The sequence below is a fragment of the Lepus europaeus genome, chromosome 5 (genome assembly GCF_033115175.1).
Source record: "Lepus europaeus isolate LE1 chromosome 5, mLepTim1.pri, whole genome shotgun sequence".
Classification (NCBI taxonomy): Eukaryota; Metazoa; Chordata; class Mammalia; order Lagomorpha; family Leporidae; genus Lepus; species Lepus europaeus.
The window spans coordinates 13,822,379-13,891,581 of NC_084831.1; the positions used below are offsets into that span (position 1 = coordinate 13,822,379).

The 69,203-nt window shown below is 52.2% G+C and overlaps 2 protein-coding genes across 5 annotated transcripts; one reads left to right on the plus strand and one right to left on the minus strand.

Annotated features, from left to right (window-relative positions):
• The first annotated feature begins 11,746 nt into the window (after window positions 1-11,746).
• On the plus strand, window positions 11,747-40,401 carry OTUD3 (OTU deubiquitinase 3). 4 transcript variants are annotated; one of them, XM_062190552.1, is made up of 8 exons: window positions 11,747-12,042; window positions 18,970-19,118; window positions 25,068-25,180; window positions 28,859-28,981; window positions 32,752-32,859; window positions 33,367-33,466; window positions 34,586-34,770; window positions 35,700-40,401. In XM_062190552.1, the coding sequence occupies exons 1-8, from the start codon at window positions 11,822-11,824 to the stop codon at window positions 35,874-35,876; spliced, it is 1,176 nt and encodes a 391-aa protein (XP_062046536.1). In that variant the 5' UTR covers window positions 11,747-11,821; the 3' UTR covers window positions 35,877-40,401. The 4 variants fall into 4 exon arrangements, with proteins under 4 accessions (XP_062046536.1, XP_062046535.1, XP_062046538.1 ...); XM_062190551.1 differs by having other exon boundaries at window positions 11,748-12,042; window positions 32,752-32,883; window positions 34,592-34,770; XM_062190550.1 differs by having other exon boundaries at window positions 11,751-12,042; window positions 32,752-32,883.
• A 6,138-nt stretch (window positions 40,402-46,539) lies between these two features.
• On the minus strand, window positions 46,540-49,098 carry PLA2G2E (phospholipase A2 group IIE). Its single transcript, XM_062193130.1, has 4 exons — window positions 49,059-49,098; window positions 48,337-48,475; window positions 48,060-48,166; window positions 46,540-46,682 (listed from the first exon to the last, which is right to left on the minus strand). Exons 1-4 carry the CDS (start codon window positions 49,096-49,098, stop codon window positions 46,540-46,542), a joined length of 429 nt encoding a protein of 142 aa, XP_062049114.1.
• Window positions 49,099-69,203: the final 20,105 nt, after the last annotated feature.

A 69,203-nucleotide genomic window follows, 5' to 3' on the forward strand; every position in this document is an offset into this window, starting at 1 on the left:
CTGCTCTGTCCTGCCTGGACTTGAGTCATCCCTCTGTCCAGAGCATCTGCATGGTGTAGGCTCCCCGCCTGTTCATCAGCGAACAGCCATCTCAGTTATCAGATCTACAGCCAAGCCTGTGTGTGCAGGCAACTCCCAGTGACGGCCCCAGGGCTTCAGAGTAGAGCTACAAAGGAGGAACCAGGGAATAAAACACCAAGGACAGCTCACCCGTGGTCCTGGAGCACCACAGCTGGGCATACGGGAAAACGCGGTGTATAGAGGGCTCAGTGTTATCCAAGGGGCCTTGGGACACATCCTTGGGAACAAGGGGGTGAGGGACTACTGGATGCGTCTTTCAGGAATGGCCGCTGAGGCCTCTGGGTGCTTTTCTGGTGCTCCTGCCCTGTCCGGCGGTTCTGGGAGGGAGCCCCTGCACCCTGAGCCTGGCACACCGGAGGTGACGTCATCGTGACGTGTTCTGCCCTGACGGCTGCCTCCTGCAGACAGGAGCATCCTTCCGTAATCAGCGCTGTCTGCCCTGAGTCTGGGCCTCTCACCTCCCACATTTGTCTGTGGCCGAGGCCTTTGTCTTGTGATGAAGCTTGTTTTTAACAGACAGGATTAAAGCTGCGGTGCAGGCCTTCCCCAGGTGAGAGGAAGAGAAAGGGAGGCACCTGTCCTGGGGAGGAAATGTGGCTGTTACCTGCTCGCCTGTGAACGTGCCAACTGCAGTCCCTACCTGCTTCTGTGGTCAGGTCGGGTTCTGCTCGCTGGAACAGAGCAGTGCTGCTAACCCTTGGCAGACAGCTTAGGGCTCCGTGCATGTGTAAAACAACACACAAACACCATCAGTCACTGGGTTCACATGTGCAGTGTCGTATCTGTCCTGTGGCCGCCAATATGCAATCACATGTTATGCAGGTAACCTCATACAGGAGACAAAGAGGCTAAAACCTCATATAAGAGAAAACCCTTCTTTGTTCAGGGCTCAGGATTTTGGATAAGAAAGTCCACCTGGGCCTTATGCCGGCATAATAAAAGACTACTTCCTGTTAAGAGGCTTTGGTGTCTAGTTTCGGGACATGAACCCTGCTACGTGTCCACTCCTCTCTGCCCACGGTGCCGGAGGAGGCCTGCCCAGCGGTGACAGGTTCACTGTTTAGTAGCCCCAAATTGAAAATGAGTGAATAAAAGCTACCTGTTTTGGCTGGTGCCGCGGTTCAATAGGCTAATCCTCCGCCTGTGGCGCTGGCACCCCGGGTTCTAGTCCCGGTCGGGGTGCCGGATTCTATCCCGGTTGCCCCTCTTCCAGGCCAGCTCTCTGCTGTGGCCCGGGAAGGCAGTGGAGGATGGCCCAAGTGCCTGGGCCCTGCACCCGCATGGGAGACCAGGAGAAGCACCTGGCTCCTGGTTTCAGATCAGCACGGTGTGCCGGCCGCGGCGGCCATTGGAGGGTGAACCAACGGCAAAGGAAGACCTTTCTCTCTGTCTCTCTCTCTCACTGTCCACCTGCCTGTCAAAAAAAAAAAAAAAAGCTACCTGTTTCTATATGGATAAATAAAAAAGAACACAGAATGCTGATTAAGCAAGCAATTTCATAGAAGGCATATCCATTTACATCTCTTTATGCAAATTAAAAATGCTAACCATTGCTGTCTTTTGCTTAGTGATACACACCCCTGGATGATAAGCATCAGATTTAGTGGCTACTTCAGGTGATAATGGCCGGGGCCTGGTGGGGAGGGGCGTGCGGGGGCTTCAGTTGTACCTGTGACATTGCATTCTTCAAGGGAAGAACTCTGGGGCCAGCATTGTGGCACAGCAGGTTAAGCCGTCACCTGTGACATCGGCATCTCACATGAGTACCGGTCTGGGTCCCGGCTGCTCCACTTCCGATTCAGCTCCATGTTAATGTGCCCGGGAAAGCTGTGGAAGTGGGCCCAAGTCCTTGGGCCCCTGTCATCCGTCTGGAAGACTTGGATAAAACTCCCCCCTCCTGAGACTTTGGCCCGATGCAGCCCTGGCTATTGCGGCCGTTTCAGGAGTGAACAAGCGGATTGGAAGATCTCGTTCTCTCTCTGTAACGTTGCCTTTCAAATGATAAATAAATAAATGTTTTTGAAAAAGGAGGGGAGAATGTGGGCCTTCTAACATATGTGTACACTCTGCACAAGTTTGTGATCAATATCAATATTTCATTTTATTTATTTATTTATTTTGACAGGCAGAGTGGACAGTGAGAGAGAGAGACAGAGAGAAAGGTCTTCCTTTGCCGTTGGTTCACCCTCCAATGGCCTCCGCGGCTGGCGCACTGCGGCCGGCGCACCGCGCTGATCCGATGGCAGGAGCCAGGTGCTTCTCCTGGTCTCCCATGGGGTGCAGGGCCCAAGCACTTGGGCCATCCTCCACTGCATTCCCAGGCCACAGCAGAGAGCTGGCCTGGAAGAGGGGCAACCGGGACAGGATTGGTGCCCCGACCAGGACTAGAACCCGGTGTGCCGGCGCCGCAAGGCAGAGGATTAGCCTGTTGAGCCGCGGCGCCGGCCAATATTTCATTTTAAAAAGCAGCCTTTCAAGGTGCATACCACATACACATACATTTTTAAATGGCTTAACGGGAGCTGGCTTTGGCCTAGTGGTTGGAACACCTGTGACCTACTTCTCAGTGGCTCTGTTCCTGATTCTAGCTCCCTGCTAATGCAGAGCCTGGCAGTCAGCGGGTGGTGACAAGTGGTTGGGGCCTTGGCACCCATGGGGCAGAGCTGCATGGAGTCCCTGGCTCCTGGCTCCAGCTGCGACCCAGTCTCAGCAGTCAGGAATGGCGGGGGACGGACCAGGGGCTGGGAATGCTCTTTGTCTGTCTCTGGCTTTCAAAGAAATAAGATAAGTTTTAAAAAATTTTTAAATAATAGTTTCATGTTCATCATGGAGAAAAGGTGGGAGGAAATGTTAGGTAAAACCATATGGAACTTATTTTTGTAGCCTAAAAAATGGCCAAATGTGGGCATTTTCATGTAGCTGAAGTTAATATATACAAAAATAGCAACAATCATCATCTCTAACAATGGGAGTATGGGTGATTTTTTTTGTTCTTTAATGTCTTTTTAGATCTCCCATGAATATGGCCTTATTTTTCATATCAGAAAAAACATGCCCGTGTGCATTATGAGCGAGAAAAGAGGAAGTTGAGTTCGCCTTGAACACGGGGCTGGACGTGGGTAGCAGGGGAGGGCTCTGGCTGGGGAGATGGGAGCCACCTGCTGGTCCTCACTCGGCGACTGAAACCAGCCAACAGGTGCAACCTCACCTCTCGGGGCCGCGGCCTCCCTAGCTATAAACAGCAGGGTTGGGCTGAGATCGCTTCCGACTTGGCTCTGCCCTGCTGAGCCTGGGGGTGATCGCCCAGCGCTGGCTGGAAGCCCCTGACATTGCCTTCACCGAGCGTCTCTGTGCTGCCCCCTTGTGTGCCCCGCGGGAGAAGCCTCCAGTGGCGGTCGGTGCACCGGCAGCCAAGGTGTGGTCCTGCCCCGGTGCCCTGCTCTCCTGCTGCAGCTGTGGGTAATTAGTTTATGCAAGCATGGCTGTTACAACAAACACTGTGAGAGATTAGGATCTCTGGCACAGGGCCACCCAACAAAGAAATTACTGGAGTTGTAAAGATAAGGCCTGCAGCTCAAGGGTTAGCCATTTCACTGCCCAGCAGGAGAGATAGGAACCCCTTACCTCCCTTATGGCCAGCGCCACCCCCCACCCCATGAAGGGCAGCTGATGAAGGTCACTGCGGACAATGGTGTCTTTCATTCCCCTTGGGAACAACGCAAAGCATTCTGTCTCTGTGGGTTCCTGGAAGCTCTGTGGTTGCAAAAAGCAGCAATGAGGGTACTGAGCTCTTCATTTCCCAAATGCAATATATTTCAGTCATTTAAGGGGAAGTGCAGTGAATGGGGAATGATGAGGTGGAAGAGAGAGAGTGGGGAGAGAGAGAGAGGAGTAGGGATAAGAGGAGGGGAGAGAAGGAAAGTCGGATGTTTGGTGTCAGGTACCTCGCCGGGGTCGGGATGTTGAACCTCAGGACATCTTGAAGAAGCGGCTGCACCGCTCGCATTTTCCAGATCAGGAAGCCGGAGCTTGGAAGACTCTGGAAAATCCTGCCTGGCGCACGGCCAGTAAACAGCACAGATGGGCGGGGGACTCAATTCCAGCCGACCCCTCCATGGTGCTCTTGCTTTGCACCACTGTGTGCTAAGCCGGTGACACAAGGGATGCACCAAATTCAAAGGGAGAAAGTCAGAGAGGGAAAGTGAGGCAGAGAGGCACACGGAGGGTGACCTGCCACTATCGAGAGCAAGAACCACAGCCAGAAAAACACAAGATCAACAACACACGCAGCTCAGGTAGCCATTAGAAAGCCCAAAAACAGAGGCCAGCACCGTGGCTCACTTGGTTAATCCTCTGCCTGCGGCACCGGCATCCCATATGGGCGCTGGGTTCTAGTTCTGGTTGCTCCTCTTCCAGTCCAGCTCTCTGCTGTGGCCCGGGAGGGCAGTGGAGGATGGCCTGAGTGGGTGCCTACACCTGCATGGGAAACCAGGAAGAAGCACCTGGCTCCTGGCTTCGGAACGGTGTAGCGCCAGCCGTAGCGGCCATTTAGGGGGGTGAACCAACGGAAGGAAGGCCTTTCTCTCTCTCTCTTTCTCTCTAACTCTGTCAAATAATAATAAAAAAAAGCTCAAAAACAGAGCACACAAAGAATGAGAGAGATAGAGATAGATGGGGGGGGTAGTTATTGTTGATGATCACTCTTCTCTGTCATCTACCAGGAGACTGACCTGGAAGATAATCAGCCCCCTGTTGCATTTTCGCAATGTTAGGAACAAACAACTAACTAAAGACCTGTCTGGGCACCAGGTTCTCCACACCTAGAACTCACCCTTTGCAGAGACTCTGCCAGGCAACACCTGCACAGAGCATCCGCCCTGTGTCAGATCCATCTGAGGGGGTGGGTCTGGGGGTGGGGTGAGGGGACGCTCTTTGTCCTTTTTGATTACTGGTTTGTCTGCACACGTCCTCTGTGCCAGAGTGGAAACCATTGATTCAAAATCTATATAGGCAATCTGTGACAATGTGGATGTGGCGGAATTGCTAGTTAATTTGCTTGAAGAGTCCTGTGTGCACAAGAACAGGAGACCAACAACAGAGCTTAATGGATCAGAGGCTGAGATGGTGAGAGGGGCAAGGGAAAAAGAGCCCAGAATTCTTAAATTCCAGCGATGCTGTCCTCGGGGAGAAGCAGTGTGCTGGTTACACACGTGTGTTCACTGAGGAATCTCTGAGAACCCTGCAGGGTTGCAGTTTGAAGGGAAGGACACAGTTTTGCTCATCTACTAAAATGAATCTTATAGCTTTACTTATTTTTTTAAAAAGGTTTATTTATTTATTTGGAAGGCAGAGTTACAGAGAGGCAGAGGGAGAGAGAGAGACAGAGAAAGAGGTGTCTTCCATCTGCTGGTTCAATCCTCAAATGGCCACAATGGCCAGAGCTGACTGATCCAGAGCCAAGAGCCAGGAGATTCCTCCAGGTCTCCCACCAGGGTGCAGGGCCCAAGGGCTTGGGCCATCTTCCACTGCTTTCCCAGGCCACAGCAGAGAGCTAGGTTGGAAGTGAAGCAGCCTGGACTGGAACTGATGCCCATATGGGATGCTGCTGTCACCAGCAGTGGCTTTGCCTGCTGCACCACAGTGCCGGCCCCTATACCTTTACTTATATCTCTCATACACAAACACTTGACTCTCATTTAAAAAATGCACATAAAATAGAGATACAGTCACTCTCTGTCTTTTCTCTTCAATATTTTCAGATTGGTGTATATCTTTCCAGACCATTTGCTACAGATTTAAGTACCCATATAAGAAGGGACTTCAAAAAATTCTTGGAAAATTGGATTAAAACACAGGTTTCTTTTTGGGAAGAACTTTTTTTAAAAAAAATATTTATTTATTTATTTGAAAGGCAGAGTGACAGAGAGATCTTCCATCTACTGGCTCACTCCCCAAATGGCCACAACGGCCAGAGCTGGGCCAGGCCAAAGCCAGGAGCCAGGAGCTTCATCCGGGTCTCCCACGTGGGTGCAATGGCTCAAGCTGCTTTTCCAGATGCAACAGCAAGGAGCTGGATCTGAAGTGGAGCAGGCGGTGCCCATGTGGGATGCTGGTGTTGCAGGCAGTGGCTCCACCCACTGTGTCACAATGCCAGGCCCCAGGGCAAAAGTTTTTCAAAGCCATGTGCAATTCTTTCATAATCTGTACTTTCTATGAGCTTTCTGTCACCCCCTTGTGCACCTGTAGCAAGTGCTCAGTTCTCCCACGGCGTGTCGGTGTCGTGGTGCTGCGCACACAGGATTCAGAGCGGATCATCCTGCTGCGCGCTTTTTCATTCAACCATATGCCTAGGAGAGAGGTATCTGTGTGAATGCATCTGACCTACGACATTCTTTTAAACCATTGCACAGCACTTGATGACTGTTCCATAGTGTAAGAAGCGTTTTCCTATCGACATGCACCCAGGCTGTTTCTAGTTGGTGGCTTTCACACGCCATAGTGACTTAAACCTCCATGCACGTGGCTTCTATTGCCTGCACACACGGTTTGCTTTAAGACAGGTAACGGGCCGTGGTGTTTCTATTTCTAGGGTAGAGAATGAGAATGTAGGCACCAGGCAGCTCAGGTTGTCCTCCACGGTGGCTCATTTACCTCTCAGGAGCAGCGACTGAGTCCCTGCTCTGGAAGTCTGTTTTTTTTGAAAGTCTGAAAACTGCTTTTCTTGACTGTAGCTCCATTAGTCACACTTTGCACTAATTTGTACTCAATGCCACCTGACAAGGTAGGATGTTTCTTTTAATTACTTCTGGTCAGTTCATAAGTACCCCTTCCCTTTGGACTTAGGTATAATTTATAAGCAGTATTGCTTTGCAGGTAAAGAGAGACATTGGCTAACCCAGGCCTCTGCTGAGGGTGGAGGACCCAGCTCATTCCAAATTCTGTGCAGGGCTGAGGTGACAGGCTTTTGCAAGCGAGAGTTTTATCTGAGAAGGGCACGTGACTGCATGTCTGTCCATACGAGGGGCATCTTCAGAAAGCTCACGGAAAATGCTGATGGTTATCAACTATGCGTGCATTTCAAAATGTTTTGCACCCAAATACACTTATCTTTAATTCCATGCACCCTGAGTTTTTGGAAGATTCCTTGTATAGTTGCACTCTGCCTTCCCCCACGCTTTCCCATGACAAACCCGATGTCCCTGGATGCCGAAATTCTCAGGGGCTCCGCCCCTGAGCCCACCAGCTTTCCCCAAGCAAAGGGATCATTCTAGCAACTGCTGGACCTACTGTGTGCGGGGGCTCTACAGCTCTCCCCTCCCTTCTGATGTCCATAGAATAGAAAACCAAACCTCAAGAGTTAAATGACTTGCCTGCGGTGAACCTGGGATGGAAATCCCCTTCCTCAAAGGCTTTGGTTCGTCTTTGCGACCCACTATAGTGCAGAGGAACTTAGAACATCAGACACAATGATAGAAGAAAGAGAAGGTAGAAAGATTATATCAGCAGTAAATAAGGGAGATGTTAGGAGAGTTAGGAGACTAAATTGATATGTTATATAGGGTGCTTTGCAATTCCTGAAAACCCACATGTGATGTACAGCACAGTGGTTCAGAGCGTAGACGCTGGAGCCAGGTGTCCTGGCTGCAAATCCTGTCTCTGCCATTTCCTGGCTACGTGACTTCAGAGAAGTTACTCAACCTTCCTGTGCCTTAGTTTTCTCCCATACAAAGGGGGAATAAAAATTGTCCCTATCTCATTGGGTTGTTAGCATGACTTTTTTTAAAGGTTTATTTTATTTATTTGAAAGAGAGTTACAGACAGAGGTAGAGTCGCACACACACACAGAGAGAGAGAGAGAGAGAGAGACAGAGAGAGAGAGGTCTTCCATTCACTGGTTCACTCCCCAAATGGCTGCAATGGCTGGAGCTGGGCTGATCCGAAGCCAGGAGCCAGGAGCTTCCTCCGGGTCTCCCACGTTGGTGCAGGGGCCCAAGCTCTTGGGTCATCCTCTGCTGCTTTCACAGGCACATTATTAGGGAGCTGGATTGGAAGTGGAGCTGCAGGCCCGGGGCTTTAACCCGCTGTACCACAGCGCTGGGCTGGCTGGTGCCTCTGCTGTAATAATGACTTTCAACATGATAGCATTTGCAAAACAATGAGAATAGCGCTTCTCTCATAGCTGTCAAACAAAAATATAGATGTGAATTTCCAGGCAGGGGGGGGTTATTTGGGGGATGACAAAGAATAGGATTGCATCCAGGACGCACGTGCGCAGGATAGGGTGGGAAGCCGGGATCTTAGTGGAGAAAGAGGAAAGAATGATGGACTGTGTTTTGAAAGAAATCCCCCGGCACTGTGTCAGGTGAGAGATGTGAGCTTGCTCGGGCAGTGTCGGCAGGCACTACTAGGTAAACTAGTCTGCGGGTCCCAGCGGGCTGTTTCATCGGATCGCGCTTCGGAGCGTGTGTCAGGCAAGTGTTCTTGTACAAGCGGCTAGCAGTTGTCGTGTGGCTCGTGCAGTAAACTGAGGTTGTGACTGTTCCTGTGATCAGGCAAATCACAGGCAAGAGCCTGCCCTCCACGCCTTCCTTGGCTTCCTTCTGCCAGGCTGCGGCACGGATGACTGCTCCCATCTGCAATGCCACAGCTTTCCCAGGGAACGCACCACCACGGCTGGCCATGATACCACCGCAATTGTCATGGTGCTCCCTGTCGTCACTCCCATTATACAGGAGAGGAAAAAGGAGGCTGGGAGACAAAGCCACTCACCCAAGATCATGCAGTCAGTCAGTGGTGGACTGGACCAGAACTCACCTCTCTGCCGTCTTGTCGGCTGGTTTCCCACTCCTAGCGCGGCCTCCCTACTTAACTCAATGCAAGCAGAGGGGTCAGTGCAGGCCTTGGAATAGCCATGCAGGAAAGGGTGAGGATGGCCACGGCTCAGGCTCTCTCTCCCTGAGAAGCAGGATGTGTGTGTGTGAAGGAGGCAATTCAGAAAGTGTGAAACACGCAAGGTGGTTGACAACAACCCAATCCCATTCTGTGTCACGAGCTCACACGTGACATCTGTCCATCTGTCCCCCACTATCACCATCACCTGTCTCTGGACACCCACAGGACCCTCCTACCTGACTTCTCCCCTTTGCATTGTAGCTTTGCATTTGCTACAGTGAGATACCCCAGGCAACTCTCCTTACAAAGAGAAAGGCTTTGCTTTGTTGCTCGTTTGGGAGAGTCAAGCCCAAGATTGCGTGACCCCATTGTTTGGGGAGTCTGGTGAGGGTGGCAGAAGTACATGGAAGAGCTAAAGGTCGCATCTTGAGTCAGGAACACAGAGAGACTGAACTGAGCCCAAAAACCCTCTCTCAAGAATGACCTTGCAAGGGCACGCCCCCAGTGACCCAAGGATTTCCCTCTGGGCCCCGCCTCCTAGAGGCTCCATCCTGGGAGCAATTCCTGAACACGTGCGCCTTTGGGGGACATTCAGCATCCAACCCAAAGCATCCCCCTTCAACCCACTCTCTCCACCATAGCCAAGGTCATGTTTCTAAAAGCAAACATGATATGTCAGTCCTCTGCTTAGGGCCCTTCAACAGCTCCACTCCACTCGGAGGGCTCCCTCTCGTCCTACGGCGGGACCACACCCCGCTCTCTATTTCCTGGGTCACTGCTAGAGCCCTGTGCTGTTCCTCAAACCAAGTTCCGTCCGGGAGAAGACACAAACCCCTCTGCTCTGAACTCCCTGGCCAAGTTCTGCAGCGCTGTGACTGCCGGGTCCTTGCCTGTAGCCCTGAATCCGAGCTCCTACCTCTCCTGCCTTTGATGTAGTCTTTACCAGGCCCTGGTTTCTCGCCCTCGGCCCATGGTTCCTCTTGTGTTCACTTTGGTGATTATGAATCCTCTCCAAGACTAACTCGCTCCATTAAGGGAGGGACCCAGGATAAGGGCAATGGAGAGACCACAAATCACAGACACCCCGAATGCGGTCTTCACCAATGCTTTGCTCTATCTGAGAGGTTTCACAGGAACTCCAGGCTCTGATCAAAGAAACTAATGTCCCGCCCACCCTAGACCCCAGACAGACCAAAGCCCACTTTGGCCTCCTATCGTTGACCAATCAAAGGAAGGCTATGAGCACTGTGGACCAACCAGAGACCTGCCCGCAAGCTGGTCACGCTCCACACAACCCCAACTGGAACTCGAATCTGTAAGGTCCGCCCCCTTTCACCTCTCGGGGAGCTCAGGAACTCAGTGCTGGCTGCCTGTCTCCTTGCTCTGTGCGTTGCACAGTAAACTCTTGCTTTCTTCTCCCACTCCACTGTCAGTGATTGGCCCACACACCAGGCCTTGTGGGGTTCTACAACACTCCCCACTGGACCCTGGGATCCCAGAAGGCAACTGTCCTGTCTGTTAATTTGGTGTTATCTCAGGCCCCTAGCATAGGTAATGAGAGTTATTTACGTATTGATGATAGAGATGTTCCGTGAAATTGAGAAAGCAGATCTGACTGTCCCAGGGGAACTTGCTGGTAGGGTGAGAAAATAGAAACACTACAGGCTGGGCTGGCTCTGGTGCTGGGCTGGCTCTGCGGTGTAGTGGGCAAAGCCACTGCCTGCGGTGCCGGCATCTACATAGGCACCGGTTTGAGTCCTAGCTGCTCCTCTTCCGATCCAGCTCTCTGCTATGGCCTGGGAAAGCAGTACAAGATGGCCCAAGTCCTCAGACCCCTGCACCCACATGGGAGACCCGGAAGAAGCTCCTGGCTCCTGTTTCCTATTAGCAGTGAACCAGTGGATAGAAGACCATTCTGTCTCTCCTTCTCTTTGTCTGTAACTCTGCCTCTCGAATGAATGAATGAATAAATAAATAAATAAATAAATAAATCTTAAAAAAAAAAAGAGGAGCCAAGATAGGGGAGGGGAGAGGAGGAGACTACTGGTGGAGTTAGGCTCCAAGTCCCGTGAGTGTGGATTTTTCTGGTTTTCCCAGGACTGTCGCAGTGTTAAAACAGGAACTCCTGCATCCCAGGAAAATCCTTATCCAGGCAAAGCCAGGTTGGTCGTCCAGGGTGGACTCTGGCGCACCGGAGGTAGCATCAGTGATCTCAGAGGGCTGCTTGGTGGTTAAGTTATGAGGGAAGGCGCAGAGGGCGGGAATTAAGGGAGTGTACGGGCTCCGGAGGAGGCGCTAAGCTCTGCCTGTTGGCTGTGCAGCCTTGCAACCACTTACTAACCTCATGGCTGTTTCCTGTATTTGGGGACAACCACACAAGAATGCACCACGTGAAAGCGCCTATCCCAGACAGGGGCACACAGCCAGGGTTGCATCTTTCGTTGTCGTCTCCTTCCTTTCTTAACTCTTGTCGCTTCACTCTCCTATTAATATTTCTCTTTGATTGTGTTGATTTTGTGTGTGTGTGTGTATTGGGGAACCGGGTCTGGTTCCACCTGCTCCTCCCTTGAAGCACCGCCCCACCGCTAGGGGGCAGCGCAGGACAAGCCAAGACGGCTGCTTCTCTAGCCCCGCAGGCGCTCTCCATGGTGCCTGCCGGCTGCGCTCCGCGGAGGCGGGGTCGGCGGAGACCTCGTCACGTGACCGCGGGCCGTGGCTTCCGCGCAGGCGCGGTAGCCGCGCCGCCGTCGCCGGGCTCCGTCGCCCCGCGCCGCTTCGCCTCCTCGGCACCTGAGGCGGCCGCCCGGCGGTCCTGCGGCTTCCTCTCTTGCCGCGGCGGGCCGAGGCCATGTCCCGAAAGCAGGCGGCCAAGAGCCGGCCTGGCAGCGGCAGCCGCAAAGTCGAGGCCGAGCGCAAGCGGGACGAGCGGGCGGCGCGCCGGGCCCTGGCCAAGGAGCGACGGAACCGGCCGGAGTCCGGCGGCGGCGGCGGCTGCGAGGAGGAGTTCGCCAGTTTCGCCACCCAGCTGCAGGCCCTGGGGCTGAAGCTGCGGGAGGTGCCGGGGGACGGGTGAGGCGGGCCGGGAGCGCGGGAGGCGGCGCCGGGGGATGCGCCGGGCCGGGCCGGCGACCGTCGCCCGCCCCCGTCCATTCATTCGCGGGCGTCCCGAGCGCCTCCCGCGAGCGCGGGGACCCCGGAGGCTGTTCGTGGGGCAGACGGCACGAGGGGCCTGGAGAGCCGGCCCGCTTCGGGTCGGCCGCCGGGGCGGTGCGGTGCGGGGTGCGGAGGAAGGCGGGCTCGGGCTCGGGCTCGCCGCCGCTTCCCGGTCGGGGTCGCCCGCGAACTGCCCCGGGTTTGCCTGTTCCGTTTTTCTAACTCGCGCGTGCCCCAGCCTCGGGCGAGTGGGACTTCTCGGGGTTCCCGGCGTTCGTCCCAGCCTTCCGTGCGGGCGCTTTCGCTTAAGCTGCAAGAACGGCCCGGCTGCGTCCGCTCTCCCGGTGCCCGGCGTAGAGAGAGCAAGCTTTTGCCACTTTTTTTTTTTTTTTTTTTCTTTTCTCTGAGTGGCAGAGAACAGTGTCACACAGGCCCGCCCGCCCAAGCCTGAGCACCGGACTCTGCGGTGTATGCGGTCGGGGTGGGCCGGGGGTCGCCGGTGTCGGCCGTGCTAGGCGAGACCTCTCAGGGGGCCCAGGAGCCTGCGGTTGGCGGCGGAAGGTTGCTTAGGAGCGGAACTGAGTGCGCCAGGCGGAGTGGGGTCTTGGGAAGCTTTGGGAAGGCGGCGGCATCTCGGGGCTCCCCCCCCCACCCCCGCGTCTGCACCCGTTCCTTGGGGGAGGCGCTGGGAGTGTGTTGATGGCTAAGATACTTAGCGAGTTCTGGGGTAGCAAGGGAGGCACACTGGCCATCACGGAGGAGCCCGAACTCCTTTGTGTCAGTTGCAGCCACCAGTGTTTAGTGTGGCCGAAACAGGAAGCCCTGCGACGGGAGAGTGAACAGACGCCATCCCCTGAGCTCTCCACACCTGTGTGGCTCTATGGGCGGTGTATCAGGTAGCCTCTGGACAGCTCCATTGTGTACTGGGAGAGAATGGGGGTGAAGGAGGTGAAAACCGTTTTTCGTGGTTACCTTGGGAGGGTCTCAGGGACCTCCCACCTCCCCAGGCCCTGAATCACGCTGTGGGGACGAATGATACAAAGAATTAAAATAAGGCTCGAAATAGTCTTAGCAGTGACTGATTTCCTTGGTGTTACCGAGGAGGAAGCAGCTAGGACACTCTGGAGTGGGCGGGAAGACCTCGTCCATTCAGCACACACTCGGCCCTTGGGCAGGGCAGGGCGGCTCTGATCGGGTCGGAAGGGCCGAGAGGAGCGGGGTGGGGAGCCCTACGTAGAGAGGCACAGACGCGCACTGTTTTTGGAAGATCTGTAAGTTGCCGCGGATGACAGCAGCCTGGGAAACAGGAGAGCAGTGAGGGTCAGGGCCTGCAGAGCCAGCGGGCCCGGAACGCTGATGTCTCACTGCTGAGGTCCCTGAGCGTTAGACAGAATGATCGTCTTCCTGATGTGGGCTCCATGAAGCCAAATAACCCCCTTCTGTTCACACACTCTTCGCTTGGGAGTCCTGAGGTGGACTGGTCAGCCCTCTGGTGTTGTGGCCTTTTAGTGTCTGGTGATGATAGAGATGGAGCAGCAGGGGTCAGCATCTGTTATTAAGTGCTGATTGAGGGACTGGGTTTGGCACAGTAAAGATACTGCCCACGGCACCCACCTCCCACATAGCAGTGCCTGAGTTCAAGTCTTGGACCTGCTGCTGAGTCCAGCTCCCTGCTCATGCACGCCTGGGAAGCAGCAGTGATGGCCCAAGTAATTGGGTCCCTGCCGGGACATGGGGTCCTGAAATGAGTTCCAGGCTCCCAGGCATTTGGGGAGTGACCAGCAAAAGCAAATGGGGGCTCTTGATGACTGTCTCCCAAATAAATAAAACAATAATTCTATTGATTACTCAGGGTGAAATATGAAGTTAGGGTACTAAAGTTGACAGTTTCGCTCTTCCTTTCTACTGTAATCTGATCATAGTAGCATCTTGCTATAAGCATGATTTTGACAATATGATACTTGTAGCATTTTGGGACCTCTGGTGGCTTGGGAGAGTGAATGGGCTGGTTTGCTATAATGTAGCCTTTACATGAATTGACCCCATTTAGCATAGATTAATCAGAGAGAGACTTACAACATTTGTATCAAGGACCATTGTCACATTGGATGTGTTATCTAGAGGGTAGACCCACAGAAATTGAATTCGGCTTCAAGGTAAAGTTAATGTGGTGGATGTTGTCTGTAAAAGCATGGCTGGCTTTAGTGTGTAGTGATTAGCAGTACAGTATTGGCCTGTCTCTGGACTATATTGTTACATCTTACTGGATGTAACCCTAAATTACATTACTAGTTAGTAGTGTTCTAAAATTGAAGCATTGAAAAATTACTAATTTTGCTATTTATAACAAGTCATTTTATTTTTAATTTTTATTTTATTATTTTTTAAACTTCTCAACTGCGGATCTGGCCATTGCATCCCTGGTGAGGATCTTCCAGTCGTTTCTTGTGCGTTTATTTATTTATTTAAGGCAAAGTGACTCATAGAGAGAGGGGCAGGGGAGGGGAAGGAGAAGGGAGAGAGAAAGGGGTATTTCCACCCATTGGTGCACTCCCCAAATGGCTGCCAACAGCCAGGGCTGGGCCAGCCTGAAACCAGGATCCTGAAATTCATCTGGGTCTCCCACGTGGGTGGCAGGGACCCACGTACTTGGGCCGTCCTCCGCTGCCTTACAAGATGTGTCAGCTGGAAGCTGGATCTGAGGCAGAGTGGCTGGGACTGGAACCAGTGCTCCCACGTGGGATGCTGCTGTGCCACAGTGCCTGCCCCCGAGAGCAGCATTTTAGCCAGTCGGATCTGAGCGGTGGAAGGCTGCTCACAGAACATCTTGCCTGGTTCACATAACCTGTACAGCAGTCCTATCTTTGGCACCTAGTTAAGTAGTTTTCAACACTACTGGCCCAGTGGAAACACTCATTTAAAAAATGTCATGCCTTGGCTTGTTCGTAGATCAGCTGAAGTTTCATTGGTAATTTTAACATGCTGTCATAATTTGGAATCACTTATTTAGACTCTAGATTCCAGGTTAATGTTTCTCAACATCTGGTACCTGGTGTGCTACTTCAAACAGCTGGAGGGACTAAATTGCTTGGCCCTGGCCTCAGTGTGTGATTCAGTAGGCCTGGAATGGGGCCCCAGCATTTTCTGCCTCTCAGATTAATAAAGTAAAAAGGAACAGGTGAAACTAATTTTAATCACATTTAAGCCAGTCTACCTAAAAATTACCACTTTCAACATATAATCAATATAAAAATTACTGGTAAGATAATAGTTTTTTTTAATATGAACTCGTCAGAAGCTAGTCTGTCACACGTGTAGCGCACCTCTCCGCTCAGCCGAACTTCAGATGCTCAGTGGTTGGGTGATCCAGATCTGGGCGGCTCCCGAGAGTGCCAGTCCTGGGCTTCACACAGCCCTGAGCCTGTCCAGTCACTGTAGTGCTGAGCACACTTTCCTTTTATTACCAGACACACTTGAGTGTCTCTGTACGAGTAAACGTGCTGTTTGGAATGACAGACAGCTGGAGCAGCCACCATGTCCCTCGGAGCTGCTCTTTTGCTCAACATCACTAGTTCATATGCTTTGTGTTATCTAGTTTAATGCCCACCACATCATCTCAATATGTCTCCTGAAATACAGTAACCAGAGTGGTGCCCAGTGCTACAGGACACAGGAATTGTAAACACCACAGTGGCTTGGATTCTCTTAGAGGTCAAAGTAGTTTGACCTTGAAGACTAGAACACAACCTTCTCCCCCTCCTTTGCTGCACATTGACTGCTGTATCTGCAGTGTCAGAGTCCATAAACTGTTTTGGTGTCTATATTGAAGTATTGTACTAAATTATTTAACACCCAAACCCCTTACATGCTGTTTGTGTAATTGGTTGTTTTTGTGAACTCAAATGCTAGACCTTATATCCCTAAAGCGCAGCGGTTCTCAAGCACAGATGATCTGGCTCTCCCAAGGGACATTTGGCAATGTCTGGAGACATTTTTGGTTGTCACAGCTGGTGGGAGGTGGCGGAGTGCTGCCGGCATCTAGTAGGAAGAGGCCACAGGAGCCCTTCCACATGCTGTGGCACACAAGACAGCTCCCCCAGCAAAGAGTTAGCCCAGCTGTCGGTGAGATTCAGAGTCTGCTTTAGTATGGTAGTGATGGTGTGGACTGGCAGACAGCCCGATCACCTAGAGTCCCTTGGGCAGTGGTGCTTGGTTCAGTCTTTAGTGCTCTTGCTGGGCTCCCCAAAGGCCAGGTCACTGGTGTTTGTTCTTGTTTCCTGTGTCACTGCCTGTAACCCAGTCGGGAAAGGAAGCAATTTCACTCTATCTTGACCTGTTTTTAATGAACTCAGAGTTTGGTGAATATAGAAAAGTGGATAAATTTGACAGTTACTCCTAATTCTTCGTGGGGATAATGGTGGCCTAACATTTTAGTGTTGATGTTTGAGTGAGAGTACGAGCTAGAGCCAGGTTGCCTGTGTTTGAATCCCAAGTTCACCACCTACTAGTTCTGTGACCTTGGGGGCTAATAAAAATACCTGTCTCGTACAGTGGAAAGCACTAGGCACATTTAGTATAGGCCAAGTATTTAGAATAGGCTCTGGCCACTCAGAGATACTTAAGTAGTGTTTATTCTTTGCCTGTGTTTGTGTGTGTTGGGCAGATGAATGTGTGGTACTCATGTGTATATAGTTTTATACCTTCTCTTCTGGAGTTTGTGGGTAACATTTGCCTGTGTTACTGAAGTTCTTTGCAAGCATATTACTTTCTTTTTTTTTCTTTCTCTCGCTTTTTTAAAATTTATTTATTTTTTTGGAAGAGAGAAGGAGAGACAGAGAGAGAGCAAGATCTTCCATCCACTAGTTCACTCCCCAAAAGGCTGTAACAACTGAGGATGGGCCAAGCTGAAGCCAGGGGCCGGAAATTTCTTCTGGGCCTGCCATGAGGGTGCAGGGACCCAATCACTTGGGCCATGCTCCACTGCTTTCCCAGGCACATTATCAGGAAGCTGGATTGGAAGTGGAGCAACTGAGACTTGAATGGGCGCCCATGTGGGATGCTGGCACTGCAGGCTGTGGCTTAACCCACTGTGCCACAGTGCCAGCCCTAAGCATGTTACTTTCTGTGGGATACTCTGAATTTTCAGCTATTAAAAGTAAAATACATAATTTTGTGCTAGGTTTTTACATCTCAAACTAGATTCAAAAGTAGACTAGTGGGGACCGACGCTGTGGCATAGAGGGTAAAGCCGCTATCTGCAGTGCCAGCCTACCATACAGGTACCAGTTCATGTCCTGACTGCTCCACTTCCAATCCAGCTCTCTTCTATGGCCTGGAAAAGCAGTAGAAGATGGCCTAAGTTTTTGGGCCCCTGCACCAATGTGGGAGACTCGGAAGAAGCGCCTGGTTTTGTATTGGCTCAATTGCAGCCCTTTGGGAGTGAACCAGCAGATGGAAGATCTCTCTCTGCCTCTGCCTCTCTGTAACTCTGCCTTTCAAATAAATAAATAAATCTTTTAAAAATTAAATTTAAAAAGTAGACTAGTGGTGGTAGATTCTTAAAAGGTTAAGAAAAGCTTGAGCAAAGCTGAAAATTGAAAAGATTTTATCTGTTAGCTTTGTCTCTGTGATCAAAAAAATGACTGCCCTTGTTAGAATTTAGCAATGGACGCCTCAGTGTAGAACCCTGCATTCTAACCCCTTCTAGAATCTTGTCACAGATTAATTAAAGGTTCTTGCTTTCTAATTTATAGACTTTTTAGAAAGCTCCCTTTTTCTTGCCCCCTCCAAGAAAAAAGAAGAAAGTATAAATCTTTGTGCATTAGAAGAGATTCCTGCCACCCTGTGATATTCTGTTGAAAATTTACTTTTTTGAATTGCAAAGCAAAAAACCTTTTCTCCTACACATGGAAGTCTGAAATCCTCCTGAAACTGATGAGTTTCTGTTTGGGGTTAGAGCATCCCAGCTTTTCATTTGGAAGAGTAAACAGTTTAGTGTGAAATTGGGCAGCTGTTAGCTTCCGAGTGGCTCACTTGCTTAGTTGTCAGGGTACCAGATTGTGTTTGTCTTCTTTCCGTCTCTGTATCCAGGCCTCTGTGTTTGTGATATAGTTTGGAATTTTAGATGCCTTTGAGGCATTTGAAAGTAAACATAACTCTTACAGTTTATTGCTGACATTTTAATTTTCGAAAAACAGAACGCAGTATTTCAGGTTTTTATTTGGCAGGAATAACCTGGGCGTTGTTGCTGGCTGGGTGACAGGTGAGGGGGTGAGGGAAGAAATGTCTTTCCACAGTACAGCTGCTGTCCGTGTGCTTTCTGGCTTTCTCCACTGTGTTCTTGGGACTCAGCATGTTGAGTTCAGTTGTTTGCATTGGGAGCTTCACAAATTGCTGTCTTTTGAGTAGTAGTGTCTGTTAGATGAACAGCTACGTCGGTGGACTGCTGTAGTGAAGCCTGTTTCAGGGAGGGATCTGATCCAGGACTCACAGCCCTGAGGTGTGGAATGGCTTCTGAGGTCTGGGCCCTGTGTTTGGATGGGAGACCCTAAGGTCTCCCCACGTCCACTTGCTGAGGCCCAGGACATTCCCTGACCCTCCTGAGTCAGCCAGCTGGTGAGTGGGCAGAGTTCCTGTTCATTGCCTCTCAGGAAGGTAATGTGATTGGGTATCTCTCTTGTGCCCGCCCCGCACCTCCCCAGGATTGGGAAAGAATCATGTACAGTTAGCGTTGAGGCTTTACCTCTGAGAGATTTCCAAGGAGGGTCTGGCATGAAACATCATTGTTTTAGGTAAACTGAGTTCGTGTTTGGAAGGTCTTGACCAGTGTTTTTGTTTTGACAGCAATTGCCTGTTCAGAGCTCTTGGTGATCAGCTGGAGGGACACTCACGGAATCACCTGAAGCACCGACAAGAGACAGTGGACTTCATGATAAAGCAGCGGGAAGACTTTGAGCCGTTTGTGGAAGACGATGTTCCTTTCGAGAAGCATGGTAGGTTCACTGTGGGACGCAGGGTCTTCTGGAATAATGCAGGGGTAGTTACGTCCATCCGCACCCCTGGCCTTTCCCTAGGGTTTGGCCGTCTGAATTACAGTGCTCACTTAGTACTTTGCAGTAGGCACCAGTATGCTAGGTAGTTGGCAATCAACAGATGTAGGTATAAATGCCCTTCATAAAAATGATGATGTCAGTTGACATGAAAAGCTTGTCATGACTTCTTACTCAGTGGGGCAGCCTATAAAATAGTGTGTATGGGTGTGGGCATGTGGTGCAGTGGTTAGGATGTCGCTCGGGAGGGTCACATCCCGTATCAGAGTGCCTGGGTTCAAAGTCCACCTCTGCTTCCAGTCCAGCTTCCTGCTGCTGTGCACTCAGGGAGAAGCAGTGATGAATGGTTCAAGTTCTCGCGTCTTTGACACTCATGTGAGAGACCCAGGTTGAGCTCCCAAACTGTTGTAGGCCTTTGGGAGTGAACCAGTGGGTAGAAGATCCCTCTGTTTCCCTCTGTTTATCTGCCTGTCCAATAAAATGGAATTAAAAACAAAATAGTGTGGCTAGACTAGTCCTGTTTTTACAAGGTACACAGATGGTAGGAAAAGTCTGGAAAGGTACACTTTCCAGCAGTCACTTGCCCTCTTTAAACTTCTATAAAAGGGAGATAATATAAGCACCTGTCTTACAAGGTTTCTTGGGAAGATTAAATTAGATAACAAAATTAGAATGAACGCCCATTAAGTGTATGCCATTTTAGGATGATGAGACTATGGGTATTTTAAATCAGTAGATCAAAAAAATTCATTTATTTTCATTTTATTTGAAAGGCAGAGAGAGATCTCCTGTCTTCTGTTTCACTCCTGAAACGCGTACAACATCCATGGCTGTGCCAGGCTGAAGCCAGCAGCCTGAAATTCAGTCCTGATCCCCCATGTGAATATTGGGGACCCACGTACTTGAGCTGTCACCTGCTGCCTCTCAGGGTGTGCATTAACAGAAGCTAGAATTGAAAGCAGGGCCTGGTATTATGGCACAGTGAGTTAAGCTGCTGCCTGGGATGCTGGCATCCTATATGACCACTGATTCGAGTACTAGCTGCTTTGCCTCCAATCCAGCTCCAGCTAATGTGCCTGGGAAAGCACTGAAGGACAGCCCAAGTGCTTGGGTCTCTGCATCCATGTGGGAGACCTGGAAGAAGCTCCTGGCTTCAGCTTGGCCCAGCTCTGACCGTTGCAGCCATTTGGGGAGTGAACCAGTGAATGGAAGACCTCTCTCTCTGTCTTTCCCTCTCACTTTGCCTTTCAACTAAATAAAATAAAAGATGAAGAGTTTTAAAGATTTATTTTATTTATTTGAAAGGCAGGGGCTGGCACTGTGGCATAGAGGGTAAGGCTGCTGCCTACAGTGCCAGCATCCCATATGGGTGCCAGTTCAAGTCCTGGCTGCTCTTCTTCTGATCCAGCTCTCTGCTATGGCCTGGGAAGGCAGTGGAAGATGGCCCAGGTCTTTGGGCCCCTGCACCCTCGTGGGAGACCTGGAGGAAGCTCCTGGCTCCTGGCTTCGGATCGGCACAGCTTCAGCCATTGTGGCCATCTGGGGAGGGTGCAGGGTCCCAAGGACTTGGCCCATCTTCTAGTGTTTTCTCAGGCCATAGCAGAGAGCTGGATCAGAAGTGGGGCAGCCAGATCTCAAACTAGCGCCCATATAGAATGCTGGCACTGCAGGCGGTGGCTTTACTGGCTGCACCACAGCGCCGGACCCAGACCTCTGTCTGTCTACCTCTGCCTCTTTGTCACTCTGCTTTTCAAACAAATAAATAAATATTAAAAAAAAAAAAAAAAAAAAAAAAGCCCCATAAAAAAAGGCAGAGTGACAGAGAGAGAGAGAGAGAGGGTAGAGACCAAGAGAGAAAACTGTTTCATCTGGTTCACACCCCAAATGACTGCAATAGTCAGGGCTGGGCCAAGCTAAAGCTAGGAGCTTGGAACTCCATCTGGGTCTCCCATGTGGGTGCAGGCACCAAGTACTTGGACCATCTTCCACTGCTTTCCCAGTGATTTAGTAGAGAGCTGGATCCGAAGTGGTGCAGCCAGGACTCAAACCAGTTTTGCAGCAACTAAACTCTGTTGTGCCAAGATGCAGGCCCTTTTTTGTTTCCTATTTTATAATTACATATCTAGTAAGAAAACATATGGGGGCCGGCTCCATGGTGTAGCGGGTAAAACTGCTGTCTGCTGTGCCAGCATCCCACATGGGTGCCAGTTCGAGTCCCGGCTGCTCCACTTCCAATCCAGCTCTCCGCTGTGGCCTCAGAAAGCAGTAGAAGATGGCCTAAGTGCTTGTGCTTGTGCCCGTGCACCTGCGTGGGAGATCTGGAAGAAGCTCCTGGCTCTGGATCGGTGCAGTTCCAACTGTTGCGGCCATCTGGGAAGTGAACTAGTGGATGGAAGACCTCTTTTCTCTGCCTCTGCCTCTCTGTAATTCTGCCTTTCAAATAAATAAATCTTCTTTAAAAAATAACATATATGTGCGCTTTGAAACACTAATTTTAACAAATATTTATTAAGGGTCTACTATGCTCAGTGCTATTTATGTTTTATAAATAGGATTTTCATCAATAGCTTGGTCTTATCTCTCTTATCAGCAGAGACAGAGTTGCTCTTGTGTTTTAGACCGTAGAGGCCATCTTGAAAATGGGTGGGGAGAGAGACTGAGAAGGCTTTCCACATGAGCTAGATGAGAGAAGAGGAGGGTCTCCACCAAGGCAGCTTGGATGAGTAGGGCCCAAGCCAAGACACAGTTTCCCCCTGCAATTGATGGACTCAATAGAGGGGAGAGAGAAGGAGGAGACAATAGTGGCCGTAAAGACTCTGCTTAGGGAGTGGTCAGGGAGCTGCACTGTTAGGACAGGAGGCAGCAGGTGGAGGACCACTGGGATGGGATGGATTAGAGAGTTGGCAGGACAGGGGACTTAGACTTTGGGTCACCAGTAGGACAGTCACCTTAGACGTGCCACCAGGTGTGTTGGAATGTTGGTGCTGCGTAAGCATGCGGGTGACAAAGAAGTGAGAAGTGGCTTTGCCTGCAAGAGGAGGTGAAAGGAACCCAGAATTCTGCCCATGCTCCTTGTGTGCTGGTGGAAGGCTAGACTTACTTCCTTTATCACTTCTGTTGTAGTTGCTGCTTTATTATCTCTGCATTGTTACATTGTGAGGCTCTTGAGGGCAGGGACTGTCTTCCCCTGGTGTGGCTGTTGAATGAGTAAATGAATGAATCCCTTAACCGTTGAGGACCTCGTTACCCTTGTCTGGCCGTATCTTTAGGATTATTCTTTCCTTCAGACATGGGCTGCAAAGAATTGGCAACATGTTTTCCCTCAGCTGTACAGAAACCCAAGTAATCTTTTTTTTTTTTTTAAATTAATTAATTTATTTGAAAGGCAACGTTCCATAGAGAGGAGGAGATACAGAGGAAGAGAGCTTCCATCTGCTGGTTCACTCCCAAGATGGTCAGACCTGGGCCAGGCCAAAGCCAGGAGTCAGGAGCTTCCTCTGGATCTCCCACACAGGTGCAGGGACCCAAGCACTTGGGCCATCTTCTACTGCTCTCCCAGGCCATGCAGAGAGCTGGATCGGAAATGGAGCAGCCGGGACTTGAACTGGTACCCATAAGGGATGCCAGCACTGTGAGCAACAGCTTTACCCACTGTGCCACAGCACCGGCCCCCCGCCTCCCCCCTCAGTGTTCTTAATGCCCATCTCCTTGTAACCAGACATTGATTGCATCTTGTCCATTCCACCTTGGTAGTTTTTCTCCACTGCTCATGCCTCATAAAACCATGTATCTGCTATTTGCCTATGTTTCCTCAATGCATATAGGCTGGTCTCATTGCCTATTGACTTCGTTGGTTCTCTACATTGCAGCCAGAATGGGGATCCAAATGCACTTTTCTCTCTAAAACCAGTCAGTGGCTCCCCATTGACCTTAGGGGAGAGAGGCTAGCCTTCTCAGCCCTTGATGATCTGTGGTTTTCTATTTCTCTGCCATCCTCTCTTGCCATTTCCTCCCACTTTTATTTATTTTACTACCTCTACCTCCTCTCTGTCCGCATTCTAAGTTCCCGCCATGCTACACTCAAATAGTCCACAGTGTCTCTTGCCTCCGCTTAGAACATCTATTCCTCCTCTGTGTACCAGCTTGGTGGTCTCAGCTGAAGTGCTTATCTGGTATTCTGTGCCCCTCCTTCCCACTACCATGCTGGCTTAGACTCCTGGCCTGCAGTAAGCCAGAAAGCATGGTCCTTGTCTCACTTCTCTTTTAAAATTTTTATTTGAAAGTTGGAGAGAGAGAGAGGTCTTCCATTTGCTCATTCACTCCCCAAATGCCCAAAACAGCCAGGACTGGGCCCGGTAGAAGCCAGGAGCCAGGAGCTCCATCTGGGTCTCCCACATGAGTGTGAGGACCCAACTGCGTAAGCCATTATCTACTAGTTCCCAGGGTGTGCGTTAGCTGGATCAGAAGTCGAGCAGCTTAGCCTCTAATTCAGGCACATCAGTATGGGATATGGGCATCCCAAGTGGTGCCACTGCTCCAAACACCGGCCCCTTCACTCTCTCATGATGCTGTCTGTTCCTTCCTACTAACTGTTGGGATTTGTTACAGGAAAGGAGACAGATCAAAATTAGCCAAAGGGGTTGCATAGGACAGTCTGGGAAGGTTCCAGACATGAAGCTTCTGTTGTCCTGGGGATGCAGCATCCTCTTGTCATAAGTGTGTGACCGTCCACACATCATATTGTCAACCAAGGAGGCTCACCCAACTTTGATGTCTAGAGTTTTTGTTCATTGATTGGTTACTTGCTTAAATGGTAACGGCTGCTATCACATGTCTGATAGCATGGGCTGATAACAGATGTGATCCAGAACCCATCAGGATTAGCAAAGGCACTCCTATCCGCTTTGGGAATTCCAAAGGGTTAAAAGTTACCTCGCAGGAGCCTGGGGCCAAAGGCCAAACTTCTTTCTGGACAAGGTCAAGTCTTTAGTACACATACCCTTCCCAAAACATTTATCCCTCAGTAGTGCTATCTTGTTTGCTCTCCACTGGTTATAAACTGCTGAGGGCAAAAGATGAAGTGGCCAAGAGGCCTGGGCTTTGGAGTCGGGCTGCCTGGGTAAAACCTTGGCTCTGCCGTGTATTCTCTCTGTGCCCTACGGTACAGTTATTAATTATTCTGCCTGTCTGGCTCCTCTTCCCTAAAATGGCATGCATAATAATATTTCCTCCCAAGGGTTGTTTGGAGAACTATCCATGATAAGCTGGGTTGACATTTGGTGCCCACATGCCACATCTGGGTACCTAGGTTCGATTCCTGGCTATAGCTCCTGACTCCCAGCATTTCTGCTAATTATAACCTTGGGGAGGCAGCAGTGCTAGCTCAAATAATTGGGTTCCTGCCACTCACATGGAAGACCTGGATTGAGTTACTTTATTGCCTGCTTCAGCCTGGGCCAGCTCAGGCCGTTGCTGGCATTTTGCAAATGGAGTTAGCAGACAGGAGCTCTGTCTGTCTCTGTCTCTCTGCCTCTCAAATGAAGTAAAAACAGTGATAAATTTATGAGAAATCATTAGAGTAGTGCTTGACACATAAGCGTTCGTTATGAGTGCTGTGTCTGCTATTACATTTCCAGTGTCTCACACAGTTAGGTATATAGGAAGAACAGTGGGTATTTATGAAAGGAATATATAAAATAGATCCTTTCTTTGATTAGTGCCCTTCTGAGGAGCAGTCCGTGTATTGTATTCCTATACTCTGACAAAGCCAGTGAACTTTACAAATATGCACTCTTGTTTCTTGTTATTTAAAATTACATAAACACCAAATCTTGTGTGCATTTGAATCCTTCCATTATAAAGACTTGATTTTTCTTTCCTCCTTCTATGCAGTGGCCAGTTTGGCAAAGGCTGGTACTTTTGCTGGCAATGATGCAATCGTAGCCTTTGCAAGAAATCATCAATTGAATGTGGTGATTCATCAGCTTAATGCCCCTTTGTGGCAGGTAGGTCATCTAGTCAAGAATCTATCTTGTGTTCTTATTTGTAAATTAGTTTTGGGGATATCCTAAGATGATCAGGCTTGACCTGTGATGCTGAGCTCTACAGAATCACTTGGACAGTGAGCCTAACCAAGACAGGGATCTCAAGGTGGTGTGGAATTAATCCCTGTGCTGTTTACAAGTAGAGTGTGGCGTATAAGGCAGAAATCTTTTGAAGGGTGGATAATCTTATAGTCAGTTAATTGGGTAACCTGGGGACAGAGAGATCATGCCTTATAAGATATCTAAGTGAAAATTTAAAATATCAATGCATATGCGAGGTATGTATAATTTTGTATATGTTGTAGATGTGTTTAAAATGTGTGTAGGAGTATCATGGTATGTATCTTTCCAGTTATGTCTGAATGCTTTTCTTGGCTAAGTGTGTGTGAAATATAAGGTTATACTCTATCATGAAGGTCACAGTGCCCTTTTTGTCTTATGCTGTCTGCCTAGGCATAGCCTGTACACATGAAAAAAAAAAAAAAAACAGTTACAGAGATAGTGTTTACATTTACCTTTTTTTTTTTTTTTTTAAATAAGACCATGTTTTTTTAAACACATCTGTGTACCACTGCTGTCAACATATGGAATAAAGCCACAGTGCTAGCAAGGGTTCCATGTCCTTGGCAGTCATCAGACCCTGCCCCGCATCAGCCTCTGGTCACCTCTGTCTCATTTGTCCCTTAGAGTTTTTCCTTTCCAGATATCATGTAAGTGGAAGGATGAAGCCTTTTGTGTGTGGCACAGAGTCCTTCTAACAAAATTACACTACAACAAGGTAAACTATGTAGTCCATGGGTTACTGAGGAATTTTACCATTCGGGGTATAACGAGCAGAGTGAAACTGTATCTCCATGTGCTCTTTGGTGCAGTGTTGCCGGCTGTACTGACACCAGGTAGAGCTATCAGATTTTCACTGGGGCTCTCTTGAACGGATGGTCTTTGAGCCAAGAATACTGGTTACCCCTTGGTTCCAATTTATTGTCATTAAACTTATATACAGCTTAGCAGAAGTTGTCACAGTAGTTAGAATATACAACGTAATGACCCCAGTCCTGAAGGAAAATGTGAAGTGCCCGTAGTCTGCCGTTTCCTCTATTGGTAACATTGAAACATTTATTAATTACCTAGCTAGTTGTGGAGGATAATTCTGCTGTTAGACCTTTGTTTCTGTTATGTACTCTTTCATGAATTGCAGACATTAAAAGTAGATATTTTAAAAATTATTTTTTTTTGTTGGCTCTCGTATCCCAAGGAAGCTTCTTCTAAAAATGTTATTTAAACTTTTTTTTTTTTTTTACTTATTTATTTGAGAGAGAGAGAGCACGAGCTCCAGAGAGAGAGTGCTTCCGTCTGCTGCCTCACTTCCTCAAGTGCCTCAGTGGCTGGGGCTGGGGCCGGGGCCGGGGCCGGGGCCGGGGCCGGGCTGGGGCTGGGCGGGGCCGGGCTGAAGCTGACTGAGCCACCACCTGCTGCCTCCCAGGGTGTGCATTCGCAGAAAGCTGGTGCTGGGAGCAGAGCTGAGTCTAGAACACAGCCACTCTGATGATGGCATGTGGGCATTCTTACCCAGCATCCTGCTGGTGTCTTACCCCCGGAACCAAGTGCTCACCTCCAGTTTTAGCTTTGATGACTAGTGCCATGGGTAAGAATAGTTGCATTATTTATGAGTAGGCTTATACTGAAAACATAGAAATACTGAAACCTACATTGTTTTCTGATTAGAAATAGAAGATGTAGGCCGGCACCGTGGCTCAACAGGCTAATCCTCTGCCTAGCGGTGCTGGCACACCGGGTTCTAGTCCCAGTCGGGGCGCCGGATTCTGTCCCCTCTTCCAGGCCAGCTCTCTGCTGTGGCCCGGGAAGGCACTGAAGGATGGCCCAAGTCCTTGGGCCCTGCACCCCATGGGAGACCAGGAGAAGCACCTGGCTCCTGCCTTCAGATAAGCGCAGTGCGCTGGCCGCAGCGCGCTGGCAGCGGCGGCCATTGGAGGGTGAACCAATGGCAAAGGAAGACCTTTCTCTCTGTCTCTCTCTCTCTCACTGTCTACTCTGCCTGTCAAAAAAAAAAATTAAAAAAAAAAAAAAAGATGTGCTCTGAACAATCAAGATGTTGTCATAGAAAGTGAAAGTTTTCTATAATTTGGTGACTATTCTTCCAGTTATGTTTTTTCTATTCACAGTGTGTATTTATGTTGTGAATATTAAGGATGTAAGTGCTTCAGGGATTATGTCACTCAGAGACTGCCTTCCTGGCACTCTTCCTGAGAGACAGACAGTGTGCTCAGTGTGTCACACGGGTCCAAGGAGGTGCTGCACTTTGATGCCTGGGTGTCCCCTGGAGAAAGCTGCCGCAGTCCTCACAGCATCACTTGTGTGCCTTCTGTCTGTCCCGTGGGGTCTGCTGTGTGTTTAGAGCACAGGTACTATTTAATTTAATGCTGGTATTTCACTGCTTGTAACTTTCAGTAAAAACCAGCAAGAAGGCGCTGATGCATTAGAGTTTTAACAGAGTCAGTGTTGAGCTCAGGGATGGTGAGAATGACTTCAGTGTCTGTGGAGGTGGTGGTGGTCTGGGAGGCACCCTGGCCCCCAGGTCCCCATTCTTGTGTGTGTTGCAGCGCTGTTCACATAGAAGACCTTGTGAGGGCGCTTCCAGGCTTGTGCAGGTCCCTAGTCTGATTTGCTGTTTTGTTTTGAAATTGATGTAAGTGGGGCCAGTGCTGTGATGTAGCACGTAAAGCTGCTGCCTACAGTGCTGGCATCCCATATGGGTGCCAGTTCGTGTCCTGGTGGCTCCATTTCCGATATAGCTCCCTGCTAATGTGCCTGGGAAAGCAGTGGAAGATGATTCAAGTCCCTGGGCCCCGTACCCTTGTGGGAGACCTGGTTGAAGCTCCTGGCTCCTGGCTTTGGATCGGCTCAGCTCTGGCCATTGCAGCCATTTAGGAAGTAAACCAGAGGATGGAAGATCTCTTTCTCTCTGTCTCTCCCTCTCTCTTTATAAAATTCCACCTTTCAAATAAATAAATAAATCTTTAAAAATAAGTAAATAAATCTTTAAAAAAAGTTGATGTAAGTGGAAGCCTTGGGGTTTGTCACTGGTAGGGTTTCTCATTATGTAGTTGATGGAAAAGGCAATTTTTAGTAGTGGGTGGATTTACCATGAAGCTCGTGAGTTGTGTCAGGGCCCTCGTCTATGTGGCTTCCTATCAAGGTCATAGGAGAGGGCTGGCAGTTTCATGTGTATAGTTTTGCATTCTTTATCTGGAAGAGGGGCCCCAGGTTGTTTCAGCGTCAAGCTCAATACCTGTGCCCAGGCCTTCTCTCTTGGAAGGGATTCATCCATGCATTTGAAGGGCTAAGAGGCAGGAAGTGTTTATTTAACTTCATGTAAACTTGTTCCTGGTTTTTGAATTTATTTTCATATGAATTTATTTCCACATAGTTCAATATTAAGGAAGCCAATTGAAACTTACAAGTTTGTGGGAAAAAGGTAATTCAGAAATTGCTTATGACATAACCTAGTCATTTCCCAATCTGTGTCTCTAGGCACACTGGGCAGCTCAGGAAGGCATCTCCCTCCAGGTGTTGGCACTGTCCAAACTTTCCTGGACTCTCCCCTTGTCTTGTCTGCAGATTCGTGGCACAGATAAAAGCAATGGGAGGGAGTTACACATCGCCTATCGCTATGGAGAACATTATGACAGTGTTCGGAGGATCAATGACAACTCGGAAGCGCCTGCTCATCTCCAGACAGACGTGAGTGAGGCCTTGGCTTCCTTTTTCTCAGCCCGAAGAAGCAGGTTGAGAGCTCCTGTGCCCTGCAGCTAAAAATTGGGAGATTTTTATTAAAAGTTGGTTTTAAGAATTTGTGGCTTGATTTTAAAAGTACTTTTTTAGTTTTTAGCTCAGAAGAGAGCAATAGATAAAATTGCTTGTCATTTTTTAGCTTCCTCAATAGCTATGATGATGTGTCTATAAAATCTATAATATTTGAAATTACTTTTATGTTTAAATGTAATCCATTCTTTGTATCTGAAATTTAGACACTATAAAAGAGGTAAAGAAGAAAATAAAAAGCATGGGTCAGCCACCTGGATGAGATTTGTTTTGGTAGCAAATGCATTTTTAATGTATTAGAAATGGTTGAGAGTATATTATCTGTATAGCTTTTTTTCCTGCTTTTACTCAGTTAAAAATTAGCCTTTCCTCACATCTGAAGCCATTGTTTTTTTTTTTTTTTAAGATTTATTTATTTACTTGAAAGTCAGAGTTACACAGAGAGGAGAAGGAGAGGCAGAGAGAGAGAGGTCTTCCATCTGCTGGTTCACTCCCCAGATGGCCACAATGGCCGGAGCTGTGCCAATCTGAAGCCAGGAGCTTCTTTCAGGTCTCCACGTGGGTAGAGGGGCCCAAGGACTTGGGCCATCTTCTGCTATCCCAGGCCATAGCAGAGAGCTGGATAGGAAGAGGAGCAGCCAGGACTAGAACCCGTGCCCATATGGGACGCTGGTGCTTCAGGCCAAAGCTTTAACCCGCTGTGCCACAGTGCCAGCCCACCATTGATTTTTAAACAGTTTTGTTTTTGAGTAGGTCCTGTTTGTCTGTGGTCAGGATTCCAAATGTGTGATGAGCTCTGTGGCAGAAGTCACTGTCCACTTTTGTACTGTCATCACACTGTTAGCCTCTCACATGCAACCAGTGGTATCAGTACACACTAAAATCCAGAGATATTTTCATGTCAAGCAATTATATGTATGTGTATATATTCCACTTTTGCCATTTTAAAAAAGGATTCCTTAAATTAAAGAATATATATATATTCTTTTTCTTTTTCTTTTTCTTTCTTTTCTTTCTTTTTTTTTTTTTTGACAGAGTGGATAGTGAGAGAGAGAGAGACAGAGAGAAAGGTCTTCCTTTTTGCCGTCGGTTCACCCTCCAATGGCCGCTGCGGCCGGCGCATCTCGCTGATCCGAAGCCAGGAGCCAGGTGCTTCTCCTGGTCTCCCATGGGGTACAGGGCCCAAGCACTTGGGCCATCCTTCACTGCACTCCTGGGCCACAGCAGAGAGCTGGCCTGGAAGAGTGGCAACCGGGACAGAATCCGGCACCCCGACCGGAACTAGAACCCGGTGTGCCAGCGCCACAGGCAGAGGATTAGCCTGTTGAACCATGGCGCCAGCCTAATAAATAGATTTTTTTAAAAAGCTTATTTATATTTCCTTTTTTGTGAACTGTATTCATTTTCTTTGCCCATTTCTTCTCTATTGTCATAATGATTCTTTATTGTTTCGGAAACTAGCCTCTGTCTGTGACATGAGTGGAAAATACTTTTTCAATTATTTATCTTTTTGTTCTCTGTCCTTGGGGTCCTTGCTATGAAAGAATTTTGACAGTTAATGTGGTTATATTAGTATTTTCTTAAATGCTTCTTGGGTTTTAGGTCATAACTATGAAGGTCTTTACAATGAAGTTAGAATTCTCTCATAGTTTATTCTGGTACTTTTACAGGGTTTTGTTGTTGTTTAATTAAATTTTGCTCCATTTGCGGTTTATGTGCATGTAAAGAGTATGAGGATGTGAGATGTGATCCAACCTTGTATTTTCCTTGTGGTGATCCAGTTGTACCCAAACCATTCATTCATTATCTTTTTCTCTGCTGATTTAAAATGAGACTTGTTTTGGGGGTGGGTGTTGTGATGCGGAAAGTTCAGCCACACTTGAGACACCCACTGGCTTGAGTCCTGCCTACTGCGCTCTGATTGGGCTTCCTCCTCATGCACCCTGGGAGGCAGCAGGTGATGTCAAGTGCTTGGGCCTCTGCCACCCACATGGAAGAACTGGATGGAGTTCAGCCCAGCCCAGCCCTGGCTGTTGCCAGCATTTGGCAAGTGAACCAGTGATAGATCTCTCTCTCTCTGTCACTGCCTTTCAAATAGATGAAAAAATATTAAAATATGAAAAATATTAAAATAGTAAACATTAAAAAATACCATTTTCCCTTGTGTACTAAATTGCCATATTATATGTATGTATTTCTAGACATTTGGTTTTATTCCCCCTCATCTGCCTATTCATGTATTGATGCCTCATTGTTTTATAATTTGATTTTTTTTCACGCATTGGTTTTCTTTTAATAATAGCCTACATATTCTTGCTTTACAACTATTAGAACCCGTATGTCTAGTTAGAAAACATCCCAATGAGTTTTGAGATGGTGAGCTTAGTAAGTTAATAGGTTCATTTAAGGAAAAGTTGACCTCTTGATGATGCTGAGTGTACCAACCCAGAACCTGTTGTGCTGGTTTTTTTGCTTGTTTAATTGACTTTTTTTGTAATGCCTAGGAGCATTTTGCCCACTTTACACTGAACTTATTTTTAGGTGTTTTGTGTTTCCGTACTGTAAGGAGAAGATTTGTTTCCCTTTATATTTCCTAGCTAGTCGCCATTTGCATATGAGAGTTAATTACTTACCCAGATGTCCTATAGAATTCTTTTTTAAAACTTGAGGTCAAATTCACATGGTATAAAAACAATCATTTTAAAGTATACAGTTCTGTGACCCTCAGTGCACGCAGTGTTGTGCGGCCACTTCATCCAGTTCCAGGCATTTCCCATCACCCACGAGGAAACTCTGTCCCGGTTAAGCCGTTATTCCCTCTCTCTCTCTTCCTCCAGCAACCGCCAGTCTGCCTTCTGTCTGTGGCTTTACCTATTCTGGGTACTTCCTGTAAATGGGTTCATGTAACCTGTGACCTTTTCTGTCTGGCTTCTTTCACTTTGCAAAATGTTTTCGCTGTTCATCTCTGTGTCTGTGTCCTTTTTAATTTTGTACTTCTGGTTTCTTTCTTCTAGCTTACTGCTGTGACTGTTTATCTAGATGTTGTTTAATGATAGTGGTAATGAAAACCTTATTTTACTTTACCAGGAATAAAGACGTTATTCTATGAATTCACAGAGGTTATTTAACCACACCTGTACTATGAAACCTTTATGTTTCCAGTTATTCACCAGTACGCGTTGTTATGAACACTTCTGCATAAATCCTTTGTGTATTTGATGTTATTTCCTTTGGCTAAATTCCAAAGCTGTGAAACTGCTGGGTGTGAACTGGCACCCATATGGGATGCTGGCACTGGAGGCAGCGGCTTTGCCCGCTATGCTACAGCGCTGGCCCCGACAGTGTAGCTTCTGAGTTCCATATATTTCTTCAAGACCAGCGTTGGTCTACAAAGCTCATGGAATTCAAGAGCAGAGGATCATCTGTTGTTAGGGCCACAGCTCTGGAAATGAGCTGAGACAGAGGTCAGCAGTCATGCCAAGGTGTTGGTGTCTAATGCCCTCCTTGCTGAGCACCTCAGCCTGTCTCTTGGGGCTTTCTTTTTAGTTCTGTTGTGGTTTGGATTCTCAGTGTGCAGATGAAATCTAGTGTTGTCACTACTATTCTCTTAAAATTGTTTTTAGAATTTTCTTTTAATTCTGAACATAGTTTCCTAGAGTTCTGTGATTATTACTCTGTGTTTCCTTTAGTTTCAGATGCTTCATCAGGATGAGTCAAATAAAAGAGAAAAGATCAAGACAAAGGTGGTGGACTCTGAAGACAACCTGAGAGATGAAGTGGGAGATGCTGTCCAGAAAGTCTGTAATGCGACTGGATGTTCAGTTAGTATTTCTGTCGTGAGGCTGCGGTTGATGAGCAGGCATGGCTGTGCCCAGTGTCCCTGCTGGTCCTGTAGCCTCATCCAGCACACTGTGCCTGCAGGCCAGGCCGGAGCAGGGCCCTGAGGGCTGTGGTTTGCTGAGGGCTGTGCTGTGTGACTGTAGGGGAGTTGTTGATTCATCTTCTTGTTTGTTAAACTTCACCCAGTGCTGCTCCAAATCCTAAGGCAGTGTGCGTTTAGACTTTGGCAAGTATTTACCCTAGTAAAAGGACAGTTTTAGAAAGGCAATTCATTTATTAATATGTATTAAGTGATTATTTCAAGTGACCAAGCCTTTTGAAAACCCACGTTTTCTACACAGAAAAAGTCTTAAAACCTTGTGTCAGTTCTCACCATTACATGTGTGTGTTTAGTGGATTGTTGAAGTAGGGCTGGGTAGAAAGTACATGAAGAGTCCTGAGGTGTTTCTTTGTTTCCCGAATAGGATTTGAACTTAATAGTCCAGAGCCTGGAAGCTGAAAATTACAATATTGAATCTGCAATCCTTGCCATGCTTCGAATGAACCAAGGGGAAAGAAACGATAGTAAGTTCATGACTGACGTTCATACTAATTGTGTTGGTGACTTTCCAGTTATTTAAAATGTCACAGGGTGTGCATTCATTCGTTCAGCAGTTGTTTATTGAGTACCTGCTGTATGCAGGATTTTTTTTTTTTTTTTAAACTAGGTCCTGGTCCTGGGAGAGCATGGTTTAGGGGTTGAGAGGGCATGGTGGAAACAGGTAAATGGGGGTGAAGCTCCAGGGTGCCAGGGAGTGTAAGGGAAGGTACTTGACCCAGGCTTGGGAGTTGGGGAGTGTCAGGGAAAACTCTCCTTTTAGAAATATGACCCCCTTTGAAAGCCAGAGTGATACATGAAGAAATACCTTACTTTCTATGGAAATGTTTTGATTAGTACCTGTCAACTGGTAGTAATTCAGAATTTCTTTTTACTTGAACTGAGTTTAGTTTTATGACTCCGGAAGGAAACAGTGTAATATCTTATTAGTGTTGTAAGTCATTTATTTAACAGGGTATCAGTAAATGCTGAGTGCCAGCTCCTGCTCCTGGTATTATGCTCTCCCCGAGACCGGTTCTGTTACCCACTTTCTGTATGTGCTATCTTAGAGAGCTCTGGGTTACTTGGTCTTTGTGGCCTTTAACAGCACCATCTGATACGTGTGCTGGTCTGAGTAGGGTACACCAGGCAGGACAGTGTGTGCCTGGGAGCTGTGCTTAAATTGTTTTTAATTTTAATTAATTTCTGTGTGAATTGTTGCATGTGGTTGGTGGCTCCTGTATTGTTTGTACAGCACAGCTTTTTAGAGCCTATTTCTTTTCTGCGTTTTGGATGCAAATGAAAGATTTCCCCCTAAACATTAATGTTACAAAGCAGTTTGGCTAAGGAAACAAAGCATCCTGGTGGGAAGTGGACCATAAGGCTGGTTGGGACTTCTTATCTTCAAACTTTTCCTCTAAATTCTATGAATTACTTTTGTCCTGTGTTTCCCATTGTATTGATTGACATTGGGGTTTTTGTCTCAGGCCACTTGCTTCCTGGAGCCAGTGGCCTGGGGACACCAGAGGTGCGTTGAAGCCACTCCGTACCGCAGTGGTGTTGTGTGACTCTCTGGCTCCCAATTGTAACGAAGCTCTCTCTGGAAGATGCAGAGGAGAACCTGGAGCCCAGTGGCCGAGAGTGGACGCAGTGTGGCCCTTTACGGGAGGAGGGTGGCAGTGGCGCCAGAGTCTTTGGAAATCAGGGCTTCAATGAAGGCAGGACCGAAAACACCAAGGCACGGGCCAGCCCTAGTGAAGAAAACAAAGCACATAAAAACCAGCTCCCGAAGGTATGAAGGGTGGGGTCAGCAGGGTGCATGGTGGGCTCTTGTCCGTCTGAAGCACTGGGGGCACTGGACATTCAGTTCAGTGTGCAGGTCTGTTTGGATTTATAAAATTAGTCATTGTGGAAAATCTGAGGGCTGCGGAGAGTCTGTCAAGGAGCAGAATGAAGACCTCACGCTCCTGTTGGGTGCACACACTGAGCGCTAGAAGGAAGTGTGCCCTGCATTGGCCACGCAGCCCACCTCCTCCTTCCCCTTTGTTCCTGTGCGGGCGAGCTCTCCCGGCTCAGGCCACAGTGTTCATCGGGCTGTGGTGTTCACAGGGCTGTGGTTTGCAGGGAAGAGCTTCATGTATAAATCTTGTTTGTTTTTTATTTTCTTAACGTCCCGGAAGAGGAGGGAACAGGTTAGAGGGCATGGATATTTTGGTAAATGACCCAGTGATTCCCAGAAAGGTTGTCCATGTCCCTCTCTGTCCCCACTGCCACCAGTGGTGGGTGACGTCATTTCATTGTACTGAATTTGGAGCTCGTCTTAAGACTTACACCAGGAGCTTCTGAGCGCAGAGTGCCACATGAAGTAAGAAGCCACAGGCAGAGGGGATTTTGTTGGCATTACCTGGGCACCGAGCTCTGTGGGGAGTGGGTGTTGGCACGTTTGAGTGTCATCTCTTGCTCAGTGGGGATTCGTGCTTCTTTAGGTCATTGTGATTTGGTTGTGAGGAGAGTGGAGTTTTGTTTGCTAGGGCAGCAAGGGGCTAGTGTACGTTCAGGTGACATTTGAGCAGTGCTGGAAAGTAAACCGCTGTCGGCCCCTGAGGCGGTTTTCCTCTGTCCCTGCCCAGGAGCGGTACCAGCCAGCCCAGGGTCTCCCTCCCCGTGGGCAGCAGGGGGCAGCCGTGCTTGCCGCCTCGCCACAGTGGGTGTCTCTTCCAGGTCACAAACCGACAGAGGAGAGAGCAGCAGCGGCAGGAGAAGAAGAAGCGGCAGGAGGAGCGGCACCGGCGCAGAGCCCTGGAGAGCAGGAGCGGCCCCAGGGACGGCAGCAAGGGCGAAGCCGCCGCGGGCGCGCAGGTCACCTTGGTGAAGACCTTTGCTGCTCTCACCATCTGACTGTGGCCTCCGGGGAGCGCTCCGAGCCGACGGAAGGGGATGAGACCATCGCTTTACCGAATGAAATACAGCCGGCCTGACCCACACGGACGCTCACACGTGGAGTTCGTGTCTTTCAAGCCGCCTCTTTTTTGTTCAAAGTGTAGTTTTGTTAGTGATGTTTGTTTGTGAATGTGCTGGGAAGCCACCGGCCTCTATAATGCAGACTTCAGGCGGTGCGTGTCGGGGTGGACCGTGAGGTCAGGAAGGGCCTTCTGGGTGTGGCTTTATTTGCCCCAAAAGTCAGAGTTCAGTGACCCGGGGACCTTCCCTTGGACTTGGGGTGAGCTTTGCTGTCATTGTTCCTAAAGCAGTGTGCAGTAACTGTGAGAAACTCTGAACCACGGGTTTCCTGTTTCTCTTTTGCAAACAGATACTAATGCACAGGGCAGTTTATAAGTGACCTCCAGCTCAGGCACATGTTTACATGTAGTTTTCTTGTAAACGAGGTTACTCGGAAAATAGTTCAGGTAGTGTTTGCCCAAAGTAGTGTGGTATGAGGGTTGTGGACTGTCCTCGGTGGGAATTAAACAAGAACCCTTCGCTTCCTTCTTACTCGCACGTTCCTTCAGTGGGGTGCAGTTGCTGTTAGTTCACTAACACTGAAGGCATAGGACAAGTGCACCTGACTGTTCGGTAGGCCTGGGCTTTGCTGGGACATGGACAGTGTTGTTGAGTGGCTGGTACTCAGTGGTATTCTCTGGGAAGCTGGCGTGTTTCTGCTGTGATAAAATTCTGGAATTCTGAGAGTATGTGGAGCAAGTGGTCGTTGTAAAGGGAGAAGTCAGGGACATGTAGAGTTTTGCTTGGGAAGTCTAAAAAGTTCTTTGCTTTTATAGGAAAAATCTGAAAGAAAAGAACTAAAGGCTTTTCAGGTTTCCATCTTAAGTAACTGCACTTTCTCGCTCACTCCCCAGACTTCAGAGAAAATGAACTCTGACTTGACCATCTGCATAGCGTGCTGCGTGTTCCTAGTCTTGGGGGAGTGCAATCCTGTCACGTGCTGCACTTGTTTCTTTTATTTAAGCTGTGTTTGGGGTTGCAGTGTTGGGAGAACTCTCTGGTACCGACCAGCAGTTGTCAGTGATTAGGTGAGACCAGTAGGAGAGAGAAGGTACTTCGGCCAGGGCCTCTGAGCGACTCCACAATTGTGAAACAGATTTGGGTCATGAAGAAGTGTCATTCCTAGAACGGAATTAGGTGGATGTGAATTTTAAAACTGTGACGTAAGAGGCGGCCACCTTGGGTGATCTTGGCCATTTAGGAACCTCATATTTGGGCAAGTCAAATATGCTAATTCAAAAGGTAAATTATTAGTTGTCTCCTTACCCCTTGTAATGAAATTTTAAGTGCAATGAAAATTCGCAGGTGAAGGGAAAGGTATAAACATGTTGGCATGTGGAGGCCTCACATTGGGCAGGCCCTGGATTCTCGGAGTTACCTTTATCAGCAGGTGTGTGCTTTCTTTATTTTTAACGATGGCTTAGTTTTTGTTTGTTCGACTTTGGAGACTTTGTGCTTGGAGAATCAGTCGTCCGTTGGAGTTGTTCCCTGAACGTGGTGGTGTGGGTTTCCTGGGTACTTAGCCTGTGGAAAACTGCACAGCGTTTTCTGCTGTACCTCAGGTCCTGAGTTGGAAACGTAGGACCTGGTCTACCCCGGACCTGGTCTACCCCGGACCTGGTCTACCCCGGACCTGGCCATGTGTTGCCTTTTGTCGTAAGGAAGTGGGTTCAGTGCTTTAGACTCCGGAGAAGCCCTGGCTTTCCCCCCTGGACAGGTTCCTGGGGGCTGAGCTGCTCCGAGTGAACACACTTTCTTGCGTGCTTTGTACCGCTCGAGTGCCGACCAGATTCTCTTGGGAGAAGCAAGATGAGTGCCGGAAACCGCACGTTAGGAGGCAGAAGCAGCCCAGGGCAAACGCTTTGTCAGAAGCAGTGGAATTGCTATATGTTTAGGTCAGTGAAGGTGGCCTTGGGCCCCATTTGGTTTTAGAAGTTTTAGAAGCTGCTAAAACACATCCCTATTGAGAACCTTGCTCTCTGAATTACTTAGTTCTGGTAATAGGCTTCAGTACTTAGGGTTCGGTAACAGTGGTTTTAAAAACGAATCAAACGGCTTTAGTGATTTCTTTATTGCCATTTCACAGCTTTCCAGTTGTCAGCGGTCAGTGTTTAGCATTGTAGGGATGGAGCACATGTGTCCAACGTCAATGGTGTCTTCTAGCTGAGGGTTTGAATTCAGACATCACTGTTTTCGGCGCCATAGCAGGCACTGGGAAGTGACTCCCGGGAGCCGGCGTGGGAGGCCCAGTGCGGTGCGTCCTGCGGTGACTGTGGGCACGGCGGTGACTCGCGGCAGCCCGTTAGGAACTGAGCCTGTCGAGCCCCGGTGGGCCACCTTGGCAGGTAGAGATGTTTGCTGTGCTGTGTTGTCTCTGGAGTTTGTAGTGAGGCCAGGGGAAGGGGATGGACCAGTGTCTGGAGCTGCTTGCTGGGCTTACACACTGTACATAAAGTTTTGGATTTAAAAATGCTTTTACAGGTCAAAATATGAAATAAAACTTTAGCAGTAACAGCTTTGAATTAGATAGATGTATTAAAACAACATAGAACCACAACTTCTAAGTAGAATCGTTACCACCAGGAGACATTAGAAAGATAGAATGTGTTTGTGTATTTAATTTTTATCTTTCAAAAATACGTAGTAGCCCTTCAGGAACAAGCTCTGACTGAAGAATTGTGGCAGAGAAAGAATCTTAAACGTTGACCTTGTCTGTAATTTCTTTCTTAAGCTCTGAACACACTTCCAGCCCCATGATGGCTGGGACGGCAGGGCCGTGGCTCTCCCTGGCCTGGCAGCCTTCGGGGGATTGATAGCGGCCGGCCCTGCCTCCCGGGGCAGCTTCACTGTGTGGCGCGCTGTGACCGCAGAGCTGCCTGGGTCCTCAGCTGTGCTGTGGCGGAGAACCACACCTGCAGTGAGCTTCTCTCTTTCCAGGAGATGCTCCAAGCTCTGGCTGAGTTCTGCTGGGTCAGTACACCTGCCAGCAGGTTCCCTCTGAAGTGCCCAACTCATATCCGTGGTTCATGGAGGATGGGATTCCTGGCACGGGCACCGCTGTGGGTGGCAGAGAATCGCACGTGCTGATTTCAGTGTCTGCGCAGGCGGCCCCTCCTGGTGCCTGCCGTTGGGGGCAGGCTCGTAGCTCTGCACCTTTTACCTCAAGGCTCTGCTGTTCTGCACCAACACTTTGGACGCTGAGTCGGACCCGTTTTTCTGTTTTGTCATTTTCCTCATTCACGGTTTCAGTCGTGTCCACTTCAGAGCAGGCGCTGCTCGAACCCCGGGGCCTTCCGCCGGTTGTTCCCCTGGGAGTCACTCGTGGCCCTGTCTACAAAGTGTGTTTTCTCGACTCTAAGGCAAGTGGTACTTTTCCACTGACATGGCTTCACTGGAGACGTAGACAGCGCGTTTAAATGAACGCCTGCCATCGCGTGTTGGGGACAGTCTGGACTTGTGGGAAAGCGGGGATCAGAGTGTGTGTATCGGTTGCCAAGTGCAGGCACCACGAGTCTGTCCGGCTGTTGTGCTTAGGACTGCTTTGTAGCCAGAGTAAGATGTTGAGGGTCCCCGGGGTTCTTTGCAGAGGGGCTGGTGCCAGTGTAAAGAATGAATGCCCACAGAAGTGCTTACTTTTGCACAGGGAGTTTATTTGAAGCAGGGTGTACCCATCATGCACAGCTGCTTCTCACCATGCCACTCATCTCAGAAGGTCATGGTCACCGGACAGAACCTCTGTGGCCTGGCTCTGACCCTTTGCCTGTCAGTGTCCGCCAGGTCCCTGTTCCCAGCCATCCATGACAATCACGCGAGCGCAGCCTGTGGCTTGATCCAGCAGACCCCTGTGCTGGAACCGGAGCTGGTGCGAGGGTGCTTGCGTCTCCCCACTCCTGTGGTCCGCTTTCTCGGAGGAACGGCCCATGGCTTCCCCTGCTACCTCCTGGCCTCTTCACCAGCACTGTGCTCAGAGAGGGGAAGACGAGAGCCCAGAGTCAGACTCCGCTCTGCCCGTTCCCTTCGGGGCGCAGGCTGCTGGTGCCCACCGGCCCCCGTGGGGAGGGCGGGCCTCGGGGTAGGGCCCTCTCCATCTCCTTGCACTGCACTTGTTCTGCTTTGGTCTGGAGCTCCTGCAGACCTCCATGGGGTCGGGGTCCACAGGCTGAGCAAGTCTTGCCTTACCTGTAGAGCGCGGCGGTGAGAAATGGGGTCGTCCGTGTCCACACTCAGCTCCCCTCGGGGTTTCTTTGCACAGATCTCGTGTTCATCTGAACCATTTTATTTTTTATTTACTAAAGTACTGTACTTGGCTATTTGCAGTGTTTTCAAAACCAGACGTTCCTTTTTTGTGTTTTTAATCTTTAATACCTTGGTGCAATAGAAGCTGCAAAGATGTGCCACTTTATCTATGAAATGGAATTTTGTATACCAGTAAATTCTAGTTTAAAAACAAAAGTTTCAAGTGATTTTTTAATCAAGACCTGACCACATTTGGGTGAATGAGAGAGCTTGGCTGGCACACATCCTCTCAGGAGGCCTGGGCATGGAAGGTGAGTGAGTGCCGGACGGAGTGGTGCTGATGCTGGCGGCCTCCTTTGGGATCTGTGCTGTGGCTGCAGTGCAGGTCGCAGCCACCACGTCCCCCGCAGAGCCAGTCCCGAGGCGTACTCCTGCCTGGCATCCAGGGGCGTCTCTGGTCATTTGTCAGCTGTCCCTCGGGCTTCTCAGCAGCCCTGGGTGTCGGCCCCATTTCCGGCCGGGGCACACACTCACTGGTCACAGAAGGACAGAGGGCGGGGGCGGTGGCAGCCATAGAAACCAGAGGGGAAAGCCCCTGGGCATCCCGCAGGGGCCCACCCACACACATGCAGACTCTAGGCTAGTGGGAGAGGCTGGGCTGGCTCGCCAGACCTCCCACGGCCTCACGATCTTGGCCCGGAGATGGTCCTGCTCCCTGTCTAGTCTTGGATTTGACGAGCAGCCTTCTCAGTGAGCACCCTGCTGCCTTGATACCAAAGGAGCTGGGGGCAATATGGCTCCTGTGATGGTTAGAACATTCCAGCTCCGGTCAAGGCTGTTCTGTCGTCACTCAGCCCACCCTCCCTGTGTAATGTTAGCCTCAGTCCACAGCTGGGAGACCCGTCATCTGAGGGGGATGCACTGTCTGGTTCCTGTTAGTCCAGCTGAGGCTTTCTGGAGGATTCTCCTCGGACCAAGAGATGTCCCGGTTGAGGTGCTGCGCCCCTGTACAACTTTAATAGCCCCCTTAGTTCCGTTCCAGAGTTTCAGCTGGGGCTGGGTGGCCACTTGGGCTTGGGAGAGCTGGGCAGCACCTGGGAGGTGACCTGGGAGATTGGGGGAATCCTCCAAGGACAGAGGGGTGTTCTGGGGCCAGGTAGGGACAAGTGGCTGTGCTTGTGTCCCTTCTTGAAAACCCAGACTTCTGAGTTAGCTGTCACCTGCCCCCCCCCCCCCCCCCCGCCCATTCCCTGGTCCGAGTATTCAGGTGAGTGGCTTGAGTTACAGTGTGGCTCTGGACAGAACGGGTCTGCTCCCATTATAGTGAATCAGGGATTGAGAGCTTCCTGGGTTGAGAAGGATGGGGACCGGTCCTGGCATGGACATTCTCTCTCCTTCCTGGAGACACTTAGCGGAACCTCTCTGGTTAGAGAGACTCGGATATCGCCAGGTGCTTTAGTTCCTATTACACCCACTCGTCCATCCAAACATCTAAGAATCCACCCAGCGTTAGCTGACCCTCTGCTGTGGGTGAGTGATTCCTTCTGGGTGTGGACAGCAGCCGTGGACCAGGAGTGGAAGTGGACAGGTAGCTGTGGCCAAGCGAACATGCCATGCAGGAGAGGCTGCTCAGAGGCCGAGTTCCGCGTGGAAAAATCCAGGCGGCAGGGGGAGGAGGTGACCCTGGGAGTAGGCATGGAGCAGCAGACCAGGCGTGAAGGCAGAGCAAAGCCCTGGAGTGGGGTGTTGGGGGCACGCACGGCAGCTTATTAAGGATGCTCAGGAAATGGAGAAAGGCTGGGAACTCCTTCACTTCCTCTGTGCCCTTTGCTACCGGGAGACTTGGGCTGTGCTTCCTGGGTGGACTCTGCAGGGCAGGTGGGCTCGGGCCAACTGAGTCCCTTTTCAGTGTGTGCGGCCAGGCCGAGCGCACGTTCTGACCTGGGGACAGTACCGGTTGCAGCCTTCCGGGACAAACATGGCGGTGTCTCTCCAGCTAGCCTACCACTTTGCCTGTGGGTGGCGTCCGCTGGGCGGGGGGGGGGGGGGGGGGGGGGGAGGCGAGGGGCTTTCCAAACACCTGTCACTCAGAGGGGTGGGAGCCAAGAGACGAGCAAATCAATTGGCCTTCATCATGGAGATGCCACTTCACCCAGGTCATTGCCATTGTCCTGTGTCCACGTGTGCAGCTGAGTGGATAGCCCCTCGGCACCCACAGCCAGAGTGAACATGCGCGGCAGGGCGGGCAAAACCACAGCGGGGGACTCGGCCGGCCTGCAGCATCCGTGCTTTACCGAGGGCAGAGGCTGATGGTTTTATTCCCATTTTACACCAAAGGAATCGATAACCGGCTCGAGATTGTAGATGGCCGCAGGGCAGGCTGTGAGCCCAGGCCGGCTGCCTGTACCATCGGGAACCCAAATAACCACACCGAGTGGTGCCGGGAGAGGAGGGACACGTTGCTTGGTGACGCAGGAGGGTGCGGTCCTTCCCAGCTGGAAGCGCCTCAGGGAACTGGAGACGCGCTTCAAGCCCACGGGAGTCGGCGTGGGGACGGAGGGGCCTGCCTGTGGGCGAGCCCTGCTTGTAGGTGGAGGGAAGCTGCCGCACGCAGGACCGAAGGCGGGAAAGCACTGGGCACCTCCTGGGCACGAGGATTCCAGCTGCCAGCGAGTGCACACGCTGGGAGGCCACAGGTGATGGCTCACACAGGGGAGACCCGGATGGAGTCCCCAGCCCGGCCACTGCAGGATTTCAGGCATTTGGGGAGCGAACCAGTGGATGGAAGTCCTCTTTGTCTTTCTGTCTGTGTCTCTGGCTCTGTTCCTTACCCCCTCCAATAAATACATAAAAAACTTAAAAACCGCCGGCGCCGCAGCTCACTAGGCTAATCCTCCGCCTTGCGGCGCTGGCACACCAGGTTCTAGTGTCGGTCGGGGCACCGATTCTGTCCTGGTTGCCCCTCTTCCAGGCCAGCTCTCTGCTGTGGCCAGGGAGTGCAGTGGAGGATGGCCCAAGTGCTTGGACCCTGCACCCCATGGGAGACCAGGAGAAGCACCTGGCTCCTGCCATTGGATCAGCGTGGTGCGCTGGCCGCAGCGCGCTACCGCGGCGGCCATTGGAGGGTGAACCAACGGCAAAAGGAAGATCTTTCTCTCTGTCTCTCTCTCACTGTCCACTCTGTCAAAAAAAAAAAAAAAAAAAAAAGAACAATTAAAACAAAACAAAAAAAAACTTAAAAACCAAACAACCGCTGGTCCCACTGACTGGTGTAGAAGAGCTGGTGTCATCTGTCTGCTGAATGAGACTTGTCCCTGACCCCAGCATCCAGCAAGACCCAGATGGAATTTAAGGAAAGAGGGAACTTGCGTGAAGTGTCCCGTCCTCCGGCGGTGCCGCTGCCAGATCCCCACAGGGGCCTTCAGGGGTCTCAAGTGGGGATTCCGCTGTTGATCTCATTGCTTATCCAGAAATGTCACCGAATACCTCGTGCATGGCTTGTGGTAGGGGCTACGTGCGAACAAAAGCAGCAACAATCCCAATTTTGTCAACAAAGTTGGAGAGGCAAGCTCGGGGACATCTGGGTGACAACGCCGCTTCCTCAGCCTTGATGGGGTCCCTCGCCTCGTTCTTTCATTCATTCACCTGTCTGCCCATTCATTCATCCATGCGTTAATTAATATTAATGAGCTTAATAAATTGTTGGCTCTTGTCACGACATCCATTCATGGGCCGTGAATGCTGATTGACACGTGATGCGTTGGGGTGTACTGCTGTACATGCCAACTCAGGAACCTAGCCGCAGGGCTGGACAGCTGGCCAAGTGGTTAGCGGCATTGACTAAGGTGCCCACGTCCCACATGGCAGTACGAGGGTTGGATTCCTGGTTGCAGCTCCTGACTTCGACGTCCTGGCCAGTGTAGCCCCCAGGAGACAGTGGTGATGGCTGAAGTTGCAGGGTTCCTGCCAGCCACAGGGAGACCTGGATCGAATCCCCAGGTCCTGACTTTGGCCCTGGTCACTGGGGACATTTGGGGAATGAACCAGCAGTTGGGAGCACTCTTTCTGTCTCTGCCTCTCAAAAGCAATAGAAATATAAAAATAAAAGAAGGCAAGCGTGCCAGGGAGGTGTCATTGTGCCGTTTCACAAATGCATTGTGCCCGTTACAGCTCTGATTAGATTCTCACGTGCGTGCCTGGGGGTCCTGTTCCAGCAGCCCCGCGTCCTGTGTTTCTGACAGGATCGGCTGCTGCAGCCCCAGCTGTCCACGGGCCTCCCGGGCAGCCCGGCTCTCAGCCAGACCCGCTGCTGCTGAAGGGAAGGGCAGTGGCTTACCTGCAGCCCCTGGCTCCGGGGCCAGGCTCCTCTGTTCCTTTTCCAGTCTCAGGGCGGCTGCCAAGGGCTTGTGCTAGAGGACACAGACACACGAGTGGGATTGAGGGAGACACCTGTGTTCCTTCTTCAAACATTTACTGAATGCTAGCAAAGGGGAGGATGTGAGCTGGGCTGTGGCCCACGGGATCACGGGCTGGAGTGGAGGATTGGGGTTCCCCAGGCTCTGGCTTCTAGTTCCCAGTCTTTGTCCTACTCTATGTACCCAGACACCCACCAGGCACCTGCTGTCTTGGCCCCTTACATCCACCGGAGCACGACCTCCCTCCTATGTCTCCCGCTTCTGTGTGGCACCAGCATCCTCTTTGGATGTAAAGCCTTCGTTTGGGATCGCTCAGCGATTTTCCTGATGGAGAATGTGGGTCCAGAAATGTCACTACACCGGAAACACGTTTTACCTACCCGATGAAGGCAAGTCCTGGGTTACACCGAGTTGTTTCTTCCCTGCCGCCTGAAAAAGAATGGACACCAGAGGGCGCCCCAGGACCGTCTACCGTCTCTGCACACACGCACAGGAGCGATTGTTGCTGTATGATTTGGTCCCGTGGCGATGGGGGTCAGGACAACAAAGCGCGACACCTGCCCCTCGCCTCCACGATGACTCGTCCCTCTGATCTCGCCGTGCTCCTGCAAGCGCTCAGGATGAAAGGATTGGCCGATTCCTGTGTCTGCTGGGGGCGCCGCCCCCGTGATGCTCTGCACGTGTCCCGTCTCGCCGGCCGAGGCTCACCCGCTCCCGTGAGGGCATCTCCGTATTATCGCCAGTGGAGACACGGCCTGCCTTCCGGAGGGGGAGAGCCTGGTGCTGGCAGAGGAGCCGCCTGCCTCCTGGTGGGGGGCGGGCGTCTCCGTGGCTCTAGAGCTCAGGCTGCGGTCAGCCCACGATGTTGAGCCCTAGCTTCTTCCCTGCTATCAGGAGCCTGACCCCGCTGCGGGTCTAGACAGGTGGCCATCCCTGGGCCCCTCGCTCATCCCCACTCGGCGAGGGGCGGGTCTGGCCCACGTGGCCACACCAGAGGGGGCCAACTCCACGAAGCAACGAAGGGGCTGGGAGTGAGGCTATCCTTCTCCTGCCCCTGTTAGCCGAAGAAGGGGCTTGAAGAAGACAATTTGCATTTATTTATTTAGAGGTATATGTTAGAGAGAGAGAGAGAGAGAGAGAGAGAGAGAGAGAGAGAGAGAGAGAGGAGTGGCACACAGAGAGATCTTCCATCTGCTGGTTCACTCCCCAAATGGCCACAACAGTCAAGGCTGGGCCAGGCTGAAACCAGGAATCTGGAGCTCCATCCGGCCTCCCATGTGGGTGCAGGGGCCCCAGCACGTGGGCCATCTTCCTCTGCTTTCCTGGGTGCTGGGTCGGAAGTGGAGCTGCGTCGCAGCCAATGGCTTAACCCGCTGCGCCCCAACGCCGGCCCCAGAGGAGACGGTTTAGAGCTGCTTTATTCTCTTAGGGGCCAGGGGCCAGCAGGGGGCGCCTGATGACCATGGGGCTCTTTTCAGCCTGGTATTTTTCGTGCCACGGAGCCACACGTCCAGCTGGAATCCTGTGGCAGCTGCCGTGGTTGTTGTCAGATTGTCTACCGCGGGGAATTGGGACTGCAGGAAGGGGGCGCCACGTCGGAGGGCAGGTGCTCGAAAAATGAAGGAATGAGTGAATGAATGAAGGACTCAGTGAACCCTGGCATGACAGAAGTGGAGACTCGGGGACTGTGAGGATGACAGGCACGCGCCATCCTCCCTCTGGGAGCAGAGCCTGCTGGGTGTGGATGGGACCCCTGGCTCCTGGGGCTCTTCCTACGGGGCAGGTGCGATGGTCCAGGCTGCCAGGGGGAGCTCTCAGGGAGGGGTGGAATTTTCCAAAGGGAGGGCCTTCGATGCCACGCTCCCCGGGGCCAGGGATGGTGCGGCGCGGCGGAGGCTGGGTGGGCGGCCTCAGCAGGGTGGGGTGGGGCCCGTGCAGAGCCTGTTGGGGTAATTGGCGTATTTGCGGTCATAGGAGCCCAGGTTGTGGCGGAAGCAGAGTGCAGCTCTCTTGTCACACTCGCAGGTCTCTCGCTGGCAGGTGGTTCTGCCGGCTGCATGGGACAAGGTGGGTCAGGGAGCGCGCAGGCTCAGGACTCGCACTCCCGGACACGCGCGGCTGCCCTGGGGCCCACGCTTGGGGACGGGGGAGAGACAGGGAGGGCCCGCCGGGGCTGGGACACTGGGAAGTCAGCCCTCACTGCCCCTGCTCCTCGCCTAGACCCACCCTGCCTGCCCTTCGACCCGAGCCCTGAGCTGCCCCGGAGGGACCAACTGCGCACTAGCCCACACCTGCCCCTGCCCACGCAGTGCCCACCGGAGCAGCCAGTCAACCCCAGGTGGGCTGTGTGTCCCGAGGCTGGAGGCCACTGGGACCACAGCTGGGGGCCTCCCTGGGGGCTTTAGCCTGTTCCCATCAGAGGGGTCAGAGCCTATTTTCTACCCATACCCAGCCTGGGACTCAGACTTCTGCTCGGACCTGCCCTCCCCAGAGGCACCAGCACCCCTCCTCCCTGTGCCTCTGTCTGGCCACCGCCCCCTGACTCCAGTCCCTGCTCGGGGGCCCGGGGACCTGGTTTTCCGCTTCACAGCCAGCCTGTTTCCCCGGTCAGGCCTCTGCCTGCACCTGCTGCTTCAGGTGGAAGAAGAGGGGTGTCCTGGAGTCTCAGCCTCTGGGCGGCGGCCGGCAGGTGGGGGGATTCCTCCCCAGAAAAGGGAATGGAGGCTTCTGGAGAGCTCATTTATCTGATGTCACAGGCGGAGCTCTGAGCCTGCGTCCCCACGCCTCATTCTCCCAGTACCACCTAAGCAGGTGGGTGTCCTGGCCTTGCATGAACACCGGCCACGGGGAGCTCACTCCCTGGTAAAGCTGCCCTGCACCGTGGGCGTGGCTCTGGTCCTGGCTCTGCCCCTCCCGCGGGGATCTGCACTGGGTCTTGGCTTCTGAGTGCCCAGCTCCTTGCCTGCCGCCAATGCCCACCAGGCCCTGCCCTCCTCCCGGGCACTACTGCAGGAAGAAGCTTGGGTGTTGGTTCGGGGTTCTCCCACACTCTCTCCGGGCAGCCTGCCAGCCTCATGGAGGGGAGCTACCTTTGGGGATGCCTGGGGGCTTTGCCTTCTGCCCAGGCCCAGGGCAGTGTGGGGGGCCCAGTTCCCTGGGGCCTGGCTTCTGTGAGGGTTCCCCTCTGCTGTCTCCCCAGAGGCTGGAGCCTGTGGGTACGGAGGAAGAGCCTGGGGCCCAGGCAGGCACGGTGGCTGCAGCCATGGGCCGCGGCTCGTCCAGCACCAAGGTGGGCGCCCGCGCCTCTCTCCTGTCATCCGAGGATGCGAAACCCAGCTGCACCCTCTGGACAGGACAGGGGCCTGGGGGCTCCCAGCTCAAGGCGCCCTCCCCCTGCCCGGGTCGGGGCCGCTCCAGGCTGGCCACATACCGCAGAAGACTCCGTGTTTGCTGGCGGAGAAGAAATACTTCTCCAGTTTGGGTTCACAGCCCAGCTTCTCCACGCGCCCGTAGCAGCAGTCGTGGGCGTGACAGCACCTGGGAGTCATGGGCAACCCCGGGTAGGGGGTGGGCGGTCTGTGAGCCAGGCTGGGCTGGCCCAGGGCCCCAAGGAGCTCCAAGGAGGGGGTGAGCCCTCTCCCCTCCAACCCCCCCTCCTCCCAGCGCCTCCATCCCCCTGCGGGATTGCCCTGCCAGCCTGTGCTTACCAGTCGGTAGGGTCCACCGGCCAGTGGGAGCCTCCGATGCCACAGTAGCAGCCGTAGTCGTTGTACTGAAGCGCCGACTTGCCCGTCACCCTCTCGATCATCACCCCGAACTGGACCAGGTTCCCGCTGACCAGGGCCACTGTGGGGTGGGGATGCCGGAGTCCTCAGGCCCCACCCGGATGTCCCCTCCCTCTGATCCCAGGCATCTCTTTAGAGCTGTGGTCACCTCCCCCAGACACCGCACTCCCCAAACAACAGTGGTGCCAGCACCTGTCACCTGGGCCCGCCCAGCATGTCAGCCGCCCGGGGCCCCTCCTGTCTCCCAGAATGTCACCTGCTCACCCCTTCCAGGGGCTCCCCCAGGGCTCTTCAAGTCCTCCACAATCCTCAGCACCCCCCCAGTGTTGGCCTCCCTGGAGTCTCAGCAGGTGCCACGGGACACACTGCCCTGACTGGATTTAGCTGCCCATGGCAGCAGGTCGGGGCCACACGTGGGAGCCCGGATGGGGGAAGGAGCCCCTCCCTGTGGCCACTCGCAGGCCCAGCTCCCTGTGCCCTGCTCCGCCGGCTCAGGCAGAACTGGCCTCAGGGTCACCCCGGGGAGCAGGCAGGGTGGGCTCCCGCGTGTGGTCCCTGCAGCCCCCGCAGGGCCAGGCGTTGGCACAGCCAGGGCTGCCGGGCAGGGCAGGGGACGCACGGGGGAGGTCGGGAGGGCCACTTACCCAAGAGGCAAAGGCAAGTCAGGACCGGGGGAGGCTTCATCGTGGGGGAGGGGAGGGAAGCAGGGGCCAGGAGTCCGGAGGAAGCAGCGGGCGCCTCTGATCTCAGGGCCACCTCCCAATTAGTTAAATACCCCGGTCCTCCTGTCCACTCCCCATCATTAACCCCTGAGTGCCTGGTGATGCAACCATGCTTCAGGTCCGACACTCGGGCCCAGTCTCAAGGGGCGGAGCTGGCGGGGGCCCCCCTTGGGCTGGGCTTCCAGGCAGTGTTGGGGTGCAGGGTGATCCTGGCACACTCCCCAATGGCCCCGTCTTCGCCGTGACCATGACCGAGTGTGGACCGGTTCATCGGTGCTGATACGGCCCTTGTCGCCCAGAGAGGCTTGGGAATGCCACGTGCCAGTCGGCTCTGCTTCCAGGGTCCTGGCTGCTCCCTGACCACACCCGGGGAAACTTGACCATCTACATCCACCAGCGGGCAGCTGCTGGGCCTGGGGCCGGGGATCCAGGCTCCACCGCAGGTTATGTGGCCGTGGGCAGCTCCTTTCCCGTACGTGGCGTCTGTTTTCTTGTCTGTGCTCTGCAGATGGAAGGCCCCGCACCGGAGGAAGTGGAGCTCAAGTGCAGCCAACCACCTGCCCCCCGGGGGCGGGGGCACTTGCTCTGTGCCAGGTGCGACCCGGAGGCCTGCACAAGCGAGAGCCCCACGGGCTCCCAAATAGCCCGCGACGCAGGTGCTATGATCATACCCATTTTACAGGAGAGGAAACTGAGGCAAGCTTAAGCAAACAGTGAGTCAGGACTTACACACGAGGCGCGGGAGGCACAGGGCCCAGCACCCCGATACTCTCAGGGGCCTCCCGGTTGCTCTCATTTCTTAGCAAGTCAGAACGCGAATAACCCAGCCTGGGTTGTTTGTCTCCATAGCAACCCGGCTGCGAAATCTAGGTTCTGGTGCATTTTTATAGGGAGGAAAGGGTCCACGCAGGTACAGGGGGCAGACAGCAGCACCCGGCTTCCGACTTAGGCTTCAGGAGCTGGTGTGAGGCTGGGGTCAGCCTCCTCCCTGGGCCGGAACCAGCCAGCGGGGGGCTGGGCTCCCACTGCAGAATCCAGTCCCCAGTTCCCTGATGCCACCTCGCCCAGGGAGGTTTCACCCTGGAGGCGGGCGGGACAGCTGGATGCCAGGCCCTTGGTTTCTGAGCAAAGCCCAGTAAACAGCCACATTCCACACTGGGTTCCCTCTGGCCCTGCCCATCCGCTTCCTGCCGGGAGCTCCTCCAGGGCCCTGCCCTGCTGGGCTCTTCTCTCCCTGTTTGTGGGCTGGGGCCCAGACCGGGGCGTGCACCTGCCCAGGTCCCCCAGCGGCCGTGAGTCACTGTCTCGGCAGCAGGGGCGCTCCTTGGCTCACTGTTTCCTTTTGATTTTTAACGAGGGCACCTTCTTGGCAGCCCCTGGCTCCCGGCCTGGGTCACGGGAGTCCAAACGCTGAGTCACCGAGAGCCGTCTTAAACACCAGAAAACCAGCTTTGATTCCCGGAAGGTTTGCTGCACCGGGGGTGGTGTCCAGAAAGAACCGGCTTTTCCCATACAATCCCTCCCGTGACCCAGGACCAGGACACCCCTGCAGGTCTGTGACAGCGGCAGGAAACCGAGAGCTGCGTGGCCAGAGCTGGGCAGGGAAAGCCCAGCAGGCTTCCAGGTGGAGGCGCTCCCAGCTGGGGTTTGAAGCCCAGTGTGGTGGGACGTGGATTCCGAGGACGGGTTGTCGGTGTTGTGGTTTGAGTTCCATCCACACAGCGAGGCAGAAAGCATCAGCGAGAGCTGGGCTGGGGAGCCGGCACCTGTGTTGGGGGGCGGTGTGCCTGTCCTGTCACCCCTCTGAGGCCAGCTTCCTCGCCCATAGAAAGAGGATCGCACTGACCTTTCAGGGTTGTAGACCTGATGGAAGGACACGAAACGTGGCCGCTGCTTCCCGGAGGCGGTGCCCACCACAGGAACCTGCAAACACGAGCTCCCCCCTCACCTGGCCGCCGAGCGGCAGCTGTGGTCCCAGGAGCTCTCGTACCCGTGCAGCTGGCCAGGACTCCCAGCATAGCCCTGGCTGAGGGTCCCCGGCTGACGCGCGGAGGGTGGCGGGTGGCGGGGACAGGTGACGGGGTGGCGGTCGGGGAGGAGGGGCTGGGGGCACCCAGGCACCCGCGCTGTTGTCATTCTCTTGGTGTGAACTTGCCCGTCAGCTGAGAAGCCACCGCCGCCGCCATCGTCCTAACCGTGAATGGCAAAGGCAGTGACCGCCTCGGCCCCGCTGCTGCCTAGCCCTGGATCCCTGCAGCTCATGGCTTCCCTTCAAACCTGGCTTGGTGGTGGGAGTTTTTGTTTTTTTAAACACTTGCTGCTGTAAACCATGTTTTAAAAATGTGTGTTTATTTTCACATACTGCAAAGGCAGAGAAAGAGAGACAGGTCGTCCATCCGCTGGCTCCTCCCTGAATGCCTGCGGCACCTGGGGGGGCCAGGGGCTCCACGTGGGTCTCCCACATGGGCAGCAGGGGTGCGAGCACTTGAACCATCGCCTGCCGCCTCCCAGGTGTGTTAGCAGAGCAGGCCAGGGAGGGGAGCAGCCGGGACTTGAACTTCTGCCCCACCCTGGGACGCAGTGGCCCTATCGCCTGCCCCCAGGCTCACAGCTGGCCCCCTCTCTGAGCAAAGTAGAGAGTCTTCTTCTTTTTTTTTTTTTTTTTTAGGTTTATTTATTTATTTGAAAGTCGGAGTTACAGAGAGAGAGAAGGAGAGGCAGAGAGAGAGAGAGAGAGGTCTTCCATCCGATGGTTCACTCCCCAGTTGACCACAATGAAGCCAAGAGCCAGAAGCTCTTCTGGTCTCCCACGTGGGTGCAGGGGCCCAAGGACTTGGCCATCTTCCACTGCTTTCCCAGGCCATAGCAGAGAGCTGGATGGGAAGTAGAGCAGCCGGGACTCGAACTGGTGCCCATATGGGATGCTGGCACTGCAGATGGCTTCTTTACCGGCTCTGCCACAGTGCCAACCCCCTAAATACCTTCTCCTAACACAAATAAAGAATCCACAGAAAGCCATGGATTTAAAAAAAAAATGACTGAAATTCATCAGAGCTATGTCCAAGTTGATTGATTCTCAGTATAATTTTGATGTGCAGTCGCTGTTTGAGTTATAAAATAAAGACAGATGTCCAGTGTCTGTTAGGCTACACTTATGGCATGAAATCTGTTGTTCCTGCTTAAATTTCAGCAAAATCCTGTTATGTAATCATCAAGTTTTCCTATAACTTGTGTTCCTATAACAACAATGATCTGAAAGATTAAAAATATGTATGTGATTGCATTTGTGGTGTGTGTATTTTTGTATAAAACGTAAACTAAGCCTAAAGATAAAAATCAAAATGTCGGGGGGCTGGTGCTGTGGCAAAGCGGGTAAAGGCGGCACCAGCATCTCATTAGGGAACCGGTTCGAGTCCTAGCTGCTCCACTTCCGATCCAGCTCCCTACTAATGCGCCTGGGAAAGAAGTGGAAGATGATCTAAATATATGGGAGACTCGGAGGGAGCGCCTGGCTCCTGGCTTTGGCCTGACCCAGCCCCAGTTGTTGCGGCCATTTGGGGACTGAACCAGTGGATAAATGGCCTCTCTATCTGTCTCTCCTCTCTGTCTCTGTAACTCTACCTTTCAAATAAATAAATAAATCTTTTAAAAACATCAAATGTCTCTGCTATATATTTTCAAAAAGATTTCTTTGAAAATACGCTAAATTCTCTGTTAAAAGTAAAGGCATAGCATAAAACATTCCAAATAAAATTATTTAGATAAAGTAGACTTTTCAAAGACTGTTTTTTTTGAAATTGAATCATATCTGACCAAATATTTGGATAAAAACAGACCAGTTCACAATTCTGGTCTTCAGGGTTGGTTGCCAGTGTAAGAATTGTGACGGGGTGGGCACTTGGCCCATTGGGCCCACCGCCCATGTCCCATGTCTGGGTGCTGGGGTTCGACTCCCGGCTCCAGCTCCGGACTCCGGCTTCCTGCTAGTGCGGACCCTGGGAGGCAGCGATATTGGCTCAAGCAAAAGGGCTCCTGCCACCGAGTGCGAGCCCTGGACGGAGTTCCCAGCTCCCAGCTTCGTTCCTCTGTGTCACAGGCATCTGGGGGAATGGATCCGCAGATGGGAGTCCTCTCTCTCTCTATTTCTCTTTCCATCTCTCTGCCTCTCAGTAAATGAATAAAAACTTAAAAAGAAATCAAACGGACTGGTGCTGTGGCGCAGTGGTTAAACCACCATCTGTGAAGTCAGCATCCATATGGGCGCTGGTTCAAGTCCCGGCTGCTCCACTTCCAATCCAGCTCCCTCCTCTGAGAACGCAGCAGAAGACGGCCCTAGTGCTTGGGCCCCTGCACCCGCATGGGGGACCCAGATGAAGCTCCAGGCTGCCGGCTTGGGCCTGGCCCAGCCTGGGCCGTTGAGACCATTTGGGGAGTGCACCCGTGGCCAGGAGATCAAGCCAGGCCCTCGGATATGGGACGGGAGCGCCCCAAGTGGTGGCTTCAGTCCCTGCACCAAATGCCCGCCTCCACCCTGGGATTTAGGGGCACTGCCATGCCTGTGCCAGACCGGGCAGACGCAAGCCCGGAACTCCTGGGAGATTGTGCTTGGCTGGGCGAGAACCTAGTGTGTTCACACCAGGAGGAAGCCTCTGGCAAGTTACTCCCCAAACCCTCCCCTCTGCACACCTTCCCCTCGAAGCAGCCTCTGGTGCCGGGGAGGGGTGGGGGGCAGCACAGTCCTCTAGCCTCCACGACACTTCCATGCAGGCGTCTTCTGTTCTGGGGATGCAGATACGGGAGGAAGCAGCTCACCGGGGCCCTGACTGGTGTTCGTTACTGGAGTGGGTGTTTAGGACAGGGAGCGCCCTGCCCTGGGACCGAGTGCTGAGCAGGGCACAAAGGCAGGGGCCGGCCTTGCAATACACTGTGTGCCTGTGAGAGGCAGGCGGCCGCTGGAGCAGGACCTCCCCTGGCCTACATCTCAGGGCTGCTCCCTGGCAGCACTCCTGGGTTGTACTAGGGCTCTGCACCTCATCTTTATTGCCGCCCTGGGCGTGGGTGCTAGTATCTCCATTTCTTAGAAGATGAAGCGTTGGCTCAGTATTCTCCCCAGGGAGTCACCCACAAGGCCACCTGACTACCAAGTCCACAATCTGCCTCTGCTGCTCCCCACGCCCCCTAGTGGTGAGCTTAGGGATCTGCTTGATGCTCCTTTGCTGTCTCAGGTGCCCCAAGTCCAGGGTCCTGGAAGCTGGTGTCTGGTTGGATGGCTGCACTGAAGTCGACCTCAGCTGCCTCCTCTGGCCATTGCTCCTTTGGTCTCCCAGAGCCTGCTGACCTGCCCTGCCCTGCACCAGGCACACGAAACCCAGCCCCGAGGCTTCTTTGGTCCTTGGATAGATTTCCTTCAACTGCAACCTTCCGTTCTTCCTGGAGGTCATCATCTAACTTCGCCAATGCCCTGCAATGCCTGGACAGTGCACGGACAGGGCTTCATGAGAATCAGAGGGGCCCGAGACACAGGGTGGGGAATGCAAAGCGCAGAGGTGAGGGTGAGGGAGGTGCCCAGCTCTGCCACCAGCTCCTGCCGCACACCTGGGGCGGGAGGGTGTCAGATACGACAACCTGCAAGAACCTGGTGGTGCTAAATCACACTGGTCCCCCGGCCCTGGCCCTGTGGGGCTCTCAGCCAGGGGAGTCCAGACATGGAAGAGCTGGGTTGTGTGGTTATGCAGCATAGAAGGGGCAGGTCCCAAGTGAAAAATCTGTGTCCTGTTAGGAAGGTGCTCATGTTACTGGTGAAACAGCGGTGAGAAAGTTTACCTTGGTTCTTCGTCTCATGCGGAAGAATTTCCAGGCAGAGAGAAAAGCAAGATTTGTTTGAGTCGGAAACCTGCAGCCAAAGTGGCCTGTAGGGGGTGCTCTAAGAGAGGCAAAACCCGGGGTTGTGGGGTTTTTGAGGGTGAGGCATGTAACCCGGGGAGCTCAGAAGGGTGGAGTCACCACTCCCTAGCTATTCTCCTGATAAGACTGGAAGCTCCCAGGAGTGGGATGGGTGCTTTTGTTTTGATAAAGGCAGATTTTGGGGAGAAACTCGCAGTGGGATTCAACACTTTGCTTTTGTTCAAGATAACTTTTGGGGGAAACAAGTATTTTGTGCCCTCTGAAAGAGACTCCTGTTTCCTCATTTCCCACCGGGGTGAACCGAGCTGCCTATTAACCCGTGTGACTCTTCACACTAAGAGGGCAAGTGGGGCGCTGGCGCTGTGTGCCATGGGTTAAGTTGCTGCTTGGGATGCCCGCATCCCACACTGGAGCGCCTGGTAGAGTCCAGGCTGCTCTGCTTCTGATCCAGCTTCCTGCTAATGCACCCGAGAAGCAGCTGGTGAGGGTGCACGTGCTTGTGTGAGGAGTCAGACGGGTTAATAGGCAGGCAGGGTGGTCCCAGGGTCCCAGAGTTCCAGGGTACAGAATGCCTGCTTTCCCCAAAAGGTTTTCTTTAGCAAGATCATGAGAATTGCAAGGGAGTGGCCATTTGTCCTCCTGAACTCAAGTTTATTGTGAAAGTATCCTACCCCACCCTTCTGGATGGTGTTGTGTTTTACCGTGAGCAAGCCAGATAGGATAAAGGATTGTAAATCAGGTTGTTGATGTGTTTTGTCCCCGTCTTGTAACTGGATGTCAATCAAAATTGTGCTTAGAAATTCGACTGCAAAGGACCACTTTAGAGTTTTTCCTCTCTTGGAAGCCTCTCTCCATGCCACCCTGGCTGGAGGTCTTTGACTAGGATAAATCTTGCTGTAAATCTCTGCTTGTCCTCTTGGAAATTCTTCCAGGTGAGACAAAGAACTGAGGTAATGATATGTTCTTCTCCGGCATTGCCCCAGAACATGTGGGCCCCTGACACCCAGGTGGGAGATCTTGATGGAGATCTGGGCTCCTGGCTTTGGCCGTTGGGGGAGTGAACCAGCAGATGGAAGATCTCTCCTCTCTCTTTTAAATAAACAAACAAGTAAACCTTTTAAAGATGAGCCTGAGTGGATGCTGCAGAAGCCAACAGAGCATGCCCTTTTCACTGCTGTGTCTCTGTGTTAGGTAGGAAGTCAGATATGAGCTTATGTGTGTGTAACAGGCCTAGAGAGAAGACTTCTATGTCCAGCATATGCTGCATCTCAAAGTCATCCCGATAATATTTCAGGGGCAGCCCAGAGTTAGCATCCTGCCCTGCCCCCTTCTACCTGATAACCTGCCAGGTGGGGGTCACCGCCCCTTCTCCCTGACAAATCTCCCACAATCACAGCCCAGTATCTGCATTTCAAACACCCTGCTCCAGATCTCCATTCTCTAGGGGGTCCTGCTCACCCTTCCTCTAAACCCAGGATGGCGCCAGCTAGGCTTCCTCCTGTCTGATACCTTCAAGGGAAAACTCAGATAGGAGCTTCTTAATATTTACAGCCATAAAATCCTTTGTTTCAGGAGATGTGTGAAGACAGAGACCCATCTCCTTAAAAACCCCCGGACTGCGCGCTCAGCCCTCTGCCTCTCTGCTGAGCCACCCGCCTGCCTGGGCAGGTGTACTCTCTCCACTCAACATGTAACCTTGCTCCTTCCCCCCGTCCAAGCGACTGCACTCTCTCCCAGGTCCTGTCTGGAGAGGTGCCCATCTGTTCTTACGGATGTCCCTGCCCTAATAAACCTTCCTATTTTACTTTCCACTACTCTGTCTCACACCTGAATTCTTTCTTGCGTGAAGACAAAAACCCTGTCATTCACCAGTGACATCTGGAAACATGGGCATTCTAGAACCATCTGTGGTCAATCCAGAGATGCCGATTAAGCTGGAGGTGAGGTGGGCAGAAAGGCCCCCTGTTGTGAGGTTGGGAAGAAAACCAAACCTCAACCAACTCAATGGAATTGTGGGGCTGAGACTACTCCCAGAGAAAAATCCAGATTGGGGCAGTTCTGCTGATATTTGCACTAACCCCTGAGTCTTGATCTAGGGGTGTGGATTTTGCTGCTGTGGGTCCTTAAAGGAGGTGTTGGTCGGCACACCAAGGATCAACCAAATGTCTCCTTGTCAGCAGGAACACACAACCAACAATTGGATTCCTTCAAACAAAGAGAAATGACAACCACAGGAAGAAAAACCAGAAGATAAGATGCAAAAACAAGAAACACATCTTAAAAACAAAGGCAACCTGCTCAGGTGCTCCCAGCAAATCTTTCAACACAAACAAAGCAGCTGCCAGGAGTTGGGAGAAGCTGCCAGAGCAACCAACAAACACCCCAGGGAGAGACTCAAAGCAGGTGCAAATTAACGGCCATCAAGGCGTCACATGTGGAGAGAAAAGAAGGCAATGTTTTCGCTGTGAAGATGAAAAGACAGCGCTAATCCCATGGACACAGACAAGCAAACCCGCCAGCAGCTCTAGCCCAGGTGTGGTAGGAAGGGCGTCACAGGGAGCGGACAGTTAATGCTGCACGGTGGCAGAGAGGAGCTCAAGTCTTGAAGGCTGAACCAGCTCCAGCCCCTGGTCAGGAGGGAGGGGCCGTCGAAGCCCTGGGTCCGGAGACCCCACAGGCGCAGGCGTCCCATGGACACCTCTGCTGGTCTCTGGTCAGCAGCCTTGAGTCCTGCCTTGCACTGCACCCCTCCTCTTCTCCTTTAGGACAAACACTCCCATTCTGTGTGGTCCTGATAGAACTGCCAATCATAAAAAGACCTCACCCCTCCAAGGCGGGCACACAGCCCAGGCCAGCCAATCAGACTCTCTCCTGGGATTCTGAGTAAAGGACTTGCTGAACCTCTTCCCCTTTCCCCCTTCCCCCTCTGCCCTCCCCATTTCCTCCCTTTTGTTGAGACCCTTGGTGCAGAACCGGGTGCAACGTACCCCAGAGCCTTCTAGATGCCTTGCAGAGCAACTGGCAAAGTAGATAAGCTGCACAGGGCAGCTTGTGAAACAGATACGAGGAGAGCTCCCAGCGGCTTCTAAGAGCCCCCCCCTCTCCCACTGCCTGCCGCCTGCCTGCCTTGGCAATGGCAGATTCCCTCCATAACCAGATAAAAACCCGGCCCTGGGCGCCCCCTACACACAGTCTCTCCGCAAGTGCAGGCTGCTGCCCCCTTGCTTTAATAAAGCCACCTGTTTGTGTTGAGGTCTAATCCCTGGGGGTACGGAAGGCCAGAACCCCGAGCTATTCCAGGACTGACACGGAGACGTCAGCCAAGCTTGCACTAAGTTAAGGCGGTGGAACAGGCGCCGTTCCTCTCTTAGTGCCCTAAAGAGACTGCTCGTGGGGTCTTGGCCGTGACCCTCTCCGCTTCCTGTCTTCCAAGGCCTGGTGGAGCTGCTCTTCCTTCTATTTCATCAGTCACCCAACTCCCTTTTCACCAGATTTCTTTTTGGCTTCAGTTAGCCAGAAAAAAAAAAAAAAAAACCTGCTGTAGCTTACAATCAACCGATTTTAATTGCTACAGAAATTGGTACCAGGATGAAGACGGCAGGCACTAGGCCCTGAGGGCAACAGGGAATCTGGGAGAGGCTCCTGGGCGGAGAGGGGGCTGCGACGTGGTGCGCCAACTGCCCAGGGCACCCACAGTAGCCAAATGGCCACCTGCACATCAAGGGCAAGGCTTGGGGAAATGGTGGGTGCTGACACCCAGCCGGGGGAGGCTCGTGGTGAGATGGTCACTTTGACAACACCAGGTCCCTTGAAGCAAGAGACGCTCATCATGGTGGGCACCCCTTGACATACACGTCCCATTCATTCATTCACTTCTTCCCTGCTCCCCAAATAGAAGGCGAATTCTTTGAGGGAAGGGATCTTGTCTCGTTCACTGCTCTACTTAGTCAAGGTCTTGCCCAATGCAAGAGGAACAAATGCATACAGCAATAGATAGCAAGCTCAAGCCTGGGATTGCTAGACCAAAACGCATAAGGACCACCCCAGAAAGAATGGAAGGAATTTGAAGATTTATAGCATCAAGAATCTGGGCAGAATTTAGGCGAATAGATGTTGAGAGTCCCACTCCCAGAATAAAACGCTGAATCCGGTTGAAATCGTTGCCATGGGTACAGTGGAATTCTGCAATTCAGAAAGCCAGTTTGGGCGTTAGACCTGTAAGTATACTGTTGCCAAGGTTGGCAAGTTCAAATGCCGGTCTACCTCATGCGACAAGAAAGCCAGACCCCACCTTCTTAACCAGACTCCACTGTCTGAAAGTAGACAGAGAAATGCAGCAATGCTTGGGGCACAGGAGCTTTGATTGCATTTGTCCATCACGCTGCCCTCCGCCACCCTCCCCGCTCTCCCCCGGGAGCATCCAGGTTCTTCTGTTAGCGTCACTTTGAGAAGCAGACTGGTATGGAGAGCATTATAACCATCCTGAAAGCCTTGTTCTGGGCTTCTCTCTCCTTGACCAAGGATGATGTGGGAGGGGTGCCAGCCGACCTGCTGCGGGCTGAGGGATGTGTGGGCTGGCACAGCCGGGAGGGAGCAACCACCAGGGGGCAGTCATTGTGGATGGGGGCGGTGATCAGATCCCAGAGTGTGGCTGCGCCGAGGGGGACTCCCCAGACCTGACACGCGCAGGCACTCAGTTGAGTCTCCTTGAGCTTGGAAGCCATTGCCTGACTCTAGGCGTCTCAGCTCCTCCAGAGCTCCCTGGGGTCCGGTAGCCTGTGGTCCTTCCACCTGACCCGGGCGATCCGGGCTGGCGTTAGATCCCCATCGGGCACACTCGCTGTCCCACCTGGGACTTCTGTTCTTATCCCTGTGGGTTGCACCCCGTGTTTTCCGCTCTTTACGACTTCCCCTTTGCTTACCTTTCTGGGGTACCGGACAGCATCTTCAGGTGGTTTTCTATGAAAAACAGGCAAATTTCCAAGTCTTTTCCTTTTGTGTCCAAAAATACCTTGGTTGACTCGTATTTTCACTAGATGGATAATTATAACCCGGGGTTCACCACCTATGCAAATTTAGCCTGCTGTTTGTAAATAAAGTTTTATTGGAACATAGCCATGTGCATCTGTTTACAGATGGAGTACGGCTATTTTCATACTTTGTTGGCCATGCTGAGTAGTTGTGACAGAGGCCTTTTACAGAAAAAATATTCGCTGACCCTCGCTCTGGACAAAAAGCAATTTCTCTTGGGACTTTGGAAGAATTGTTCTGCTGCCTTCTGTGTTCAGTGTCTAACACCGAGTTGAGCTTTAAAACTGTCAGCACTCACATTTGTTTTTATTTCTAAGAGTTCTTTCTTGTCATCCACTTTAACAAAACTTCTTGTTGTTATTTTATAGATGTGATATTATTTGAGATACAGAGTGAGAGACACAGAGAGAATCTTCCATCTGTTTGTTCACTCCCCAAATGGCTGTGATGGTTATGGCTGTTCTGGGCCAGAGCCAGGAGCCTGGAACTCCATCCAGGTCTCCCACGTGGTGCAGGGGCCCAAGCACTTGAGCCACCCTCTGCTGCTTTCCCAGGTGCACTGCCAAGGAGCCGGATTGGAAGTGGAGCAGCGGAGACTCGAACCAGCACTCCGATATGGGATGCCAGCGTCACTGGCAGCAGCTTAGCTCACTGCACTGGCTCCTGTCCAGTGTTTCCGAGAGCAGCAATTAGAGGTCTAAAAATCGTCTCCTGTTCCCTGAATTACCTGTCTCTCCTGGATCGTCTCTCGCTTTCTTTGCTCAGGGTGGTCACCTTTGCTTTGCAGTGTTTCTCCACCGTCTGGTGACACTGGATTGTCTGCTCAGACTGACAAGAAGGGGAACCGTGCCATATGTGTGGGTGGGCATTGTCACCTGGGAGTTCTGCTTTTTGGTGAATGGACAAGGATGCCAGTCTGGAGAGATCGTCCATCTTGGGCGTTCAAGTCTGCACTGGTTGCCCGAGTTATTCGGTTTCCTCTGATGTTTCGCCAGGAGGGTAGAGGTGGTAGCATGGCCCGGGGCAGGGAGGTTACTGCCCAAGGCTCTAAGTATGCCTGTGTGCACACCTGTGTGCATGTGTGTGACAGTTGGAGGAGTCTGTGTCGACGCCTTCTCTCTATCTTGTTGGTAATAGCCACTCCTCACCTTGAGCACCCGTCCCTTTCATCTGATGTCCTGCTGTGCGAGTCCCTGTCATTCCCTGCCCTTCCCAGCCTAGGGGGGACTTCTGACCCGAATGCCAAGCCCAGTCCTCACTTCCCTCGGCCACACGGCCATTTCCAGCCATCAGAGTCTTTCCCCAGGGGTCTCCCCTTTCTCTGGGGCCTGCAGCTCTGAAGACCACAAGTCCTGGGGCTGCCAGGGCCCATGCTTCCTGACCAAGTGGAAGAGACAGGCTACACACACTGAATGCAGCCAACATGCTTCAGGAGGCGGACAGACAGACAGAGACAGAGGGACACAGAGACGGTGAGACAGAGAGACAAACGCAGGAACAGACAGAGGAGACGCCAGATCTCAACCTGGAAGGCCGTCCACGCTGAACACTCAAGTTCTGTGAACCAACGATTTTATTGGTGGCTTAGGCTAGCTGGAGGTGGGACAGGATCCAGACTGACCCAGGTGGCTTCCACAGGTGGCTGAAATCTGGGTCTACCTGGTTTCAAAGAGGTGAGGCTTCCGGCAACTTCAGCCAAGAGCCTGGGGCTGGAAGTGAAACATAGCCCCCTTTCTCTCTTCCTTCCTTTCTTTCTTTTAAAATTTATTTACTTGAAAGGCAGAGTTATATATATATATATCTTCCATTTTCTGGTTCACTCCCCAAATGGCTACAACAGCCAGGGCTGGGCCAGGCCAAAGCCAGGAGCCAGGAACTCCTTCCAGGTCTCCCACAGGGGAAGCAGGGACCCTAGGACTTGGGCCGTTTTCTACTGCCTTCCCTGGCGCCTCAGTGGGGAGCTGGACTGGAAGCGGAGCAGCCGGGGCTCGAGGTGGTGCTGATGCTGGGATGCCACATCACAGGTGGCCTTACTCTCCATGCCACAGTGCTGGCCTGGGACCCCACTCTGTCAAACACGCAAAGCAATCACCAGGAAAGGCAGCCGTGCTGAACAGAGACTCGATTCCAGATGTGCTGGGCTGGACAAATCCCATACACAGTCAAAGGATGGGGAGGTGATTACCGCTAAGACGTAGTCGTCCACCAGTCTGAGTTGAGCTGGTTTGCTTTGGAAGGTTAAAGCAGTGTGCCCTTTCTGGTGCGTGAGTGTCGTGGGAGAGATTCCTACTTGTGAGGCCCCCTCCTTCTCTCTCTCTCTCTCTTTTTTTTTTTTTGGACAGGCAGAGTTAGACAGTGAGAGAGAGAGAGAGAGAGAGAAAGGTCTTCCTTTACTGTTGGTTCACTCTCCAAATGGCTGCTACGGCCGGTGCGCTGCACTCATCTGAAGCCAGGAGACAGGTGCCTCCTCCTGGTCTCCCATGCAGGGCCCAAGCACTTGGGCCATCCTCCACTGCACTCCCGGGCCACAGCAGAGAGCTGGACCGAAGAGGAGCAACCGGGACAGAATCTGGCGCCCCGACTGGGACTAGAACCCGGTGTGCCGGTGCCGCAGGCGGAGGATTAGCCTAGTGAGCCGTGGCACCGGCCGCCCCCTCCTTCTCTTAATCAGCATTATCTATCACCCACCATGTGTGCTGCATCTACACTGCTCAGCATTCGGTCACACTGCGTGCGAGACATCAACAAGCAAACACAGGCTCATCTTCTGCCCATTGCCCCTCATCCAGGGTTAAAACAGCTTGGAGCTTTTCCTACTCATGATCACCTTGTTATGCTTTAAGGTGAGACACAGAATGTTCTCAGAGCAAGCTTTGAAATCAAGATAAAGGTGAGCAGAGAATCAAGATAAGGGACTTCAAAGGTTAGCACAAGGCTAGCCAGGAACTCTATAAGGAAAAACCCATCATCCAGCGAGACGGGAGGCAGCCAGGCATGGGGTCGCAGGGCAGTGTCAGAGCTCAGCATGTGGGAGAGCAGCCAATCAGGCTGGGCCAGCCTCAAAACCAGGCTCCACGTCACACCAGCAGGCAGCTGCAGGATTCCTGGACGTTGCGATCGTCATTAAATCAACGTCTACTGAGCATCTGTTATATGCGAGGTTTAGTGCGAGTTTTAAAATGAACCCGACAGGGAGCCTAACTTCCAAGTGGCAGAGACCAAACTGCACAGGATTTGGGTTGAAATGTTTTACGGTGTTGAATAACAAAAACAAAGAACCCTATGCCAGTGAGATAAGATGTTCTGGATCTGAGAGAGAGCGTGAAGTCCGCTTCCAATCCTAAACAGAAAGCGAAAGTGAGTGAAGCAGGGCTGAGAGGGGCGTGCTGGAGGCGGACACATTTACAGATACGGTGACGGCGACGGCCACGGAGCTCTGCCTCCTGAGGTTTGACCGAAAGTGAGTCGTCTTCCCTGCGGTGAAGGTGGGGCGTCACGGATTCCGTAACAGCAAATCCAGACGCTGAAATGGAACACGCCCACGCACAAGGTATTGTATGACAGACAGGGGTCGTTCCAGCTTTTTTTTTTTTTTTTTTTAATTTGAGAAGTGGAGTTACAAACCAAGAGGGAAGGAGGGAGGGAGAGAGAGAGATAGAGGTTTTTCCATCTGCTGATTCACTCCCCAAATGGCTGCAATGGCCAGAGCTGGGCCATCTAAAGCCAGGAGCCCACATGGGTACAGGGGTCCAAGCACTTGGGCCACCTTCTGCTGCTTTCCCAGGCCATTAGCGGAGAGCTGGATTGGAAGAGGAGCAGCTGGGACAGGAACCAGCACCCATAGGCAGGCAGAGGCTTAGCTCACTACGCCACACAGAGCCGGCCCCTTTTCCAGCATTTAAAATGTAAGAAAACAGGGTTGGTGCTGTGGCATAGTAGGCTAAGCCTATTACCTGTGGCACCGGCATCCTACATGGGCACTGATTGGTGTCCTGGCTGCTCCACTTCTGATCCAGCTCTCTGCTACAGCCAAGTACTTGGGCCCCTGCACCCGTGTGGGGAATCTGGAAGAAGCTCCTGGCTCCTTGCTTTGGATGGTCCCAGCCTTGGCTGTTGTGGCCATTTGAGGAGTGCACCAGTGGATGGAAGACCTCTCTTTTTTTCTCTTTCTATAACTCTGCCTCTCAAATAATAAATAAATAAGTCTTAAAAATGTGAGAAGTCATTAAAAGTCCACAGGAAAAAATCATGAAAGTGATACGGGATAAGTTGGACAGATAGTTCAAGTTCACAGCCGAAGCAGGATTCCTCAGGATGAAGGAGCCTTCCTGTTTGCGAGCTCTCCAGACACTGGGGCAGAGCAGAGCTTGCTGCTTGTCCTGGGTTGCCGCAGCCGGTGTGCAGGCTGAGAGTTCAGCTCTAGCTAAGTCCCCATGTGTTTATGTGGGGCGGCGCTGCTGCTTCTTCTGTTCAAAGATTGATTATTAACTTTAAAAGTCAAAGTTACAGAGAGAGAGGAGGAGATACCTTTTAGGAGGAGATAAAACATTTAATGACTTCTCACATTCACTGGTTCACTCCCCAGATGGCCACAATGGCCAGGGCTGGGCCAGCCCAAAGGCAGGACCCAGGAGCTTCATCCAAGTCTTCCACGTGGGTGCAGGGGCCCAAGCACTCGAGTTATCATCTGCTGTTTCCCAGGAGCCTTAGCAGGGAGCTGGATCTGAAGTGGGGCCGCTGAGCCGCAGAGAGGTGCTCTGATAGGGGGTGCCAGTGTTGCAAGTGGGGACCCAGCCCGCTGCACCACCACGTGGGCCCCTTATCTTTTTTTCTTGTTCTGTTTTGTAAGATTTAGGAGTGAGCTTGTTACGGACCCCCTCCTGCTTGCCATCAGAGGACCAGCGGGGTCCGGATAGGCCGCTGTCAGAGAGCCCTTTCCCACCTCCCAGGAGAGCCGAGTGGCACACCTAAGGTAAGGTGGTTGTGTGCCTCCTAAAATCGCCTCGCTGTTGGAACTGATCAGTGCCTGTGTCATAAAACTGTCCTACCTTGGGGTTGGGACTTACTAGCTGCTGCGTGCCCCCCAACACTTCCTTGCTGATTTAGGGTATAAAAGCAGACAGGGACACAGGACTGGGGCTTGACTCTCGACACGTGAGTCCAGCCAAGCCCGCACGCATGATAAGCCGCCTGCCTTTCCTCTTGGAAGTCTCACGTGCCGCCGGTTTCTTCCGTCTCCTGTCTCCAGCAGCTCTGGATCGGCCTCACGGACTTGTCCCCTCCACCTTTCCCGCCGTCTGTCCTTCTAGTGGCTCAGGGTGAAAACCTTGAACTCGTTCCTGCTCCCCCCGTCCTCACCCCTGCTGCCAGTGCCGCAGCTGGCCCTGCTGGCTCACGGTGGAAGACGAGGTTCCGCCCGTTTAAAGGTTGGATTGTTCTAGAATCAGGTGGCCCTCCGCTCGGGACAGCGGCGTGCACGCACCAGCGAGCTGTTCCGTGGACGGGGGCTGAAGGAAGCAGGAACAGAGAGCAGGCAGCAGACTGGTTGTCCCAAAGCTACTTTCCTTGGGAAGAGTGCCACGGAGCCAGAACAACACCGGAGGATCGGCCTGGGGTCACTTTAGTTTCTCGGAGACGAAAGCAGAGGGAACTTTGTTGGGACTGAAACGGGCCTGTGTGGGACACTTGGCTGTCCTCATTCTCTCCTGAATCTTAGCCAGCCAGGTGCCAGCTTCGTTTCTGCGTGCCGAGGTGGCATCCAAGCATGGGTGACTCCATTTAGCCTGGCCTGTGGGGGCCTGGTCTGAAACAGTGGCCTCCTGTAGTTTGCATCTCGCACTTTCCCTTCAGCTTATGTCCGGAGACGGACTCCTGTCTGCCTGCCCCGGCCGCCTTTTTGTCCTGCTCGCTCTGCCTGGAGCCTCCTCGCAGCCCGCAAGTCAACAGGGCCGCGTTCAGCGGGAGTCACGTCAGCTCCCTCTGCTCAAAACCTCAGAGGAAAGGCGGCGCCGTGCAGGGGCCCAGCCGGCCCCACGTGGCCCGACCCCGTGTCCTCTCGCGCAGCTCATGCGGCCCCATCGCCCTGGGCCCTTGGCTGGTCCTGGGACGTGCCAGGCTCGTCCTTGCCTGGGGTCTCTGCCCTGGTCATTCCCTCCGCCTGGCAGGCTCTCCACCCAGAGATCTGTGTGACGGACACCTGGTGTCCTTCCACCTTTGTCCACGTGTCACTTTCTCAGTGAAGCCCACCCTGAGCACCCCACCCACCATTCCAACCGCCCCCTCCTCCTAACCCGCTGTATTTCCTCTCCCCCTCTAACCCACGGGACTCGTTCCTTACCTGTTAACTCTTCATTGACTGTCTCGACCTCCTCCCCTCATCCCTCACAACTCGGGGCTGTGGATCTGCGCTTATCTGCTGTGTACCTGGGCAGTGCCTGAACACAACAGGTGCTCAGTACGTATTTATGGAATGGAAGCACCTACTAGGTCCGATGCTATTCCCTGTAAGCGGAGCCTAGCCCGCCTAGCCTGGTGTGCATGGGGGACAGCATGGAAAACTGACCCTCCGTGAGGTCTCAGAAACCATCAATTGATTAAAAAAACAGTAGTACAGGCTTGGGTCTGCTGCGCAGCAGGGGGCCGCACACACTCGCACAAGGAGGACAGACCGCCCCGCCCCCAGCCACCTGTACAGGTCACTTTCTAAAGGAAGATTTGTGATAGTGTAGCTGATTGAAAACTGTGAGTGCAAACAGCATTTCACACCCATAGCTGATGGATTCAACTGTATTTCACTCAACACCAAACCTGTCCCTTGCTTTGTGCCTTCCTTTTTTTTTTTATTTTTTAAATATTTGTTTTATTTTAAAGGCAGAGTTACAGAGAGAGCTTGCATCCTTTTGTTCACTTCCCAAATGGCCACAATGGCCAGAGCTGGGCCAATCTGAAGCCAGGAGCCAGGAGCTTCTGGGTCTCCCATGTGAGTGCAGGTTCCACTGCTTTCCCAGGCACATGAGCAGGGAGCTGGATCAGAAATGGAGCAACTGGGACTCGAACCGGCGCCCATAGAGGGTGCTGGTGTTGTAGGTGGTGCTTAATTTGCAGTGCCACAGCGCTGGCCCCTGTCCCTTCTTCTGTAGTGACCATTGTTCTCATCCTGGTCATGGATGTGGGCTCAAATCAAGGTGCTGTGGGAGTCAGGGAGATGGAGAGTTCATGAGCTGGAGGCCACACCTGCCCCACCCCTGTAATCCTATCAACCCACCTGTCAATCAGATGACCCCTCCCCAGGATGCACCTCCCCTTATCTGGGACCCGGGGGCAGCACCATGCAACCACTCCCCTTTCGAGGCTCATAAGAAGCTTGGTGAAGGGGAGGGGGCTTTTCTCTCTCCCACCTCGTGGACTCCAGACGAGCAGAGCAGGGTATGAAACTCCCCTTTCATTTACCTTTCTCGGCCCACTCTCCCTCAACGAAGCCCGCGCGTGCCTGTGTATTCTCACTCTGTAAATCACCCTTATCACACTGCATGCCACATCTGTGCCTGTACTTAGGATTCTTCTCTATGTAAAAGGCAAGAGCCTGGGATAGTAATTTAGGCCCAGACCTAGCCCACAATGAAGGTGCTGTAAGTCGTCCAAGGTGTTGCTGGGTTCCCTCCTCGGCCCCGGGGCCGGCGGGGGCCTCGCTGGCCTGGCTGGGAGCATGCCTGCTGACCTGGCCCTGGCCCCTTCTGTCTTGGGGCTGGGTGGATTCCCCCCGTTCCAGGAAGAGGTAGTGGAGGATGAATAGACCTGGCTTGTCTGTTCAGGGGAGAGAAGTGGCCCAGTGAGAGGCACCCCTGCCAGCTCTGGGGGGAGCCAAGGTCCAGTGTCCAGTTGAACTTGGCCGTGGGGGAGGCGCCTGGCCAGCTCAGTGCCAGCCAGGGTGGCTGTACGCCCAGTGTGCTCTGCAGGGCTCTGGAAGTTGCCCAGGTGCCAGCGCTGCCTTCCCTCACACCTGTCATTGCGAGGGGCTGGCCCCAGGCACTCAGCCATTAGGGGTCAGTCATGCATGCGACTGTGCCCAGGTGAGGCTGCACCTCTGAGCGGGTGTCCCCTGCGCTCCTGCCTTGCCCATCTGGACACAAACTTGGTCCCAAGCCTTGCTCCCTGCCACGCTTCATCCCGTTTGCCTGCCTTGTTCTGGTTCTTGATAACCGTGGCTTCTTCCCCTTTCCCACACGGACCAATGGCTACAGCATGAAGGCTGCAGGGGACCTCCTGTGTTTGTGTCCTGAGCACTTGAGAGCAGGTGCAGGGCCTCCTGGAGCCTGCGGGCTCTCAGCCTGTTCCTGGCTGTCACCCACCTCTCCTGCTCTCCACCCTCTCTCCCCAGGGAGGCCAGAACCTGACTTTCATGTCTCTGCCCAAGGCCTGCTCCAGGGCCAGCTGTCAATCACAGGCAGGCTCTGCCCATCTCCTTCCTGCTCCTACAGGGGCTCCATAAACCACCTTTGTGTGTCAGTCTCTGTGCTGGCTTCCTGTGACTGAGCATTGCAAGTTTGGCTTGAAATAACACTCATGTATTGTCTTACACCTCTGCAGGCTGCAACCAAATCAATTTTTTCTGTTTTAAAGGTTTATTCTTTTATTTGAAAAATGGAGTTATAGACAGAGAGGGAGAGGTCTTCCATCCACTGGTTCACTCCCCAAGTGGCCACAATACCAGGAGCTGAGCAGATCAAAAGCCAGGAGCAAGGAGCTTCTTCCAGGTCTCCGATGCAGGTGCAGGGGCCCAAGAACTTGGGCCATCTTCTACTGCTTTCCCAGGCTGTAGCCAAGAGCTGGATCAGAAGTGGAGCAGCCGAGACTCAAATGGGTGCCCATATGGGTTGCCAGCACTGCAGGCCGCGGCTTTACTTGCTGTGTCACCACGCTGGCCCCATTTTTAATTGACATATAGTAATTGTGCATATTTGGGGTGGAGGGTGGTGGCAGTGTTAACTTCCAATATAGCTATACAGTGTGTGATGGCTGGATCAGGACAATGGGCATGTCCACCCCCTCAGATCTTGGTCATTTCCTTGCTTTGGGAACATTTGAAATCCCCACCATTAGCTATTTTGAACGATCCTGTTAATTACTGTCAAC

Excerpts from the sequence above, each read along its gene's own strand:
- OTUD3 (XM_062190550.1), top strand. The coding sequence starts at position 11,822 with ATGTCCCGAAAGCAGGCGGCCAAGAGCCGGCCTGGCAGCGGCAGCCGC. Across the intron at positions 12,043-18,969 it reads CGGGAGGTGCCGGGGGACGG|CAATTGCCTGTTCAGAGCTC; the intron begins GTGAGGCGGGCC and ends TTGTTTTGACAG. Across the intron at positions 28,982-32,751 it reads CTGCTCATCTCCAGACAGAC|TTTCAGATGCTTCATCAGGA; the intron begins GTGAGTGAGGCC and ends TGTTTCCTTTAG.
- PLA2G2E (XM_062193130.1), bottom strand. The coding sequence starts at position 49,098 with ATGAAGCCTCCCCCGGTCCTGACTTGCCTTTGCCTCTTGG. Across the intron at positions 48,476-49,058 it reads GACTTGCCTTTGCCTCTTGG|TGGCCCTGGTCAGCGGGAAC; the intron begins GTAAGTGGCCCT and ends CCCACCCCACAG. Across the intron at positions 48,167-48,336 it reads CCGGTGGACCCTACCGACTG|GTGCTGTCACGCCCACGACT; the intron begins GTAAGCACAGGC and ends CATGACTCCCAG.